Source organism: Lichenostomus cassidix, chromosome 1Aa (assembly GCF_008360975.1).
Source record: "Lichenostomus cassidix isolate B80296 chromosome 1Aa, HeHo_3.0, whole genome shotgun sequence".
NCBI classification, from domain to species: Eukaryota; Metazoa; Chordata; class Aves; order Passeriformes; family Meliphagidae; genus Lichenostomus; species Lichenostomus cassidix.
This window is the reverse complement of record NC_139480.1, coordinates 23,987,459-24,059,547: the sequence shown is the minus strand read 5'-3', so window position 1 is coordinate 24,059,547 and position 72,089 is coordinate 23,987,459. Positions and strand designations below refer to the sequence as shown.

Sequence of the window (72,089 nt, the reverse complement as noted above, 5' to 3'; positions counted from 1 at the left end):
TTACTTTTGCTTGGACATTATTTCCAAAAAACTGAAGGCCTGTATTGTTATACAGTGGTTACTGTCTTGTGTAACATTGTTAATGTGCTTATAGGTGCAAAACAGTGGGTCTTTTTCCAACAAATGCACAACTTCAGAACTCAGTGTTATTTTTTGTTAACAGAAACTATTTTAAGACATCGAATGGGAAGTTTTGAATTCATACAAGTGAGGTAATGTTCTGAGAAAATAAAGTGCATTGTGATCCTTTGAGAGCTGCAAAAATAAGACCATTGAGATACACTGTGATTTTAAACGTTGTCTAAATTGTAAACTTTACATCCATGTTCTGGAAGACTGTACAGCTTTTCTCAGGGATTCTCAGGAAGTACAAAAAAGTCTATGTATTTCAGCTTATACCAGTAGGGCTGTATCCTTGCCAGATTTGCAGATATAAACCAAGGAACACCAGAATGTCTCAGTAAGAGAAGTTTTTCCATGTAAGTGCTACTTAACCTGTAGCAGGACATGCTGTGAGAATGCTGTTTGGGGGTGGGATAAAGCCTTATTTAATGATTATCCATAAGAATGGCTTAATAGTTATTGGGTTTTATGTGTCTTGAGTACATCTGTCCTCACCCACTCACTAACATCTCTTCTAGAAGATGCAGCTGAGCTTTGTACAGAACTGTGAAAAGATCTTTTGCACCTTTCCCTGCCCTTCCCTTGCCACCCTGTGTAACATCTTTCTCATTAATGTGATTACTTGCACTGATAGCAGTCCTACATTTCACTTTAAAATCTTGTTTTGAACAGTTTTGTTTATTAAACTTTATTTTTCTGTAAGCTTCATTTAAAAGGCCAAGCAGGAGATACCTGAGGGCTTATTTATTCCATCAAGACACAATTGCTAAAGAAATTTGTGTCAAACCAAACAATTTCAATAGTCCATCAGCTTCTGGGACTCACATTTTCTGTGCCTCTTCTGAAGCATGTTGGCTTGCTGGCTTTAGCTGGCACTCTCCTTGAGTATCTTCCCTTGCCTGCTTGAATCCTTCTGGCTCTCCTCCCTGGAACCTGATGTATCTAGGTGTTTCTCCTATGGGATATCCAAAGCTTAATTTCTGTTCATGCAGTAATTGGAAAGGATCATGTCATAAGAACATCAAGTGTAACGTACCAGTGATACAGAGAGTAGACAAAGATACTGCTGTGTGTCTACACAATAGCTCAGAGATGATTAGGAGTGCTAAACTGTTCTTGTAATGAGCTAGGAAGGAATTTATGTTCCTTCAGATAAAAGCTTTTTGTGTTAGGTAAAAATATGTCAACATACTGGAGCTTGAAAACAAGCATTAAAGAGATTTCATTCTGTCACTGTCAAAATAAAAATATTGGCAGTAAAGTGTTGGGGTTTTTTCTCTTGCATTTTTTGGCTATTTTATTAGAGGTCCCTTTGGATCTATTTATCTTAATAAACTAAGAATAGAAGCTGGAAGCTTTTGCATACTTCAGTAATAAAAATATATACTTTCCAGATGAAATTTTGACCTCTCTTGAATGTGAAGTTCTTTGCTTAAAAGTAGAACTTTGTTGGTAAGAAAGTCTTATAAGCAGTCGTTTTAACAACAAAATATTTTTATTTAGAAGAGCTATCCTGTGAGTCTGTAAAGTTGAGACTGGTAAAAGCTTTGCAAAAGCTTTTAAGAACAAAGCTAAGGAAATACATCTTTGAATTAGTATATTAGTATATTAGTATACAGATAGGTATACATGGTAAGAATAATCTGTAATTTTTACTGAGATTTGGATTACATTTCAAACGTAGTATAATTATTATACATATGCTAGAAATAAAAGATACTTTAAGCAGCTTTTGTATGTATTTTTTACCTCTGGAAATCCAAAGTTTGTGTTTTAAAAGACATGCTAATGAGCTATCAACACAACTTCCCATTTGCTTGCAGAATTTTAGGTTTTGAGTTTTACAGAACACAGTTAATGGTGTCAGGACTGTGGAGTGCCCTGTTTTATCCTAGAACTGACAGGAGCCCAGTCCAACAGCTCCTCATACCTATTGGGTTCCACTGAGTGCAAATGTTATTTTCTTTATAGTTTTTGGTGTGGAACACACGGAAGGTTTGTTCACCTTTTGTATCTCTGAATGAGCAAAGCGTTTGCTTCTAGAAGTGGGAAGTCTGGATTCAAGGCTGTCCCCAAGCATTTTTGCTCTAAATTCTGCCTCGCACCTTCTGGGAGAATGCCCCAGCCATCAAGCTGTGGTGTCAACTCCAAGTAAGCACCCTTTATACCATCTGTTGTTAGTAGACCATAGCAATTAAGAATTGCCTAGTCAACCTAAACTACACATGATACAGCTAATGATTTTTAATGTTAGCTGGAATATGCCACTGAAGTTGCATTGCTGTGTCATTAGCAGTCAGCAGCAAGTAGGGTCACACACAAGTAGATTTGATGAGTTTTGTCTTGCATAGAGCTGCTTGTTAATGGTATAAAGTTGGAACCTCTCTGCACTTAGAAAGGTTGTAATTGGTCATCCATGTTCATGTGGATGGTGTAGTATTGCATCTCCTGCATTATTGCTTCAAAGTGCTGAGGCTGAAAAAGTCTATATATATATGCCAGGGCCTTCTACCTCTGCCTTTACTCAATCCTTCAGTAAATAAGCAAAATGAGTTTGTTAATTAAGCATAAGGCTGAAGAATGGTACTTAATAAAGTCAAGTGTACTGCCAAAGAGGTCCTAGAAGTGTTAAAAGGAAAACATTCAACATCTAATTATCATCAAGTACTGAAAATGACATGTTCATTTTTTCCATGTCTTTATTAACATAAAATGATGTGTAAAGGAGCTTTAGGGAACAAAAGTCCAAAACCATCTGAGCCAGGACTAGGCTCAGATTGTAGACTGCCACCCTGTGTTCACTGCCTAACTCACAAAAAATGACACAGATAGGTTTTCCCTCTGGCAAGCACCAAGGCAATACCTGTTTCACTGTGCCACCACTAGAGCAGCAGCATCTGGTTCTGTGGTTGCTAGGAGCAATCACAACAAAGTGTAACAGAGCAGTTTCCCCCTTTGCCTCTCTGCTAAACAAGTGAAAAAAGAACCAAATAAGAGGATGTTTCTGCTACAAATTAAGCCCAGCATTGTTCAGACTTGGATTCATGCCCAGCATTGTCATAGGAAACTTTTGCACCCCGTTTATGAGAAACTAGTCAAGCTTCATATGTTTGTTAACTTTTCATTTGTTAAAAAAAATAGTGTCACAGTAAAGCATCAAGAGTATTTATTGGTTGGCCTGAATGAGTTGTTTACATGAGTCAAGACTTGATTTTTATGTTGGCAGTAAGTGAATTATTGGAAGCAGCCACCTGATGTTCCTTGGCTGCCCAGCAGATGCCGTCTGTGCTGCATTCAGCGCACAGGCTGCTGCATCCACAGGGCAGGGCTCTGGGAAACAGCAGGAAAGTAAGTTTGGAACTGAAAGAGGTGTTCTGAAGGCTTTAAGAAAGAGTAAGCTGGGGACAGGGCTGTAAATCCAGGAGGCACTGCAGAACCGGAAAACAGCATGACCAGGAATTTTGATAGGAGGAAGAGGCACAGGGAAGGTATTTTAGAATGAACATGAGTAGAGTGGGAAAAGTATAAGACATGGAGCTCCTGCAGTGGGTTCAGCAGAGGACAGCAGAGCTAATTAAGGGGCTGGAGCATCTCTTTCAAGGAAAGTCTGAGGGAGCTGGGCCAGTTCAGCCTCGAGAAGAGACAACTGAGAGGGGAACTCATCAATGTCTATCAGTATCTGAAGGGAGAGTGTCAAGAGAATGGAGTCATGCTCTGCTCAGTGGTGCTGAGCAATAGGACAAAAGATAATGGGCAGAACCTGATGCACAGGAAGTGCATCTTTTATTCGCCTGAATATAAGAAATAACTTTACTGTGCAGGAGACCATGCACAAGAACAGATTTCCCAGAGAGGTTGTGGAATCTCCCCACTGGAGATATTCAAGAACCATCTGAACATAACCCTGTGCCATATGGTCCAGGACAGCCCTGTTTGAGCAGGGAAGTTGGACCAGATAACCCACTGGGGTCCTTTCTAGTCTGACCCAATCAGTGGTTCAGCAGTAATCCATGCTCCTAATGTTGCACAATTATATCTAAAAAGTTATCTGTTAAACCTGTATGGTAATTAATAGGTATGCCTCATTTAAATTAAAAAAAACAGACGTTTTTTTGTGTGCTAATAGTCTGATGTACTGTGCTGAAGTCTGCTGGCTGAGGTTACATTTATGACACTTCCTAGCAAGGAGATCTGATTCTAAGGAATTCCACTTCTGATTCTGAGGAATCAGATGAGGAGTAGCATTTGAAAGGAATTTGAAAAGGTTTGATCTTTGTGTTCTAAACAAGCAGGACAGTGATGTCTGTGTACATTTTCCAAAAGCTAAGGGTATACAGGCCACATGTCCATGCACTGGTAACAGATAATCAACATAAAAGCAAAATCAACCACCCATCTTTTAACTGTGGAATCACTGTTTGAGGTCTCATAACATCACAGAAAGATTTAAACTGGGGAGACCCCTAGGAGTTATCCAGTTCAATCCTCTGCTGAAAGCAGGTAAAATTTGTGGGTACATCAAGTTACTCAGAGCCCTGTCCAGCAAAGCCATAGTCACCAACCTGCTTATTCCAACAACAGTACTAATTCAGTTCTTTGTATCTCATGGCCTGCTCTGCTTTTCACTGTCACACATTACTGAAAAGTTACCTACCAGCTGCCATTTCTCCCTCTAGCTAAGATCATTGCTCCACATCGTCTTCCTTACTTAAGTCAAAGCATTTCCAAGTACCTGACCCAAAGCAGCTTAGCTCCCAGAGATTTTGTGATTAATTGACAATCTAATTGTATTATATTAATTTGCAGCAAGAGTTTCTCCCTCAGAGACTTCAAAGAATCTAATTGGGAAACCATACTTATAAAATTTATGACTTTTATCATCACCTACATTTACTAGGCAGCAGAGACTCTATACAGGCAAGAACTCTGAGGTTTTCTGCAGCTTAATACATAAACTCTGACTAACACATTTCCCATGGTTAGGGAATTCATTAGCTCTTATTTGCCCATGTGAAATTTCTCTTGTCTTTTAAGAGGCTGAGGCTCAGCAGAGGTTCAGCATTAACAGACAACTTGTTTTGCAAGTTTTTTGAAACTTTTAGGAACTTAATATTAGATCTCCCTCCCTCTGCCAAGTTTGGCTGAGGTTACAGGAGAAGAGGCTCCTCTGTCTCACACACAGACCGCCTACATGGAAAACACATCCACATATGACTCAGTCTGAAGAGTCTTTCCAAAAGTACCTTAACTAACACTTCAGTGTGGTCTGCACCCATTTCTGACATAGCAAGCTTCAGAACAGGCAGAAAAATCCATGTTCAGCATTTGCAGCATTTCCTACTGGTGTGTTTTGAAGGGGTGACCCTCTATTCAGCCTGTTGGCATTTTGGCTCTAACCTTTACTGCATTTCAAATTCTGGACCCAAAAATGGCACATTCTGACAGACAAGTTTTAGGGGCTGACACCTTTTAGTTAGATTGTGTACGAGTTTGACTCAATGGAAGCTATTGAGGCTTATCTTGTCTCAGTTGGACACAGATTTTCATCAAACAAAATGTGGAAAAAAGTCAACAACATAGCTTAAAATTCCAGCTGAAACAAGCTGGGAGGTATTTTTAATTAGTAAGTTTGGTGGTGTATTCAGGAGAGAAATCAAGAATAATCAGTAAGAATAAAATCAGTAAACAGTTCATCAGTTCTTAGAAAACATTTTAATGACCTTCCAGAATAGGGAGCCAGAACATTGTGGGCAGAATACAAACAGCATCTCTCTCATTCCAGGAATTCAATGCACTTTTTTTTGCTTGAAAAACTCTCAATATGATAGGCATTCAGAAGTTTTTCAGGCCACTTTTGTGGAATTGCATCTATTCCATTGCTTTTTCTCAATTTATTTTGTTTTGTTTTTTTTAATATGTTAGGGATATTAAAACTGAATATTCCACTACAAATTTCTTAATTACAGCAAACAAACGGGTTCTTAGCCCACTCTAATTTAATCATAAAGCATGGAAAGTATCAATATACACTGTTTGGGATCCCTTTTATGTAATACCATTTTCCTGTCTGAAAGCATAAGGAATCGGCATCGTTTAGAAGACTGCAGACTAAGGCTGCAAAACAGAAACATCCAACATGTAATTCCAGTCGCCAGCTGAATGCAACAGGACATTGTCTAAATTCCTTGGGCATTCTGTTCCTCAGCTCCCATCCTATGTGGGATGGCTGTAATAGCGAATTCACAGTGATATTTTGAGGCTTGGTTCACTCTAACCGGTAAAGTTTATTGAATCTGTAAACTGTATAACTGCAGTGCAGTTATACAAATGGCCTTAATAGTCTCTTCTGAAATACTTTTTTTCTTCATTTTGAAGTTCCCATACAAAACTGCCAAACAGAATCTGGGCTTTATATTTATGAAGCCTGTAATCATTCCATGAAGTTTAAGAAATCCGGCAGCGATCTGGAAAACTTAAGAGGTAATAAAAGGTTACCAGGAGGAATGCACAACTGCCTTGTATGGTAGTAGAGAGTAGAACCAGTACATATTTTGATAATACAGCACAGCTTTTGTCTTTGGGGTGGGCCTTGGTTGTATAGCTCTGCCTGCATCTGAAATGCATGGCAGTGTAAACATCACACAGAGGTTCTCTTAAACATTTGTAAATAGTTCAGCAATTTTGAGAAACAGGGTGGAGCCTGCAGATGGCTAAAGAAAGAGGCATTATTCTCATGCTTGTTGAACTCACTGTCCCAAGCCCAGTTCTGATCCTAATGTAAACCACTGCCACTTGCCTTCAGGCACAGTTGTACAGCGTGTGTCTGACCAGACTTGGAAGGCACACACTGTTCCAGAGAGGGCTGCACTGCATCCAAACCTGACCCAAATGTGATACCCTAAACTGAGGATTTCTTTCTGCTTAGCAAGAAAAGGTGCAGTATTGGGTATATTGTGGGTGGCTTGGAGGAGATGCAACTTTTTTTACTGAAAAGTAGTTCTGAAAACCAGAACTCCTGAGGTATCATCTCAAGGCTGTTTTCTTTCTCTCACTGCTAAGCACTTAGAGAAAGCCACTGCCTTTTCTAATTCTGTGGTTTCATTTTTTAAATTAAGATGGAAATACTAATGTTTCTGAGACCTTCTGAAGCCAATTAGTAATTTTAAAATAACTTGAAGATGAAAGGTGATGAACGCTTACTCTAGGTGGTGTTCTCAACACTCCAGTTTCAGTGAACTCACTACAGAGGTTTTCTTGGCCAGCAATACCTGGCTATTACATGCAGGCCTTGAGGCTCTCATTGTAGCTGCCACTCAGCTTGCCTGATTTGAATCTTGGCTCAAGGTGTGATATCTTGTATTTCAATAATACTGTGATGCTATTACTGCAGGTAACTTTTACTACTTAGTTCAGCCAATTGAACTTGCATACTGAGTTAACTGCAGCTATTTATTTACTTGCCAGAAGTCAACATTTACTTAAAGAACCAAATCTAATCAAATTTTTAAAAAACCCAACATCCTTTAAACAAAAATAATCCCAGTCTCACTATGATTGCCTAAGTGTTGTTTGCTATAGCAGCATTATTGTTACTAATCATTCAGAGAACATCTGTGGGGTGGGAGATCTCATTAGTGCAGGAAAAGGTTGTATCTGCAGATGCTTCATCTTTGAAATTGGTAAGAACAGGTCCCTACTGACAAAAGTCTGTGGAAAGGGAATAGGATGTGGAATTTTAGACTCCCATCTCAGAGGAGCCTGCCAGCATTCATCATACGTGGTGGTACACAGGTCTCAGTCCCATTAGCAGAGGTAATAGGAAGACAGAGCTCTTTGGGAGGGGCTCTCTAGGGACTCCTGTAACAGGACAGGAATTAGAAGCCTCTGAGGAATGTCAGAGTCCCACCCCGTTAGCTAACCCATATCCTTCACTTTGCATTCACAGCGATAGGGCTGACATCCACAAGTGAGGCAACAGTAGATCTGAGTCATCTAATCTAGCAAATTACTTTCACAGGATTCCCCCTGGGTCATAAAGTGGACAAGAAATGTGGAGGTGTAACTTTTGTTCAAACACAGTTCTGTTACACCAAGCCAGCGACTTTGCCTCTTCTATTGCTGATCATAAGCCCTACAAGAAACCTGTTGGAGAGAAGAAACAAAAGTGAGACGTGCCAGCTGCCTGCTTATACCAGGCTGCAGACAATTCAGCTGACTGATAAATCATAGAATGATCACAGTTGGAAAAGATCTTTAAGATTGTCCAGCCCAACCACCCACCCAGCACTACCACTGTAACCCCTAAATCATTAAACCTCATCATCCAGTGCCAGATGCAGACACCTCTTAAACATCTCTGCATATGGTGAGTCAAGCACCTCCCTGGTCAGCTTATTCCAACGCCTGACCACCCTAACAGTGATTTTTTTTTTTCCTAATATCTTTGTGTAAGAAATTGGTTCATCCTTCACAAAATTTCCTTTTTTCAGAAGCACAACTCTGGTACACTCAATGTCTGCCAACTTAATCAGATATTTCACTTCCCACCATGGATGGGAGAGTGAAGATTTAAGCCACTATCTTAGACAAGACTTTTCTCAGAATGAAGCTATTTGCAGCAGAGCCTCACAAAATTTGCAAGTCATCTTGAATGAGCAGCAATAACACCTATTGTGGCAACTAGAGTCAGAGAATAAAATGCAAAGTCCCATTTTATATTAGTTGCAAATAAGCCAGTATATAATAGTCTTCAAAATATGAAATGTTTTCTTTCCGTTGTTTTGTAAGACTAGATTTGTAAGAAGTCAATCAGTATAATAGAAATCAGAGCAGAGCTGCTAAAAGCATATCATCTCCTTGGCCTAAAACAACAGTAATGTAGGCAAGAGAAGTATTTTACTCTCAGTCATTTTGGAAACTAAACAGGGTGGCTAAATGAGTCAAAGTTTAATTTTCTGAATAATTATCACAAATTCAACGTTTGTTTTTGCCGGATGATAATGTGCTATACGCACCATGTTCAAAGTCAAGGCACAACATTGTTAAGTAGCTTCTATTTTATCTTTGTGTTATGTACACAAATAGAGTTTAGCCTCTCATATTCAAACTGCAACACAGTTTATGCAAGCCACTTATCTAGATTGCTGTGAAATAGTACTGTAAAATATGGTAAATACCGTGTGAAAAACATTTTTGTGTTGCTTGGACACAAGACTTCAGTCAAAGCAGGGTTTGCTTGCCAACTTGCAGGGGAGTTAAATGGGCTCAAAAAGGTGCTCTTTGTTCTTGCAATATCTAATTTTTCCATGTGTACTTTATACCTTGCCGGGAAACAGCCAGGCAATAATGTTGCAATTAAATAGCAAAATAGGTAACGTTGGAGGTTATGGGCAGCTAATGCTGCTGTTCCCACTGGCCCTTTGAGTGTCTCTTCCCATTGACTGTAAAGGGAATTCCTAAACTCGCATTTCCTTAATTGCACCTAAGGTAGATGCCTAAAGTAAGCATAGTATATCACTAAGTAAACATAATGATTGTGTGTTAAATCTATTCCCACTTCAGTGTCTGCGCTTTTCCCTTTTCCTGCCTTTTTAAGATAACAAAAGAAACTAACTTTCAGATGCTTAGTATAAAGCCAGATGTGAGATGTGCAAGCTCTTTTTCCTACACCTTCAGTGCCCTCTGGAAAAGGCAGATCAGACAAGTGGTAAACAAATCCTTTCAAATCTGGTCCTCACATTTTAAAGCTGTAACTGCAAACTGCAAACTAGAGCAATGATATTGATAGGAATTTCAAGTGCTAAACACCATTAGAGATACAGTTTTAATCCTGCAAACTGATGAGCACTCTTGACCTGATCCAGCAATGCACTTTAAAAGATTTATGGCTTTTTTTTAACATAAAATTGCTGTTAAATGCCTTGCTGCATTGGGTGAAAATGGATAATGGCAAGATAAGGTTCATGTCACCTAATTTTTAGCTATTTAACAGTAAAATGTCAAACTGAAGCTAATCATAAAAACTAAGGCTGTTACTTAAGAGAAGAGGAAAAAGCATCTCCAGAGGGTGATTCTATTCTAGACATTTATTTATGAATGACTGAATTTTACTCACTCAGTCCTCTCTCACTCTTTCTTGATGGTAGCCCTTTAGCTTAGACTACACACCTGACTTTCTGAGAGTCAAAGTCATTCAGTTTAATTACCTAATCATTTCTGCAGAATTTGTAGTGGTTTCACATTTAATCTCTCTATCAGCTCAAAGTATTGATATAATTTGAATGCAAAGGCCTGCATCTCTCTGTTATCACATGTAAGAAGAAAGAGAAAATAAATGCTACTGGCCTCTTTTTTTTTTTTTTTTAATATTACACAAGGGTGAAATCACTTGGCCACCAAATTGTCAGATAGAAATAATTTATTCTTTTCTTATCTACTTTTGAATCTGCAGATTGCTGTCACACCCACAGTGATAAATTTACACCTAATTCTCTGATGGAAAGAATTCAGGCAGTGAGAAATAACTGCCTGCTAGGAGTGGAGCTCTTATCTAGATGTGGAGTGTCAGCTAAAAATGAATTAATAACTTGTTGAGAAAAAAAAAAGCACAGCAGTTCAGTTCTTACATATTAAAAAGTTTTTTCAACAACTGGATCACAACTGAAGCTAAAGATTCTCAAAAGGCAGCCACAGAGCATCACAGAAATCCCTGTATTTGAGGTTTGCCAAAGACCTCCTTGTGTGGTCTTGAGATTCTCTGAATGCTGATAAAAGCCATTAAAAAACTGTGATAATATCTAATGTCTTGTTTTCTGGAAGTGCACTTAGTACTGAAAGGAAGAAATGGAAAGCTTGATCATAAAAAACTAGAATGAGTAAAATGTGGACAGAAGATGTGAACTTCTAATAGCACAGTACCTAGCTATATTTTTAATTTCCATGTAGTATCAATAAAATAAAACTTTTATCACAAGCTTGACAAAACATACTTTTTAGTGCAGTGAAGGCATTTTAATGATGTGTTCCCACAAGCTCAAGTTAACACATTTTAATTGTCTGTCAGTCAAATGGCAGTGGCTGGATGTGGATGTGGCCCCAGCCCATTGCAAACAGGCAGCTTAACCAATCTTCATGGGTGACTGCTTAGAAACTCAGTTTACTTCATGTTTGCAACAGGCCAGGAACAGGCTTGGAGCAGTCAGTCCCTGCCATATCCCTGAAAGCCAGTAATACCTCGAGATCAAGAAGGCAAATGGAGCTAGAAATGGGAGCCTGAAGAACTACGAACTCTTTCACTAGTGGACTGGGGGGAAGATGGTATGATTTTCCTGTTTACTACATTTTTTTTCTTTTTTTTATCTGATAAATAATTATGTTACAGTGTAAGTCTGAGCCACAGTTTGATTAAATGATTGTGATTTTTTCTCACAAATTTTGGCTATATTTCTACAAATAATTGAATTCACACATATTTCTTCTTAATAAATTATTACAGTAGGACTTATTTAGCTTCCAAACTATCTACGTCACCTCCAGGTCTTTCTTTTAATCACACAGAAATGTATTTTTTTAAATAAATCTATTGATGTGCCTTTGTTTTCAAGACCTGTATTTCTCACCTGATAGTTTATATATCTGATTTGAACTTACATGGATACTTCACACTTGTTCACTTAAGACCTTTGTACATTTCAATTTATTCATCTGTGCAAATTTAAACATAATTTTCTTGTTGGGAGAAGTGTTAAAATTGAAGGATACCCATCAAAAAACCTTACTGTAGTAATTCTAAAAGGTGATGTCCTGTGCTGCAGTCTGGTTAGCCTGTATGGACCCAGAGAGGTCACTGGGGTTCCTTGTCAATGCAGGAGTCAGCGTGGGATGTAAGGCTGGGGCAGAGGTATCTGTTTGCTTTACCTAGAAAATGGATTTGAAATATTCCTGGGAGGGCTTTCAGGATCTACCCAGATGAATGTGCTCCATCTTGAAGATGGATAATGCTGATAACACACAGATGTTGTTTATCTGTAGAAACCCATTTCTTAGATTTTAAAAATGTCAGGGGTATACTGAGGAAAAAATTTTCCAGTGTGGTGCAGCCTACCCTTGGTAACAAGGTGTTTGATCCTTTCCATGAGCTGTGATCCCAACAACTGACTCACAGAGAGTCTGAAGCAGCTGCAACCCTGCAGAACTGCTTTATTTGCAGGGCCAAGAGATTCTGGGAAAAGGCATCTCTAGAAACTACTTAATAGCCACAAAGCCCACATAGCTTCTAAGAAAACTTCCAATAGCTCATGGGTTAGATCTTCATCTGGTATCAGAACATGTCTCCCATAACATTATAGCCTTGGGACCATTGTAGTAGGTCACAACGAAACCCCATTTACACCAACATCCTGTCTGCAGCAGAGACCACAAGTCAGTGTCTGAGGAAGAATGTGAGAAGAAGGAAAACAGAAGATATATCACTGAAATGCATTCTTGCCCTTGAGTAATTTTCAAATAAAAGTAAACCCTAGGAACAGTATGGGTATGTTGTGGCGTTCAGATTGGTTTTGTGGGTTTTTTTGGTTTGGGTTTTTTTGGGGTTTTTTTTTTGGTACTATTTACTGATTTCTTGCCCATGGGCTTGTCCAGTTTCCTTTTGATGCTTTGGACACTTTTAGCATTCACAGTACCCTGTAGCAAGCAGTTCCCAAGCTGAACTATTTCATGAAGAACAATAATTGTGCTCTTTGTTTCTCACCCATATCCTTTAACCTAGAGACAAAAACATGGACAATTGTGGCAGTCCATTGAGATTTTTCACAGTGATGTTCATTAAGAAAGTACTAAGTTTTGCAGCTGTTTTATCACTGTTGAGCACTGCATTTTTTTATTATTATTTAATTTTTTTTTTTTACTGATGTGACTTGTGTAGCCTCCCAAGGAGTAGCTGGGGTCATTTCCCAGCTCTCCCTCAAGCTGCCTTTCTGTCCTCTTGAGCTGTGACCTTATCTGTATAACCAAGTGTTGAAAGTACTGGCAGTTTAATCCCTTAAACCTAATTTCAACATTCTTAACAATAGTTTGCTTCCCCCACCCTTTGCTTATCTTGTATAAGTACACAGAATGGTTTGCTGGAAGTGAGTCTGCTTTTTTCTTAGTATACAGAGACCCCAAATCCAGAGGAAAGACAAATAAACTTTAAGGTTGACTTTAAAACTATAATATTTAAATGAGAAAGAAAGAAAATCTTCCACCTCCTTTCTGTTCTGCATCTGCTTATGAACTTCTAAGATTTTTCTTCATATTATGCGGATTAGAATATTTTTTTTATTTAGCAATATTAGAGTTTCTCGCATGGCACAAGAAAAATGGAAGAGTAGGCTTGAAGAACACCAAAAACCTTGTAAGCCATAATCAAGTCATGAATATCACTAACTTCAATCACTGTATCTTTACACAAAGACTGTGTATTATTTTTACAGCTTTATTTTTGACAATTGCTGGTCTCAGGAGTATTATGCTTCTGAGGAAAAGAAACTAGAAGAACAAAGTACATTTGTTTGCCTACTGGTAATTTTCTCCTTGGTCTAGTTGTATTCATGATCATTTTACTGCAAGAGATTATTTCATAGCTCTGTGAAATTGAAGAACATTTATTTTGGGAGTATTTCGGGTGAAGCCACACTAAAGTTGTGGTCACATTGATGAGTCAAGGTATTATCAGGGTCAGAGTAAAGAATCTTGGAATATGCCAAAAGTACATTCTTCAAGATAAGCACTTCTTTATGCCTTCTCTTAAGTCAATAACACTATAGCTTTGAGAATGAATTGAGGTTTATTCAGAGATTCACTGACTTCCAACAGAAATGGAATCAATCTTCTTTCATGTCAAATTATCCATCTCTGAATTCAGACCAATAAACATTGTTTCCATAATTTTATCTTTCCCTTAACAGTTATAAAAACAGAGTGGTGAAGGATCTCTCAAGATATCATTGACTCACTTTCCACTGAAACCATTCCCCACAGGTAATTGTTTATCCTGTCTTTGCAGATCCCAGTGAGGAAGAGCCTGCAGTATCCCTTGGTCCTCTGATGTCACTCATTGACTATACACTGCTAAGCAAAACATACAGTTTGCTGAAAAGCACTCTCAGTTTGGCAATTTGGTGAGATCAGCTGATTAAGGAAGAAGACCTTTCTTAATAAAGAAATTGTTCATGGGAGCTCTTATTGTAATGCCTCCATCCTGCTAAACCGATTGGGCAGTCACGCCTTATTTATAGCTAAGACAGACTTTATCCCATCTCAAGCTTGAAGACTTTTAATATACTAGAAAGTGATGATTTATAAGAAGTGTGGATTACTTTGCAATGTACCTTTTCAAGTATGTAATCTGAGGAACTAGAGTTTTTTTAACTTTTCTTCATAACATACCCTTACTTAGCCAAGGCTCTTAATAAATCAGCACGTTAGTAATGTTCAGAGTGTGGCAGAAATGCAGTGAGAACAAGAAGCCTTCTCACCATGGGTGCAATGTTCAGAGCCTCACCAACACCAGGGAGGTCAATGACCCCTGCATGGTAAGGGCACACCACGCACTGCCAGCCCACCCTGCAGAGCCCCTCTGCAGCTTCCCTCAGCACCGAGCTTTTTCAAGGCATGAGAAACCTGCTGGCGAAATGCAGAAGGGAAAAACGTTTAGAAATAACCACCTTAGAAAACTATGTAACAAATGCAGCTGTAGTGAGGAATAATGTTTGTTGGCATTCCCTGTACATATTGCAGATCATTTACAGGTCTCAGCAAAATTCCTACAGAGCGCCAGGCCCAGGGAGTGAATTAGGGTGTTTCACACTGGTGAAGCCATTTTCTTTAAACAAAATGCAAAGTTTAGGAACTGCATGAACTTTCCAAGCGGCATTTTCTCCTAATTTGGACAAGGAGCAGTAACCAATTAATAATTTCTGCTTAGTTGCTCTTAGCTTTTTCTAATTTCTTTTAGCTCCAATGTCATTGAGCAATTTCTAAATGTATTTTAGGTCTGTCACCCAAATTGCAGTCCTTGAGTTGCTTACCACAGTCCCTGACTGCCATCTGATTTTTTTTCTTGTAATTTGCATGAGATATGTCTGTAATCTGGCAGGATGTACTCTATCCAATAGCCAGGCATTTTACAAAAGCCTCTTGTTATTTTTATCCAGCGTAGCAAAGTCATTCAAGGAACTTTCAGTGCCTTAATGTTAATAGTTATCTAGGTATCTGTTAAAAGGGAACAATGTTTCCTGACTGATTCTAAAGTGTATGGATTCTACTTTATTTGTCATAAATAGCTTATTTCTGCTCCTGTAAAAAAGTTTCTCAGACCAACTGGAATAATAATGTGGCATGCAGCTACAGTCCAAGCAGCCAGCCAACCAGAGCATGATTCTTTATCATAGTTTTGCATTGTTCTGCTAACTGCATGATGCCAAAAAAAAATAATAATAAAGAGAAATCCTTTGTTCCCTTTCACTAACCTAGAAGGTCACAAAACAGACAGTTCCTTCTTGATTACACTAAATAAATAAAAGTCTGATTCATAGAAGGGAAACAATCATCTGCCAACTGCCAAACCCTATAAAGGGTAAATCTGTTTTTACTTTGTGAGCCAGATTGATGAGTCACCGAGGCTATGACTAATACCAGCAAGAATTAAAATGTACCCAAAAATATAACCTCCCTTTGTACTACACAAGGGTACCTCAACAGCAGACTGTGTCCCAAAAAGTTTTGGTGGGGAGCAGCATTTGCTCTCCAGAACCAGGGGCCTTCCCTATCACAGCTACCGGCATTATTTGCTTTATTCACAGGCACAAACTCAGCAAGGGGGATGAATAATTTGGTTCTTAATTTGGGAAATTAGCCACTATGGAAACAAACACCCACCTCTCCTCCCTCCTCCCTGCCCTGGGCAAGCTGCCTTCAGAGCATGCCATAAGCAGAGGCTCCTCCCGGAGCCCAGTGACACACACTTGGATGCAGACAGGAGGGTTCTCAATAGGAAAACCCAAGCAGGCTGGGCCAGGGAAAGAGGGATAAAGAGCAGGGGTTTTATTTGGGTCATCTTGGGAAGTGTACACTCCAAGAGGCTCCAGAAAACAGAAGAAAATGATCACTTCGTATTTTGAAAATCATGTAAGAAAAATGTTTCAACAATAACAGTAAGAATAAAAAGGGTTTGTTCATTAATTTAATTTCTCTAAATGGGTGAATTTGCAAGTCCATTGCAGTCACTGGCAAAATTCCTGTTGATTTTAACTGTGCCAGAATTTTGCCAACCACACTTAAATATTTTAATAACTCATCAAAACTATCTAATGCTGTAAGACTTTTGTTTTTAAGTACAGCTCTTCCCACTGAGACACAGCACAACCCAACAGAAACTGTCTTCAAAGAGATGAGGAAAATCTTTGTCATTCCTTAATTCAGCTATGTTTTATTCCAAGAAGTAACTCCAGCATCCTCAGTCATGCATGCTTCAGGGTCCATGGATAATCCCTAGAAATAAAACAAGAGAAGAGTCACCTGAAGTGAACTAAAATGAAATAAGGAAAAAATAACTGTTGCCCGTGGGTGAAAGTAATTGTCAATTCTCAGGTAAACATCTATATTGTCAGCCTGGCATTTGGGACCCTTTGCAAGACCAAGCATGGATCTGAGCACTGAAATTTGGGTGCCGTTTATTAAAAATAAAAACTAGAATATCTCCATATATTAACTCTCCAGTCATCGGATTAGCAATCATTTTGGTGAGGATATCTTGATGAGAAAAAGAGAAAGAATGACACTGTACTCAAACACTAACAGGGAAGAATGCAAACACCTGCACATTTTTTTTAGGCCTCACATGAATCTAAACAGCAGAATAGCTTCAAGCTTTTCCAGACAGGAGCATATTTGGCCTATGCAGTCACAAAAAGGTAGGGTAGGCTCAAATACCAAACCCACCTGTCTCCCCAGCATTAGTATAGACATAAATACCTACTATTTTTTTCCTGGTGGTTCCATCAGAACAAATTAGCATATATCCCTTGGGAGAATAGGGTTATAAACTGCAGTCATATTCCTATCTATGAAACCTCTGAATAATACATGTAATTTGTGACTCATATGCCAAGAATCCCAATTCAATGTACCTATCAGCAGTACTAAGTGTTCTAATTTTTTTTTAAATAAATGAACAAAATGTTAATAATCAGTCATTTAACAGTTATAAAATTCTCAAAAGCACAAAAGATTGTATGTATAAATATATATATATATATATATATATATATATATATATAAACCTGTACAAATGAAGGAGGGAAGCCAGTGAACTGGGGCAGAGTCTGTTTGAAAATGTTTCCCTAACCTTGTGCAAGTGGGTAATTTTACTGCAGCTCAGTTTTCCAGTTACAATAAGCTCATAATAATTCTCTGCCTTGGAGAAGTGTTGTGATGACAAACTATAATTATTTGAGAGGTTTACATATACAATGATGAAGGCAGCCATAAAAATAATTAGGCAGATGAAAGTGATTCACTGGCTGAAATAAAATGATGCTTGTTAAATTAAATTCAAATTTCATCTTCTTGGCTGCATATAGAGACCTATGGCACGAGAAATAAACCATAGCTTTACTGCTGAGGAGTTGACCTGAAGAGAAATTGTTGAAATCTTTTTCTGGTTTCCATTATTTTGTTCGTCTTTCTTTCTTGATCTCAATTGCTTGACTTAATTTTTCCACAGCTCTTTGGAAATTTCAAAATTGTTTCCACCCCATCCCCTCCTCCCAAACTACATATCTGGACAGATGTGTGGGTACAGGCTGCTCAGAGAGCTGGGTGACAGAGCAGGATGGAGCATGACAAGGCTGTGAGTCTTTAAAGGAGCTGGGTTGTGCCCCAAACTCAGTGTGTTTGCACAGGCAAGATGACAGATGCAGAGAGGAATCTGGCTTGAACTTAAAAAAGACCTGGGAGTGTGGAGAGATACAGCCCCAAACGCCAGTAACAGAGCAGGTTGTGTCCAGTCTTACAGCTCTGTGTGAATGGTGACATTGTGTGAAAGCTGTTATCTACAGTGAGGAATGAAGTATAGGGTTTCAAAGTTTTTTGGCTACTATTTGTTTCAGCTGTCAGAATCCTCTAAAGAGCTGCACTGTAAATCCAGATAATGCACGGGGCTGGAGGGCTTCAAGCTCGATGCTGAACTTGGAATAACACTGAGTTTCTGCAGCTGAGAAACTCTTCCAAGAAGAGTCAAACAGAAAGCAGTGCATACAATCAATGTGTGAATGAGAAGAGCAGGAGAGCACTGTGAATCAGGGGAAGCTGAGGAGTGATCTCTCTATACAAGGATCAAAGATAAGCAGCCTAAAGGTTAGTGCAAGCAGCTTAATCGTTTCTTTCCAGCAAGCTTAAGAAGGTTACAGCAACAGATATAAAGGAAAGAGAAAAAACAAACAAATGGGTACACACACAAACAAAAACCAATGCAAATAAAACATCAAAAACCCCAAACAAAAACTCCCACACTGCAATTGTGCCAAACAAAAATGTAGCTAGAATAATCTTCTGTCTGCAGAGATGTAAATTGCACCTCTGTGTGTGTGACACAGCAAAGCCTCAGAAACCTTTATAATACTCAATAATCAGCGTGGAGAGCTTGGAGTAACATCCACTAGTGGTAACAGTATAAAATGTACAGCTAGCACTGAACTGATTGACTGATTGTTTGATGGCACGTGGTTTTGTCCAAGCCAAGAGAGGTTGTAAAGGTGACAAGGTTGTATGTTCTTCAAGCTGTATGCAGGGGTGGCTTAGAGACTTTGAGAACTGCCTCCAAGATAGAGAGAGGGCAAGGTGCAGGGAGGCAGCAACAGTACTGCTATTGTGTGTATAACAGCTAAAGCTGATGAGAACAGTGCCGTTTTAACATTCTGTGAATATCTCCCACAATGTTACCAGCTCTCCCTACAGTCTGGTCTCACTTAGGAAAGGGACAAAGCCAGCATAAAGCCTTGAAGTCTCTTTCTCTTGGTGCTTTTGTTTCTCCCTTGCCTTTGAACAGTATGTTGAGACAAGATGATTCTTTTGGGATGCTTAGCAAATGAAATAGGGACAGAAAGGGAAAAATACAGTGTGGCATATCATATTCCTGTCTTAAGCAAATAAAATGGAAACAGGGATATTAGCTTTCTGAATTGCTCTATATCATGAAGTTGCAAAATTGCAATTCAGAAATGAAAAGAAAGGTAACAACACGAAGAGCTGTCACACCTTAGCTAGAGGCTCTGTCAGGAGAGAAAAGCCAGATGTCCTTATGGGTTCATAAAGACATGAAATGCAAAGAGTGTTTTATGACAAAAGCAGGCTCCTACAAATGTAGTGAAGAACACAGAGATCAGCATGATCCCAAACTGAATCAAGCTACTTCTATAAGCAACCACTATATGTGATTCATTTTTTTTGTACCATAACAGTAGTGGGATGAAAGTTAAAGAACATTTAGTGTAAGAATAGGGCTGTAGCTGTAGGTGAAGAGAGTGGAAAATAATATGGAGTATTCAAAGTACAGTCTACATGTGAGAAAACATGAAAACTGGAAACACATTGCAAGGGCTTGTTTGAATGGACACTACCAGCATATAACGCTGAAAGCTCAAAAGAGAAAACTGACCACACCAAAGGAAAAAAAAAAAAAGCAGAGATATCTGAGTTGAAATTACAGTGTCCAATAATGTTTTATTGTATGGCAGGAAAAAAGACTGATTAATAAGGTTCAGATTAGAGCCTGGCACAAGGAGAGGGCAGTGGCAAGGAAAGAAGAAGGACACCATAAAGCAAACAGGAGTAGCAACAGCAGATATGAAGTACTAACATTTTGCCTTGAGCAATACTCAAGAGAAGAAAAGAAAGTGCAATTAATTAAAGCCAACTTTGAATAATATGATGACAAGGCCAATTACTAATAGAATAAAATAAGTTTACCTATTGCTGGTTTTATTGCTATTTTTAATTGGCCTGATTCCTACCAAGTATATTTTTCTACTTGATATTGCGTTTTTGCAGATTTGATTCCTAATACAGTTTTCAGGTCCAGATTATAGTGGCAGAGGAAGAAGAGCAGAAAGAAGATCAGATTCTGAGCATATTTCTGCTTTTCACTCTGAGAAGCACTTTTAAGAATGAAAACAGGCTCTCAACAAGGGCAAACCACTGCTGGGGGAAGAAGCTTGGTTACAGGCTTTGCAGGGGAGGCACTGGCATTGATTACTGGAGTCATGTGTGTTCAAAAACCATGTCTGTACAGCAGAAATAGCCAGGATGAGAGAGGTGAGTAAGTGATTAGAGTGTGACACAAGGGAAAAGGCCAGAAGAGGCTGCTTTTAGAGCAGCTACACACTTTAAAGAGAGAAAACTGGCCCCTCTTGTTCCTTACTGACTTCAGGATAACAGGATTTTTCATGAACTCTTTGCAACCAAACCAGACTTCCATAAGGAGGTACCTGACTTTCCAAAGGCAATAACCTACAGTGATCATTAAATACATAAAATTTGGAGCAATATCATTTATTGGCCCAAATGCTGCATGGAATGCTGCAAAACATTGTAAAAACACATAAGACCATCTACATGGAATTTATACTCTGCAAGGAACATGTGTGCTGAGTTTTAACAGTATCAAGCCAGTTTTGAAGACTAATGTACAGTTCATAAAGTCAGTTATGAGTGCTCAGCCTCTGCCCACTATAAACCATGGGCCTATACCAAAATCAGGGACATAATCTGGAGTTCCTGATTAATGGGAATCATGTTTCAATACTTTTCATTTGTGTCAACCACTGGTATATATGTGTGTAACTGCTCCCAAATAAGACAGTATGTAAGCCTGGAAAAATCATTAATTTACCAGCTCTTCAGTGTAAGGAATAAAGACTTCTGTCTTTAGTTGAAAAGACATGGGCTTGTTTGCTGATGCTAGCCAAGATAACATTCATACAGCCCTGTCTGAAATCTAGTGTTCTTTTTGCAGAGGAGAATGACAAATTACTGGAGATGGATTACAAGTAAAAAGCCAGAGCCTTCACCCTATTAAGAAGAGTATTCTGAAGAACGAGCTTGTCACAAGCACTTCACAGAAATCTCACCCAGCTGAAAAATGACACTGACAGCCTTTTACCACTCTTTGAAAAACTTTGTTCTTTATGTGCTTTACTTCAGTAACCTCTAAATGTGAATAAAGTCGTAGACAGGCAGTCTGAGGCATACAATCACCCACACATTGTGTAGAGAAGAGCAAAGTTAGGTGCTGATCAAAAAAAGACAACATGGAGAGTGGAAGTAAATATTCTTCAAAGGAAGGACACTGCAGTGTGGGAATCCCAGCAACAGTTTTTATTCTTTGCCTTCACCTTCAAGTCATTACTTGATTTTTTTGGTGGAGGAAATCTTTCCCCACAGTCTCACCATGTGCTTTCTGTTCTGTTTCAGAGCAAGAGAGATTCAAACCTTGGCGAAGAAGCACAAGAAAGGAAAGTGCAAGAGCTAAGGCAACAATGAAAACTTTTATTCGAGGACAAGAAATGAAACAGGCTCAGCTGCTCTGGTATTTATTGTAAAACTCTGGCCTAAGTATTTTTCCTATTAGTCCATCTGGCAGCCTTCAGTAACTGTTCCTACACCTTGACTCAGCCAGCAAGGGTGAGTCAGAAACCCACAGAGCAGGAACACGAGCGAGGAGCTGAGCGCATACCGAGTGCACTTGTAGCCAGAACTGAACTGAAACCAGGCAGAAAAGAAAAGCTGTTCACCTAACATGGTCTTCTCATTTCAGCTAATTTAAACATCCCTGTGGGAAAAGCTCTACCCGTGAGTCAGCAGAATGCCTTAAGCACAGTTCACCAGAGAAGCCGTTTCTATGTAACAACTGAAAAATACACACAGGTATTAAAAATAATATATGTAAGAGTGATGGTGGAAATTCTGTGGTTGGGGACCACCAGAAGAACTGGAGAAGGAAGAATGGTTTTGTTCTCCTAACTAATGTAGGGGTTATAAGCCAGCAGCCAGCAGAGCCAGCCTTAGGATCAGTGAGGGCCCAAGCTGCTGTGGTGGGACTAAATCCCAAGCTGTCTCCTCTGGTCTCTGGCCAGTGGTGGGACAGCCATAAAGAAAACTTTCAGCTTTACCTCAGTAGCCAGTAAGTGAGCTCAGCTGATGACCTGCATTCCCTGCACTCATCTCTGACCATGGTTGTTTGGTAAATTGTGTATTAGTCAGAGCACGTACTCCATGAGAACCAGTTGTAGCTTCATTGCTGCCACTTGCACCAGCTTGGGATATAGCACTCATTTACAAAGTACTACTACATCCAGAATTTTTCATAATCACCCCAGAAAGAGTTTCAATAGAGTTATAAACATTCCAAGAGATGATGAAAATTAATCTCAAGAGGCAGGTGTTGATATACATTTCTTATGGAGAGATGCATTGTTTCTTTCCAGGTGCCATAGTATAGAATGTCCTCTACTAGATTGTCCTCTAGATTGCAACGTATGTATTCAAATAATAGTAATTCATGGCAGCTGAATTAATAATGCCCTAATTACAGGTATCACAGAAATCAAAACTTTTAAGGGAAGAAGCATCCTAGCAGTTAGTGATAGACGATTTATGTAATTTGGAAACTATACAATTTGATTTATATGTATTTTAGCTTTCTCCCCCAGTCTCCCTCTCCCTGATTAATTCATTTTCTTGCTCCCAACCTTTCTCAGGCCTACACAGCAAACCATTCTGTCAGCACAAGTGTATGTTGTTAAATGCACATAATGCTGTATCTCTTCTATGAAAATGATCAAAAGGAGAGATTATCACAGTACTTTTCAATCTTTTTGAGGTGCATTCATTTGGCAGAAAAAAACCAGAATTACTTTTTCATATCATCTCCTTGCATTCTTAAAATACATGAAATTGCTGGTGTTGATTTTCCCTGTGTCTCTATCCTCATTTTCTGTTCCACCAACCCTCCTCATCACATGAGAACAGAGGATTTTGGGGTGTCATTTTTGCATTCAACACATCCTTAGTTCCTTCACTTATCCCAATGATTTTACATTTGCACAGCAAGCCCTGCATCAGTTTCCCAGATAGGTTTCCCTGGAGCTCATACACAGCAGAGTATTGACAAGCAGCCTTCCTCCCTACATGGGCCATGAACATCTTTCGTTTTCTGATGCTTCTGTCCTTAGCAGTCTTGACTCCCAGCACTTTCTAAGCAGGATACCTCTGGCCTGTTGGAATGAGATCTCACACATCTCCTTTTGTGCCTCAGTGCCATCACCACCTTCCCCATCCACCCTGGATAGTGTAGATGGCCCTTCTGCCTGAGATGTGGTTTAAATAGAAAGAAGCTTCTCTAGTCCTCCCACACACAGATTCTTCCCATAGTAAGTCACAGGCATCTACACAAAGTCTTTCCAATTCCTGGGCCCACAGTCCCTGAGGCCCCTTTCCTCCTCAGGATATGGCTTACAGAGCTCTGGGCAGCCTCAGGTTTCCATCAGCCCCTCCAACTCACCATGATGAGGACGAAGGACCTAAACCCCTCCTGGCTGAACCTTCCCTGAACACAGGGCAGTGCCTCCCTAGCTGGGTGCTGCCAATGCCTGAGCAAAGAGCTTGTGTTCTGCTCCCCAAGGATGGTGCCAGGGCAGCTGCCACCCCAGCCACACCTCAAGGGCACTGCATGGACATGAAGAGGACAAAGGGACAGTCTCTGCCTTAAGCAGATGTGTAACTCCTGGTCACACCAGAGGAGAGATAATGTTTCTACTTTATCACCAAAGGGAGTTGGTTTTTTGAGAGATAAGTACCTTTTAAAGCTGTGAAAGGGCAAACCCTGCGATATTTTAATTTTCCTATTTTTCATTAAATCTCCTCCACTTTCTGATCATATTCCAAATGAACAGAAATGAACAAGAAGACATTAGTAAGCAATATTTTTGACCAAAATGCAATTTCCTCTCATGTCAAAATGAAAGATAATCTGTGTAACTTCAGGGGTTTGGATGCCTTTCTATCAGAAAACGTCTTTTCCTGGCATTAGCTAACTCAAGAGAACCTTCTAAATAGTCCTCCAGAGACACAGTTCCCTTTTATTAGCATTCATCTGTCTTTTATGGCTTTGCTCTCATGAAAGATTAATAGCTGCAAAGGTCAAGGGCCATTGCGAACATTTAGTCTGACCTGTGTAGCATAGGCTATCAAATTTTACCCAGTAATTCTTGCATAGAATCCCATTAATTGGAGATAAAGCATCATATATCTTTTAGTAAGAAATATTTTCTTGATTTAAAGGCAGCAAATTATGACAAGCGTGATCCAGAAATTTGTTCCATGGTTTATTTACCCTGATCTGCAAATTTTCACTTGAGCTGATTAGGATTTTTTCAATGAAATATTTCACACTGGATAAATGTGGGTATTATCAAAGGAGTGTAATCATTCAGCTTTATCTCACCATTTTAATTCCACAAAAGAAAAAAAAAAAGAAAGAACCAGAAAGTATCATATTCCTCAACCCACTAGACTCCTTGTTCTGATTTGGTTTCTGGATGTTTCTCTTTCCTCAATATCAGGACAACTGGGGAACCAGGCTACTCATGTTACCTGTGCTAGGTAGTGCTAGGCAGTGGCAATGCCTCTTGTGATGTCTCAGCCAGAGCAGATGTTCTCAGAACTCTGAGCTGGGAACCCCATCCTCATCAGGTGAATGTTCCCAAATACAAGCAAAACCCTCTGATTTCTATCAGGCCTGTGGTCCTAATTAAAAGTGCTATAAATCCTATTTGTGCCTCCTGTGTTTGGAATATGGCTTTGGCCTCAGGAAACTCATCCATTGCTTTCAAACAAACCACACAAAATGAATGAATCTGGCAGAGGGTTACAGGCTCGTGGGGCAATCCGTTAACTTTCTGGAGAAGGGTTTGGTGTCAGCCTGTCGACAGATGGATGGCAAGCCAGAGAGCCTCTGGTAATGTACAGCCTGAGCTACACAGATTAGCTTGACCTGCAAAGCAGGGAAACATACAGACACTGAAGTGATGATAGTACAGTCATGAGTTTGGATTTCTTCACATCCTTTCCCAACAGATTCCCTTTCCCACAGACTGAAATTCAGTAACAGGAATTTATCAGTGGCTCTTACATGGTTTTCTAAATAATTTCTTCCATGTCTGCAGTATAAACCTAGTCTTCTAATTATAAGAAGTTGAAAGATTTAAAAGAAACATTTTTCCAACAAATACTTTAGTTTCTATGAGCTTTCAAACAAAAGATGTTTTTTACATCAAATAATTTTTTAAAAAATCAGCATAATTTCCTCTTTCAAAATAGTGTATTTTGTTTGCATATTTTTAAGACTTTTAATTTTGTAAATTAATTTTTATACATAGTTAATAATACAAAATAATTTTTCAAAGCAATATACCAAGCAGCTTTGCACTAAAACATTCTTTTTATTGAAAATTTTAAAAACTTTTAGTTTGTGCAGTATTGTCAAAGTTCCAAATATTACAATCACAATTTCAGACCTCTTTATGCCTATATTGATGAATTGGTATCAGAAATTTGGACAACATAAATCTCACAAAGTATATCACTATGGTAAAGGATAATAGAATCCACTTCCTCAGACTCTTGCTCAGAGATTTTTGGACAGGCATGAGGACTCAAGCACACTCTTCAACTCTCCCCATTGTACAAGGATCTCATGGAAAATGTTCTCCAAATCTTGTCACCTCTGCTCACCAGCTAGAGGAGGGAGAATGAGTCCAGTCCCATGATAACATGTGCCCATGATAACACAGGATGCAACAGCAGAATGAGACAGAGAACCTGTGGGTTGAGGAACACAGGCGCAAAATTAGAAAATTCACATTTAAAAGTACCAACTCATATCAATTTTAAGCAATGCTTCATTTTGGGACTTTATGAAATATTTCTTTTTCTTCTTTCCCTGGTAATAAAACATTAAGAAACCAAAGATTTTGTGAAGTGCTGTGAAAACATGATAAATTAAAGTATCATGCTAAAAGCATTCACAGCTCAATCACACAGAGCACAAGCAGATTACAAATGATGACAGCAAGACCACAAGAGTGAGATCTGGTGAGCCAGTAAACACATTTAGGTTACAGCCATGAACATACCAGACTTGTTTAGCCTTTCAGTTACACTGGCTCCTCAAATGACTTTGACTTTGTCAGTAACAAGAAAACTATGTTCACTCTTTTTCAGACTGGAAGATAGGAGGTAATCCTTGCAGATGTCAAGCAATGGTGGCCAAGTGGCGAGCAAAACTGAACACTGAAATTAATTCTCTGACATGTGGAACATGGCTAGGATAGACCTCCCATTCAGCAGCAGATTTTCCTTTCTGTATCTGATACTCCTAATAGCTATTATACTGGGCACATTCTCACAGTCTATTGTTAAATTTGAATAGTAGTTACAAATACAAGCATTTTCAAGAACTTCCTGTTTTTTGGCAGTTCAGTTTTTTTTCCTTTTGTAAAATGAGTTCTGTGATTATTGTTACGGTGCTTATTGTCTTGACTTTTTAGCATCCTATTTGAAAACAGTAAATGGTTGGACTTCATGCCCCATTCTAAAAGCTTGCCATTCATGTATGTGTGCTGTGGGGTCTGAAATCTGTAATATTCTGCTGGAAGAGCAAAAGCCTATGTAGCTGTGATTAATTTATTGAGAAGGCACTGGCTGAAATAGAGAATTATGCCTTCTGATTCTCAAAGCACCAGCTGGAACGCTGTTTCACCCAGAAAAAAAATTTTGAATTACAGTGCCTTGGCACAGGTCTTGGAGCTGGTTTGGTGAAAAGGCCTCACATGGCAATAAGAATCCAGAACCTTCTCTGAATAGTTCACCTTACTGACACATGATGTTTTGCACAAAGAATGCCAGGGTAGCCCTGCCACAGACCTGCTGGGCACTGCTAGAACAGGGATCTTGCAGCAAAGCCCATCACTGCCACCACTCTCATTCATTCATTAAGTTTGACTTTGGGAACTTTTTACATCATTTCCTACAACTCTGGCTTTCTGACCTAATCCAAGAACTTGAAGATGGGAGGTGAGGGTGCCATTGAAATATATGGTTTATCCATGGAAGTCACTGCTCTAGTCGAAAAGATGACAATCACAAATCAAAACTAACCATTTGACTTACATATCTTACCAGATTATCACAATTATTAGCAGAAACTTGTTCCTTGTTGTGTTGCTAATGTCCAGGTCAGTATTGCACTTGTCTTGAGTCGGATACCATTTTTGTAAGTGCAAAGGCAACAGGCTATAATCAAAACACCATTTGCTCAGCCTTTCTTCTATGATACTTAGACTTAAGCCATCTGTAAGATTTTTACTTCTACTGCTGCAACTTATGGCACTAAACGGCAGATCTGGCTCAAAGCTTGATGATCCTTCTCAGTGCTGTGCCATGGAGTGTTTCTATTTGAGGTTACATGACATCCTCATTGCAATTGCTCATACAAAGAGATAGTATTCAAAAATTGTTTCACTCATTTTAGTTTACTTTTTTACTTTAGTTTACTTTTAACATAGTTTTAAGCATTTTTTTATGCAGGGGTACTTGACATTGGATTGTTAAACACATACATAAAAAATAACAAGAGTCCATGCAACCTTTGATTTGAGAACCTTGGTTGAGTATCAGAAATAGAATAAAAACCCTGTCTATTTAAATACAACAAAAGTTTTTATTATTTGTTCAGCCTAGAGAAGAGGAGACTGAGAGAAGGCCTCATTACAGTCTTCAACATCTTCACAAGGGGAAGTGGACAAGCAGGTACAGATCTCTTCACTCTTGTGACCAGTGACAGGACCCAAGGAAAAGGCATGAAGCTGAGTCAGGGGAGGTTTAAGTTTGGTATCAGGAAAAGGTTTGCACCCAGAGAGAGGGTTGCTGGGCACTGGACGAGGCTCCCCAGCGAAACGGTCACAGCACCAAGCATGACAGAGTTCAAGAAGTGTTTGGACAATTCTCTCAGGCACGTGGTGTAATTCTTGGGGTGTCCTGTGCAGGGCCAGGAATTGGATTCAATGATCCTTGTGGGTCCATTCCAACTCAGCATATTCTGTGATTCTATGATATCTGACAACCAGGCAGTTTGGTCAACTGATCTCTGTATCTTGCAGAAGGCACATAATCTATTTTCAATCCATGATGACACAGGTTCTGAATGATACAACCACTGACAAATAGTACCCATATACATCTTCTGTGATTTACTGGTTTAGGGCTTAGATTTTCTAGAGCTGAAAGGGGCAGGAAGATGATTTTTTCATACACATGACACAGAAGGCTCTTCATAACAGGTTAGTTCAACCCAATAAAAAATTAGTTATTTTCTATTTTTTTCCTGAGAAAAACACTACCCTTGAAAAAACAGCATGTTTTTGCCACACATGGGTATAAACATCTTACTGAAAGACATTCCTGGTACTAAGAGGCCAAACACAACAAGACCCAACAGAAGAAGGTCAGACAAGTCAAAAGAAAAATGTAGCTTTAAAAAAAAATATTTTAAAATCAGGACACATAATTATTTAAAGAAATCATCACAACAAGTGATGGATTATTTGTCTGTTCACATCTGTAATCAAGATTGCATGCCTTTAGGTATTTGCTTTGACCAAAAACAAGCTGTTGGATGAGTTGCAAAATAATGAGACAAAACATTTAAGCCTGTGTAAAAGAGGACAGGCAGCTAAGCTGAGGCTTTCTTCTGTCCCTAAATACGCATGATTCCTTAAAAATCTGCTCAATCTTTCATTTTCATATTTTGTAATTTTAAACAGTAAGATGCTTATTCAAAACCTTGGGTACCAGCCATCGCTCATAAACAATATTGAGCAAGAAATAAATAAAATGCCCAACTTAAACACAACCAAGTAAAACTATAAACTAATGTCTCATCCTTTTTTGACTTTATGAATACAGTTGTTTATTTGCTTCGTACTCACGTCTCTTGGATTGGTAATATGGCACTGTTTAACACCTTGTCCATGTCATAGACAGTGGGATTGAGTGCGTGTTCAGTAAATTTGTTGATGACACCAAGCTGTGTGGGGCCAACAACATGCTGGAGGAAAGGGATGCCGTGCAGACAGATCTGGATAAGCTTGAGAGGTGGTCCCAGGTGAAGCTCATGAAGATCAACAAGGCCAAGGGTAAGGTGCTGCACCTGAGTCAGTGCAATCCCAAGGACAGGCTAAGCAGAGAAGGAACTGAGAGCAGCCCTGAGTACAAAGACTTTGGGATGTTGGTGGACAAGAACCTCAACATGACCCAGCAATGGGCAGCAGTTCAGAAAGCAAATTGCATCCTGGGTTGCATCAAAAGCAACGTGGCCAGCAGGTTGAGGGAAGAGATTCTGCCCCACTACTCCACTCCAGTGAGATCCCACCTGGGGTGCTGCATTGAGCTCTGGGGCTCTCAAAATCGATGTGTACCTGTCAGAGAGAGTCCAAAAGAGACCACAAAGATGATCAGAGGGCTGGAACACCCCTCCTATGAAAACAGGGCAAGAGAGTTGGGGCTGTTCAGCCTGGGGAAGAGAAAGCTCCAGAGAGACCTTAGAGCAATTTCCAGTTCTTAAAGAGGGCCTTCAGGAGAGCAGGAGCAGGATTTTTTACAAGGGCATGTAGTGATTGGACAGGGCAAATGACTTAAAACTGAAAAAGTGAAGGTTTAGATTCCATATTAGGAAGAAATTCTTTACTGTGAGGAGGGTGCTGAGGCACTGGAACAGGTTTCCGAGAGAAGCTGTGGATACCCCATCCCTGGAAGTGCTCAAGGCCAGGCTAGACGGGACTTTGAGCAACCTCGCCTATAGGTAGCATCCCTGCCCATGGCAGGCAGGCTGGAATTTGATGATGCTTAAGGTGCCTCCCAACTCAAACCATTCCATGATTCTATGATAAATATGTTTTTCTAATCTCCTAACTTGCATAGGGTTTCTTCTTTACTGGCTGATTTTTGCTTGTTGTAGCAAGTGGGAATTATCTCTTCCCACCGATTTCCATACATGGCAACTTCATATAGCAGGGATCCTCTTCCCTTGCTGCAGGACTGGCAGTATGCAAGCAGTATTTGTTCTCCATCATAGCTTGCCACTGGGAAAGTCAATCAAAACTGACTCCTGATAAACTGAAAATGGCTGACTGCTCCTGACATCAGTATTTCAATGATGGCTTTATTTTTACTTTTTTTTTTTTTTTAATATCTGGGGAGTCCTAGCTTCCAGAACTACACAGTTTGTCCATAAGACACTGGATTCAAAGAGAGTTCCCAGTCACCAGAGAGGTCTGACAACTTGACCTAAAGCCTGAAAATGCCAGACATAAAAAAACCCCAGCACTGCTTCAGGTTTAAGCCAGTCTGATGCTTTTTGCTGCATCATTCACATTTTTCTAACTCCAAGGGTGGACAATACCTTACATTGAGCTTTCTCATGGGATCCTGGTTAAGAACAATGTCCGGTTTTGCACTGGGCTCTTCTCAGAGTCATTTTGACTGCAGACCACACAAGTGCTCTTTGAGTGTGAAAAAAGTAACAGTCCTACTCTTTGTGGGCAGAAGGTAGATTGAAGCGCTGATGAGCAAAGGGTAAATTCTTGCCCTTATATATCCAGGCCATTTATGGAGAAGCAAATAGAAAAGCTGAGGCTTATGGCAGGAACCAAGCCCATCCTGGCTGGGAGGAGTGCTGCAAAGAGCACAGTGTACATTGCTCCCTCTGTGGAGGTGGCTGCATCGTGGCAGCTGGAACAGCCCATGTCACCCTTGCAGGACAAATCCTCCAGAGGCAGGCAGCTGTAGGCATGACGTGCTCCTGTTGTGCAGCTCCCCACAGGACACTAGCACAGCAGGGCAGCCTCTGAATCCTGCTTCCTAAGCGGTGATCTCTGGGCAGAGGCAGGAGCACGTTTGCCCAACTGATTATTGTCTTTGCAGACACAATGTGATTTTATAAACAAGGTGCATATCTGTTAGACTGTTCACAGCAGTGAGACATTTCCTATTCCTTTTCTATTTGCTTGACTGAGTAGAGGTTTTTTAAATCTGTTACCAATTGGATAGCAATACAGTAAATAAATATGAGCTTGTGACTCAAGCTCTGCTAGCCCTCCACAACAGGAAATAGGAACTCGGAGCATTGAAGTGTCTATCACTCCTCCAGCCGTCAGGCAGCCGCTTAGTCATAGTAACTAATGGTATTTTTGACCATAGCACTGTTTTTTATAAATGCATCTGGGCTGTTAATCCCAGGCTAAACACACCCTGGATCCGATGAGTGCTACAGTCCAGCTACATGCTGCTAATTCCCCAGGGGAATGTGTCCCTACAAGTGTTTAAGATGACTCCTCTCACTAGATACTGACACCAGTGACTGAGGCAGTTTCAGGGAACTTTACAATGCTGTATCCCCCCGGGATATAGCAGGGACAGCCTGTGCAGGATGAATCAATGCCATACGTCAAGTACTGTTTGTATATGTTTCAGAGTAACCAGGCAAAGTCTTTTAACTTTCCATCCTAGAGCCCGAGCAGTACTTTCCTGAATGTCAGCCAGGAAAATTTTGTAGATTTGGCAGTAGGACTGTGGGAAGCCTGGTTGAAGACCAGCCCAGAGTGCTGCAGCAGAGGCTTTATGTAAAGAGAGAGAATCCAAACACCTTCCTTTGTTTCATGCTACAAACGAATACAAATGGAGCCCTGAGATTGCAATCAGGCTCCATTGTATAAGCACAGGCCTTTCCATTACTCCATTACATCTTTTTGGCATGTAGAGCTTCATTATTTTTCAGCTGGAAAACTAATTAAAATGAATTCTTTTTTATTTATCAGAGTGTTAATGCTTCAGTTCTCCAGTCTCCACTGGCTTCCAGCCATTTAATTTTGGTCCCTAGGGCAAAGCCTGACAAATTAAGATAAAGCCATTACTTAATGTTCCCCTCCTGAGAGAAAACAAGAAGTATTTCCTGTTCTTATTAATTGCACAAAGTCAATTTCCACGGTAAAATTTCAGCATGACCAGAGCCTTTGCACCCAACATCTCTCTCCTCCCGTGCTCCCCACTCAGCTGCAGCAGCCGAGGCAGGGAGTGGTGCCGGGTTTCAGCTGGGCTTTCCTCAACACCCTGAAAATCACAGGGCAAACAGAGGCTTTGCTCAGGTGCTTGCCCTTTGCCATTTGGAATCACCCTCTCCTCTACCTCTAAGGTACTTTTGCTTCCCGAGTGCTGTGCTTTACCTCCGAGGAGCAGCCAGCCCTGGGGATCCCGGCCGTGCCAAATGGGTTACTCAGAGCTGTGGTATGGGCACTGCCCAGTTCAAGTGCATTCAAAGCAGCCAAAATCCACCTTCTTTTTTTTGTCCCCGGTGTGTATATCACAAAAGTTCACGCACTTTTGAAGCTGTGTGTTGACTTAACCGGGAGCTGTCCTCCCCAGCCTCGGAGCCTGGTGCACCAGGTAACAAACAGCCCTCCCATGGCAACACGGGTTAATGCCTGAGCACAGGGCAGTGGGAGGGCTCCAGCGAGCAAACCAGCCCTGAGCCTCGGCTCGGGAAAGCGGCCAGGGTGATGCAAAAAGTTTAGAGGGAAAGCAGAAGAACAAACAGCAAGGAAACAAGGCAAAGCATCGGCAGTTGTGAGGGGGCAGAGAGAGAGCAGCACCAAGGCGTTTCCCTCCCCGTCAGTGTCTCTGGTGCAAACCTCACACCCCCTAGCCACCAGCATTGGTTTGCTCTTCAATGCTCTCTTTATAACATTCTTACATTTAAACAAAGCTGACACCATTGGAGCCCAATTCCATAGCAGAAGTTCGCCCAAATATTTTCATAAAGCCAGCTTGTTTAGGGAAAGGCTTGGCCAGACAAGGAGACAGCTTGCTGAGTGCTTTTGGATTGCATTATCTAAGATGTGTTGCCCTGTTTGGGACTGAAAGCAGATATTGCAAAATGTCTATTGACTCCCTGGCAGCAGCACAGGGTTGGCACACTGGGCCGGCTGTTCCAGGGCCCCGGAGGGATGAATTTGCTCTGTGACCTCCCTGCAGGCTTGGGACACCTTCTTTCACAGGCGATGCTGGAGCAAGCCCTTGCAAGGAGCCAGGAGCAGCTCACACAAGTACCAGCACAGCTCTGCTGTGCTGACATGTGCCAGGGCCAGCACCTTGATCCCATGCAGGGACAGACATGCCATACAGACTTCTCCTGGCTGGGTCAAAGCGAGCTCGTGCTGCCTGGCCGGGGCTGCCCGGAGGGAGCAGGAAAACACAGCCCCGAGATGCTCCCAGCCGGGGCCACCACTGAGGCTATCAGGTGCCCTGAGGCTGATGGCAGGAGGGGAAGGCAGGGAGGAGATGGCAGCTCCACAACAGCTTGGATTCGGGAGGGCAGAGCGCTGCAAGCCCCGTGCCCCTGCGTTTCTGGGGCAGGCACAAACAAAACCATCCTCGAGGGCAGATGTTTGGAAAGGAAGCAAAGCACGCAGCTTCACTTCTGCTGACTTACGCCAGACAAGGAAAGCAGCTGAGTGAGGCATGCAAAGAACAAAACCTATTCACCAAAGACCTTCACACTGCCCGAGTGAACGGCAATACACTCCCTGTTTACCTTACCCTCCCTCAAAATCAGCTATTCTTTGCTGATTTTTTTTAAGTGTTACTAATTAAAAAATACACATAGGATTTGAAGATGTCCTTTTAACTACCCTTTGAAAACCTCAGCATTTTAGGGTGATCATCAAACTGTGTATTTACAGTTTTGTACAGAAATTCTTTGCACATTCTCAGTTTTTCTAGTATCAGCACAAATCTCTGATGGGTCATCTTGTCCTACCTATCCCTAAACTCCATACAGCTGAACTGTTCTGGGGCACATATGCTGTTAAAGCAGCAGGCAAAGATTGCAAAAATGAAGACTGCAAAAATGCATCCTGATACCATGTGAAATGATTCAGTGGATTGAAACTCAGAAGTGAGCAACAGGGAGAGTCTGAAACACACTTTGTGCTAAAGTTCTTCAGATAGGTTGCTACATATAGTTACAGAAAAAAATCATAACAGCCAGTGCTATGTGATAAACACTACTTAAATCAACATGATTCAAATAGTCATTTTCTCTACCCATCCTGAGAATTATATTAAAAAGTGTTATCTTTTTGAAATGTTTTTGAGGAAGATATGAATGACCAGTTTTACAAATAGCTTAAGCAGATGCAGTTTCTCTGCACTTTTAAGTCAATGGGGAATTTGATCCCTTTTTAAGTTTCCACATGCGGGCTTTAAAATCCCAGCTGCGGCTGTTGTCCAAGATTAGGTCAAGGGAAAATACATGCTCTCTCTATGTTAAAGAATTTTTAAGGCATTTGTGTTGGGAAATTCTTCTACTTGCTTAGTAAGAAAGAGGGGTTTGAATCTAGTAGAAAGGTAAGAGGTAGGATGTATTTTTTGAAGTCTTTAAGAAAACCACTAATACACTGTGTTACAAACCCCTAACAATCCCATTGTCCATGGACAATAGAGTTTTATTAGAACATAGTCTGTATTTTTTCCATGGACTCTTCACACTCTCCAGGTGCTCTATGCAACTGTAGCAAAAAGGAACGACTCTCATAGGTCTGGATGTGAAAGCTGTGTGCATGCTAAGATCCCACTGCTCAAATTCTTGGGATCTGAAGGCAGGGTAGAACCAGTGACCTGATGATGGAGAGCTGGTCATGAAAAAGCACTAATAAAGAATTATGTGAGAAATAATAATATGTGAGCTGTAGTGCAGCAGGCAGTAGCAGGGATGGGCATGGGAAAAGAAAAGAGGAAAGAGGAAAATGAGCTGTCAGCAAGATGACTCATCTAGAGTGCAGGAAATAGGGAAAACCTCATTTCTGGTCCTTATGGCTTCTCGCACACTGTGTTGTACAGACTCTTAGTTCTCCCTCACCCCCACCCCTCCGTGCAGTGACACAGTTTAAAGCAGGAAGGTAAAATGCACTCCTGCCTTCTCCCATCTCACATAACACATGGATTGGCAGTAAGGATGCCCTCCTGGGAGTTCTCAGCAGAGATATACCATCAGGTATTTCTCTACACATAATTACTAATTACTCAGTCCTGAGACATCCTGTCAAGATGTTTTGCATTTGCACAGAAAGCTCCTGGAGAACTTTGAAGTGAAAAAAATCAGCATTCAGTGGAGTTTGGGCATCCAAAGTTTAGGCAGAGTTTAGGTAGCTGAACAGGAGAATTCAAAATCTGCTTTTCAGCTTCCACATCCAGGGTCCATGTTAGAACTTCCCTGAAACCTCTCCAAACTTCCAAGTGCTTCACTTTGCACTGCTAACTGGTATTTCATTAACTTAGGTGTCTACATAACATTAATAGGAAACCATGTCATTTTAAGCTGGGTTTAATAAAGATATGTATTACTAACATTGACATATTTTCCTTCTATTGACAGTTTTGATAAGAGAAGAGGCAAGCCCTGTTGGACTGCTAAAAAGGCAAAAGCTTTTCTACCATCAAAATGCCAGCTATAGCCACTGTTAAATATATCATCCTTGGTTTTTGCTCTGTCAGAAAATGAGCAAAAAGGGTTGGGAATTTTCATGAGAACATCCAAAGTCACAAGGAAACTGGAGAAGAGATAACACCTCTTTTTTGCAGTCTTGGGAAACCTTATAGCCTTGAGGGCTACAATCTTCAATAGGTCCTACATTATATCGTAGGATCGGATGTTTAAATGAATCATTTTGTCTGAATTGCTGCTAGCCATAACAGTGGAGACAATAAAACATATAATAAATACATCTGCATTGCAGGAATGATGGTAACACATGTAAGCTGGGCCCAGTTTTCATGGGCAAAGACAGCAGGAAAAATATAGTAGCCTTGGATGATGGAAAGGTGTTTAAGCACATTAACATCTACACAGCCTTGGATTCTCTGCTGTGGTTACCTGCTTTTGATTTTTGTATGGAAGCACAGCTAAAAGCTTTCACCACAGGCCTTGATTTCCTCCCTTTGGGGAAAGGTAAACTCCTAACATTGACAGACGTGATGTTAAAAGTGTACAACCACACTGTAAATTGCACTACAGATTAAAAAAACCTGAAAAACAACAATGAACAGAAAACAACAACAACAACAAAATAAAACAAATAGGCAGGCCCAAAGTGCAGTATTTCTTGAAACAGGTTAACTTACAGGAAAAGCTATCCAAGGTCAAGCTGTATGATTTATTGCTGAATAGTTTGTGGTCAACAGAAAAATGCACAGATGAAAACATAAAGACATAAAATATGACACTGTCAAGCTCACTTTCTCAATTCACTTTTTTCTATTACTTATTCCCTACAGGGAATTTAGAAGTGAGTGGTTTTGTGGGTGGTTCAGAAATTTTTGGAAATTATCTGAACACACAAATTCAGGTTTCAAATAAATTTCTCAAAGACACAGTGTTTTCCCTCGTGATGCTTTTTTCTTTACACAAGGGCTGCCTCTTTTTTTTAGATTGTTGTGTGGAGCTTAGCATGGAGCAGGATCTGCAGCAGTGAGCCTGATGTATGATGGTGAGAAGAAGGTGGGTTAAACACCTCTCTGGGCCTGCCAGACTGCTCCATGAGTGGCACAGGGTGTTCCCCCTGCACAGAGCACAGCTACTGAAGGGATTGTAATGCTCTGTGTGTCCCTGGTATAAAACCATGCAGTGCCCACTTCTTGAATGGTGTGCACAGTTCTGATCTCCCAGTCTTAAAAAGGTATAGGAGATCTGGAAAACAAGCAAAGAAATGCTACCTATATGATCCTGGCCATAGGGAATATCTCCTGTAATAGGAAAAAAGAAAGTTAGAAAAGCACAATTCAGCTTGAGAACAGAGAATATTGGTGGATGTTTGATAACAGTCCCTACAGTCACCAGTGATGGAGAGGATGAACAGGGAAATGCCTTCCTTAGCTATGAAAATGCTACTGCAGCTACAAGTTTACACGGGTTTAGAGGGAAACTAGACAGATCACTGAAAGAAAAGACCTCCAGAAGAAAAGGCCACACATTTCAGAGTCCAGTCTGTCCCCACCGTTATTTCGTGCATTTCAAGCACTCCAGAAAGTCCTTTTTCTATATAAGGTCATAAAAAGCCTTATAGGCCATATTATTTCAACATGCAAGGCAGAATTTTTCCTACTCTTTGTATCTTCCAAAGCAAGCCCAGCAGAAGAGCTTGTCCTTTTCCTTCGCTAAACTGAAAAAAAAGCAATGTGTTGACTGTAGGAGCTGGAGCAGGCGTCCAAAGCAATTCAGAGAGCAGGAATTGACAAAAGCTGGAAGCATCTGGACTCTCTCCAGCTTCTAAGTCCAAAGCTGTACCTGCAGCTGCAGGATCCAAATACTTCAGTGGTGAATACCTCCTCCTGGAAAATCCCCAGTACATAAATGGAAAGTCGTGCGTAGGCACACACAGAGGTGCATACCAGCAGAGGAATGATGAGTACTTAGAAATGTATTTGGAAAAATTTCTCCTCACATTTTTTCTGGATACACAGAGCAATCATTTCCCTGAGAATAAACCATTTGACAGATTCTACTGTACATTGCAGTGGTGTGCACACAGCTGTTATCTTTGAACACTGAGTTTTTCCTCAAGAGTGATTATTTCTGTCTTTTTCTTAGCAAGTATCTCTGCTTATAAAGAATCCTGGAAAAAATTATATGAGAAAGGGAGTAGGTTTTTTTCTGTGCATGGTCTACAACACATTTTCATGCATTTAAGCTAAATGAGACCACTTGATAAAATCACAGAGTGCTGATGAGAAGAAAAAGAGGATATTACTTGAATATTATGAATAAAATTAATGACTGTAGAAAATGAAGGCATTTACAAGTGGTCTTATACCTTAACTGAAATCCCAGGAAATAGCAGAGAACAGCTGCTGTAACTATTCCTCCAGTCCTGGTGCTGTTTTCTGAATGGTTGATTTTGATAGCCACATAGGCAAATGGGGCTGTAGGATCATTGAATTAAGAATAAGAACACCCAGCAGGAGTTTATCACCTCAAAAATGACAAACTGGAGTGCCTTTTTTAAAAACACATAATAATGGATCCTCTGTTAAGCTTTTAATTAATGAGCTGTGTTCATGCATCACCTGGGTGCTATAAAATTGCTCAAAGCTGGTCTCTGTTTGTCAAGTGTAAACCCATGATGTGGTGGCACAAACCATTTTCTCTCCAAACCAGCCCAATATTTGCTTGAAAATCTCCACCAGTGAAAACCTCCTCTCCCTCGGGGCTCCCTGAACAGCTCTGTGCAGGCACAGGACACTGATTTTCTAGGGAAAGCTCCAGCTGCATGCTTTCTGCAAAACTAAAGCAGCTTTAAAAGGAAACTGGGATGTCCCTGGAAGGGTGATTCCCACCTGCAGCTCCTCTGAACACACAAACACAACTTTAACAAAATTTGGTCACTGCTCTCACCCCTCCAGCAGCGATGGGAGTCCTGACACCACCCCCATCACCCTGTAGCAGAAACCCAAACAGCAAGATATAACTACAAATAATTTCATGCACTTTAAGGGGAGCAAAAATATGAAACATCAGAAAAAGCACCTTGAAGATGAATGTTTCGTAGTGATGGGGAAAATTATTGTAATGTACAAAGCCCATGAATCATTTTGAGATCTTCAGTCAGATAGATAAAATATTATTATTGTTATTATTATTTCATGTAAGTAATGATTACATTGCATTTGAAATGGCTTTGTAATTTCCTGTCTAATGCTACCCTTAGGTCTCTTCTATATTACTGCTTTTCAATTACCTTTTATTTTTCTTCTTGAATATATATGTTTTGAATTAGTTTTTCATCTGATGTATCAGCCTACTATTCTTCAGATTGAATCTTATTTTCATATTTCCTGCCCACATTTCTACAGTTAGGAGTTTTTGCTTTGTAAAGCTGAAAAAGGAAAGGAAATAAATAGTAAAAATAAAATAATGTTTACATCATGTGTTTGTATTTATATCTGAAAACACATAGTCTTTGCTACATGCACTTTTTAAAACATCTTAGGAACATGCCCCAATTCCACTATCATGCACATAGCCTTGAGATTGGAAAAAACCAAAAAAAAATCATACCCAGACTTAATAATCATATATAGCTTTCTAAAATGCTTTGAATTGCAAGGCATATTCATGCCAAAATCCAGCTCTGCCAGGTTAAGAGATGGAGAATTTCAAGGCCAGTGGTGCTCCAGGAAATTTCTCCAGTATTGCTGTTTACTCATTGCAAAATAAATCATAATCACAGAGCACAACCATAAAGCTGTAGAGGGATGAATCCCTCCAAAAACCAGCAGGCAGGGGCAAGAAACCCCTCAAGAGAAAGGTCAGACCTCAGCCCAGAATCCAGGCATGGAACAGACAAGCATCCCAGGCAGCACCAGCAATGGGACCAAGGGAGCTCCTGGGCCACCACCTCTCACCATCACCTCTCACCTCTCATCAAGCAAAACCAACCCTGAGTGACCACAGAGCTTGACCTATTCTAAATCTGATGATTCAGCACACTGGAGATTTCACTTACTGAACTTCCCTTAGCTGCAGGACACACGACAATTATTGCATGGAAAAACCAGGAACTTCCTTCCTTCTACATGCAGCACCTTCATTTAGATTTCAGTGAAGCTGGACACAAGCAAACCTGGTAACAAGTCTTACGGGGACTTCTCCAATGATTGACATATTTGGCATTATCATGATATTATCATCAGGCAGACACATTTGGCATTATCATCATATTCTCATCGGGCATGTGGTGTGACTCTTGGGGCTGTCCTGTGCAAGGACAAGAGTGGAATCGATGATCCTTGTGGGTCTCTCCCATTCTGTGATTCTGTGATCCCATGGTCCATCCCTTTGGTCACTTTGCAGTCTGAGTTACACTGCTCATCTCAGCAAAAATACAAATTAATTTTTTGAAAAATCTTTTCCATTTAAGTGGCAGTGACTGAGGGTACAGTTGTAACTTGAATTGTTTTAATATTTCTAGTAGAGAAAAAGATAGACAAACAAACAAAATACTAAAATCCTTAGGAATAGGAATTTTTCTATTTTCTCTTCAGGGTTTATTATCATCTGGTTGTTTCTTAAAAATTAAAAGTAAAACAAAATATGTATTATAATATTTATAGGGCTTTAAAATCTATAATTAAGTTTTCTAAAACTGATGCCATTGCAAGCAAATGATAAATAGAATTTAAAAGCAGAAATTTTATAAAAACGTTTTAGGGGCTATTAAACTGACTGTAACACTCTCCTGTCTGTGCAAGGATGACAAGAGCTATATAATGAATTGCCTTCATGTCTGTTTCTCAGTCATTTTAAGTGAACTGAAGCTGGGATGGACTGTTTGCCTTTCTCAGGTTTATTTTTGCTTTTTTTTCATCAATCCAATATCTCCTGTGTATTCTTTCATTTTCAAGGCTACTGGTTCCCCAATGAAGTGTACTAATTTAGTAGCACCAGAAAGAAGAAGTTCTAAAATATCCAACTGGCTGTCCTGGGAATCACTGCAGCAGTTTAATAAGCCTCCGTTTTCTCTTACTAATCTAAAATAAGACTTGGCACATGATATTTGCCAGCTGTTGTACATTTACTGCCTTAAATACATTTTTTATTGTCAATGAAGCTCTATGAAGAACCCACTCATAGCCTTATTTGGATTAAACTTTATACCACGCCATATCAGATCTCTTTTTTATTTGCATGTCTATTTGCTTTGTTCATTTATTTTTATTGGGTCCATATATGAGCAGTGTCCTTTAATTAGTACAAGTCATTATATGCCTGGAAAAATCAGATTTAGTTGTTCTGTGGTGGGAGATATTTTAGAATATTTGCAAGTGAAAATGTTGGTGTGAGACTGTCTCTCTACCCCAAAAGAACTGCAAATCCTGTTTGCAATTAATTGCTGTATCTCACAGGCTATAAAGCCTGCCACAGACTGCAGCTCCAGGATTTCTAAGGTGAACTTTATTTGGCTTTGCATGGTAAACTGGTCCCTGATGATATTCATTTACAATGAAAGATCTGTAAGAACACTCTGCCTTCTTCAGAAAGGCTGCATCAGTCAGGGTAAGTGTAACACCTTGTTAGTGAGAGTCAGACAAGTCTTTTTGTCCTGTGGTCATTGCAGAAACTGGACTATGTCCACATTTATTCCACACAGTTACTGTTGCTCTGAGAGCACAGCAGGAAGAATATCTGTGAGCCGCCCTAGCAGTGTGGCCTGAAGATAAAGCCAAGATGACCTGGTCAAAGACAGGGTCCTCTTCATTCCCTTGAACAAAATCCTAATGTGGTTTGCCATTGGCCTTGTGGTGAGAGTCACAGGGGAAATTCCCAGTCGCTGGCCATCTGAGGGCATCATAATATAAAAATAAGACTTTTCACAAGAGATCACTTCTGGTCCTCTTTTCCAGATCTTCCCAAGTTATAAATGATACCTCTTGAGAATGAGGAATCATAAACTCTCATCTTCTCTGCCACCAAGCAGAGAATTGTTAGCAGATCTGCTTAGCCCCACAGTGGTTGTTTTAATGATCCCCTTGCCACCAAGTCCCATGACATCTGAGAAGACCATGAGCAAGTGGGTGGGAAGTCCCTATGGCAGCCCACCAGTCCATCATTACTATTAGTGACAAATCTGATCTCCTTGAAGTTTCCTTTAGAAAGTTCAAATGGGAGGCTACAGAATCTGAAAAATTTCTAAATTACAATTTTTGGAATCAAGGCCTGGAAAAGCACTGACCTTTAGCATTGCTTGTTCTTGGATGCTCCTTCCTCTTCCCATTGCGAGTGATCTATTTGGGTATGTGAGAGACCCATGGGAGATACAGAGCCTTTAGAAGGCAAGCTGTGAGAGCAAGAGATATGACTGATGAAGTATCATGTGTGAAAATCAAGTGGTTCTTTAAAATTGGCTCTTTCTAACACGAGCTATGTTCTAAATGTGAAAAATGTAGAACAGAATCTTTTTCTTGTTGTTGAAGGCTGTCTGAAAGCTGGGATTTTAAAAGTCCACCATTATCTTCTCAAAATGTTCCAGACTGGGATCCAAGCCTAATGGCTCAATCTGATCCAGTTTGGTGACCTGCACTGTGTAAACACTTCAAACTGACTGAAACTGAGGAACAGTAATCTCAGACAGTTCAGGCAGCCTAAAAACCACTTGTCAGAAAACTCATCCTTCATAAGCTGGTAAAAGACATAGTCTGGCTTTATCCTCTTTCCTCTCCTCTTAAGTAGCAGTGACAGAATTTCAACACCAACTCATGGTCACAGAATCAAAGAACTATTTGGGCTGGAAAAGAGCTTTAAGACCTGTAAAGAGGATTGTGAAAACTGGTGCTGAACAGTGGCTGAGTAACGGAGGGATGCCATGTGTCTGACTGTGTCACCTGTGCATGGTAGCACAGCCACATCAGTGCCTCTAGCTCAGGTGGAACTGCACAGTCACCAGGGAACGCTGAAAATACCATGGTGTAGCCCACTTGAGTGGGAAACAGGAGTTTTCCATTTAAGAAGAAAGAAGTATTGAAGTAAAGGGAGGATAAACCAGCAAATTATAGATTATATTTGCCAGATTGGAAGAATTTTCTTAAATTACTACACATATTTCGTTATAATCCACAATTTGGGTAACTTGATGAAAAATATAATACAACATTCAAGAGCACCTGCTGTTCTGCCTCCCTTTGTGGTATAGTTTTTCAGAAAAGCAGATTTAAAGATGGACATTTTAAGATATATAATAGCATTCCTTTGGCTTCTCAGTTGTGCTTGACACATGCAGTGTGCTACATGTAAACATGCCCGAAACCAACATATAAGGCTCTCCACCGTCTGAAGTCTGGCTCTAATTTTTTCATGCTTCCTCAGTACTGAGAAGGAAACTGGAAAATCTTTGAACTGCTCCATCTTTTTACTCCACATGGTGACACATGCCACTCCCTGTAAAGTATATCAGTAGAACTGGCTCAAATGATTGAGTGATCTTTGTTATAAAAACTAACATAATGCCTTTTAATTTTTCTTTTATCTTCCATTTCATTAATAAAACTGGATAGGCCTCTTGTGGTTTTGGCAAGAATATGAAGCACAATGAAACCTTCCATTCACTTGCAATTCATTTTGCCAACTAACAGTCTTGAAGCCCCAGACTGACATGAAGACAGGCTGAGAGGGTTAGAGTTGCTCATCCTTGGGCAGAAAAGGCTTCAGTGAGACCTTAGAGCAGTCTGTCAGCCCCTAAAGAGGTCCTGCAAGAGAGCTGGAGAACTTTCTGCAAGGGTATATAGGCATAGGACAGGAGGTAATGGCTTAAATCTGAAAGAAGGGAGGTTTAGATTAGATATTGAGAATAAATTGTTTTCTCAGAGGGTGGTGAGGCACTGGAACAGTGTGCCCAGAGAAGTTGTGGATGACCCATCCCTGGAATGTTCAAGGCCAGATTGGATGGGGCATTGAGCAACCTGGTCTAGTGGAAGGTGTCGCTGCCCACAGCAGAGGGGCTGGAACTAGATGATCTGGTACTTTTCAATGCAAGCCATTCTATGATTCCATGATTCCATGGTTCTATGATTCTATGAGAAAGACATGTAGCCCTCTGTGCTTTGAGACAGACAGATATTTCTGTTTCTGATAAAACTGCTTGGAGTCTTCAACAACTCTATTGTTTTATATAGCTAAAACAGAATGAGAAACTAGTAATTCCGAGTTCTTTAAGGGAAAAGAAATCATCAAATCCCTGTCTGCTGCCATTGGAGTGTTTACAAGCATGTGGTTAAAGTGCAGAGTGGTGCCCAGGCACACAGCTCCTACTGGAGCCTCCAGCCACTACTAATTGCAGGGATCGTGTTGCAAGCAAGTGCATGCACATTTAGCAAAAGCAAAACATTACCCTTGAGTAACACTGCAGTTTGAAAAGAAGTGTGTCACAAACATCACCAATTTTAAAGCAGGAAGGAATTCCATGTGTTTCTCAAAATTGCAACAGAGGATCTGTGTTCATGGATACACAGAGACACAGGTACACATGCAAGTTATGAAATGCAGTTAATTCTGACCTTACTCATTACTGGACTAAATAACACTGATATATTTGATCCACATTCAGAAAATTCTCATCCATTATCTTAACTTTTTAAAATTCATTTACTCAACTTAAAATGAAATGCAACATTTTTTCCTCCTCATTTGGCAGACACTTTGGAAGAGCTGGCAGAGAGCAAACAGCCATATAAAAGAGGGTTTTTAATTTTCTTTTGAGAGAAAATTGTAGTTTTAAAGCAATCAATGCTAAAAATGGCAATAAGTCAAAATATTAAGATGTAATGTGTGACTAGCACTCAGTACATTAAGGTTCTCCGTAGAGTTTATATTTTTCACTTTGGTGTGCTTCACAGTAATGCTAATCAGAGTGTTATTGAATCTGGGACACTGTCTCCACAAGAAGAACTTCTAATTAACACTGCTTTATAATGAAATCATATTATCTATTTTTCAGCACTTAGTATAAATTATTATATACCACTTTCTGATAAAGGCTTACTCCTTCTGCAAGCTTGTTGTGAAATCTGGCAGCTAACAGCCATCCTTCAGCTGAGAAATATCTCCCTTCTCTGCTCCAAAAAAAATTCTGGTACTATTTCTGCTGATACCTTTGAGATTAATGTTCATTGATGGCAAAAATACCTGAAAGGAATGTCCCAAGAAGTTGATCAAGAGAAAACCCAAAAATCTGCTGTGCTACTCAGAGGGCAGAAGCTGGAGACGTGCAGCAGCTGTGTGTTCTGCATGGGCTCTGCAGGGGCACTGGAAGAGTGAGCTTCTATTGCCATTTTTGCTGTGGAATTTTCTGAAGTCTCCTTTTCAAATAGTTTTGCTAGTCACTGGTGCTAAGGGAAGAAAGCTAAAAGCCAGGCCTTACACATAGCATCTCTCTACCAGAAGAGAGATTTTAAAGTTATGGACTAAATAGAGAGCCTCCCATCTGGAAAGTAAAATCTTACTGAAACAAACAGTTGAAACAGCTTATTTATTCTACTTTATTAAGCCAAAATATCCCATTAATTAAAATCATAAAGGGTTTAGGGAATATTTTACCATTACATTTTACTGTGAAGTAGGAAGGAAGTAAATTCAGCAGCAGAGTCTGTGGGCAATGCTCTCAAACAAGTACTTTGAAGCAAAAATCATATGACTCACCTCCTGCTGAAAAACTTGTCCTTCCCTCCTGGGACACCACCACTGATGTTGTTACAGCTGCTTCCGTCTGGCATTTTCTGGACTGTTGCTTTACTCCTATTAGAATAGCTCTGCTGCATTTGTGGTCAGGATGAAGTGCATGCAATTTAAAATGCAAGAGCAACAGAGAGGAGCCATTGCAAACTGTCACCCAGCCTGGGGCATGAGGAGGAATCCAGCCAGAGAACTTGGAAAGGCCTCATTCATGTGTCTGGGCTGGCAGTGCAAGTGCAGGAAGACTTCTCTCCAGGAGGAGGCTCCTAGCTCCTTTTAGCCCAGCACAGATTTTACCTACACACTAATTTTGTACCAATCTCAGCAGGCTCAACAGAGTTTTTATCAGCATCTCATGAAGAGGTGCTTGTACTACCACATTTACTCCAGATAGAGAGGGAAAAGCAGAAGATTTTGGGGCTGGGTTGGAAGGCTATGGCTTGGGAATCAGCAAACTCTCTTGACTTAAACAATAGAAGGGAAGAAAGAAATTCACCATTATAAGACTTGAAATGTTAGTGGAAACTGAAAATTGGTGGAAATATTGACAACTTTAGCAACAATATAAATCAATTTTTTAGATCCCTTTTCACTTTTTTTCTTGGGAACACTAGCTGAAAGATTGATTTCCTGAAATGCAAAGGGAATTAGCAGAAGGAAGAATCATGGAACCATAGAATGTTTTGGGTTAGGAAGGACATTAAAGATAATTGAGTTGCAGACCACTTGCCATGGTCAGGGACGCCATTTACTAGATCAGATTGCTCAGGGTCCCATCCAAACTGGCCTTGAACACTTCCAGGGGTGGAGCATCCACACCTTCTCCAGTCAACCTGCTCCTGTCTCACAACCTTCCAAGTAAACAATTTCTTCCTTACATCTAACCTAAGCTGCCCTTTTTCAGTTTAAAAACCACTGTCTCTTGTCCTGTCACCATCTGCCGATATAAAGAGTCTCTTTCCCTCCTTTTTATAAGCCCCCTTCAGGTACTGGAGGGCCACATGAGGACTGCCTGAAGCCTTCTCTTTTCCAGGCTGAACAACCCTGGCTCTTTCAGCCTATCTTCATAGGGGAGGAGCTCCAGCCTTCAGATAACCTTTGTGTCCCTCCTCTGTTTTGTAAAGTAATTAGTGCATATTGCCTTTCTGCTACTAAAGTCACAGGCTTTCAAGTAGGACAATCAATCAGCCATTCAGTTGGATTTGGATCCAGATAGCCTACCATAGAGCATGAGAAAAAGCTGCGTTTAGTAGATATCCTGCCTTATACATGACTGCATTGATTTGATCTATTCTACAAGACAGTAGATCTAATTAAAATTTCTGTCCCATGAGAACAATTGCCACTGCAGGAAAACAGATAGGACAATCTGAAGAGAGGCAAGGTTTCTTCATTCTCACACACCATTTCTGCCCAGGTAATCTGGCCTATGACACTGAGTGCTCACTCTGCAAATCTGGAGTACAAGATCTACAAGTGACCAGCTACATCTTCCTTATGAATGGGCCAGAGCTACTGCTCAGCCACAGAATGAGTGACAAAGTTTCATTTCAGATCACTTACTGAGAGTACCAAACCAAAGCAGAAATAATGACCGAGTAAAGGATTTAAGAACAGTCTGAGCATAGTCCAAATATCCAGGTCAGAACATTCAACAAACAGAACATCTAGCAAACTGTTGTTACTGGGGACCCTAAAATAAACTTTAATTTCAGAGAAAAAACCACTAAGAAGAAAAAATATTTCAATTATTAGTAGGCATGAGCGGCATACAAACGAGGAAGTCAGTGTTAGATCAAAATTGTCAAATGCCACAAAGATTTGGTTCCTGAAGCAACACTATTGACTTCACACCAAGCCAACATACCCCAAGAACCTCTTCTTCATTCCGTGGTTTCTCTGAACCATTGAAAGTAGTAGAAGTCACAAATATTTTAGGTTGCTTCTAAACTGGACTTCTGAAAAATAAACAGAGATCAGACTAACAGTACTGCTGTTCAAGAAGGAGGAGTGCAATGGGGAAGGTTTCCAACAAGGGCACAAAACTTTCCAGCCACACCTCTGGGTTTTGCAAGGACATGTAAATTGTCACCATGAAGCTGGATTCCTCACCTTCAGGGTTTGCTTGCTGGCCACTTCAGATTAAAGTACATTTTGGCAAAAGTCCTGAGTTTGCCTCCTCTTACAGCTGTGAATTCAGATAGAAAGTAGATAAAAACTGCTAGATTTATTTAGTCTTGCTAAGTAAGATACTGGGCAACAGTTACTAATGTTTTTGAAGATATGCCTTCTGTGAAATATTGCCAAAACAAATGTATACAGCACACAAAGTCAAGTAAATAACTCCACATTTTATCTTGCTGATAATCAAATTAGGAAGGATGTTTAAACAGTAGGTGTACCTAGATCAATTTAAAATGACAGTGGCAATAACACATAGGAAACTTAGGTTAGATTTACAATATTTTATTTGGCCCCTTATTTTCCTCAGCCAGAGTGATACTGCTCCAGGTTATCTGTTGGTTAAGAGATTATAAAAAGAGATTATAAAAGAGATCTATAATTAAACTGGTGGGGGGAAAAAAGGTTATATATTTTTAAATTTTGTTCATTTTTGATAGTGCTTCCAAGTGATGATTACTAATTTATGGAACTTGAGTGGCATTGACTGAATGACTGGAAAGGTTTTACACTCCTCTGGCATAACATGCAAAGTCACCTGCAGAGAACTGGAAAACTGCAATTTACACATTTATACATTTATAGGAGCCACTTCTTAGTCATTATTAAGATGATAAGATTTTTTCTGGTTACATAAACAAAAGCTGACAATTTTATATAATGTCCAAGTTGAAGAATAAGAAGCAACTATACAAAAAAGATGGCAGAAGGAAATTATTACAAATTTAAGAAGCAGGTACATAATATCTACAAGTCACTAAAATCCCAGGAAGAGGTTTGGTGGCTTTACTTCAAGTTCTGTTGTGTGGGGAAGGAGTTGCTGCTGGTGCAGATTGCCACCACGAGCCACACACTTCATGGAGCCTGCTGCTTGCTTCTTTGTGGATGAGAACTCCCCTGCTGTTTTTCAATTTTGGTTTTAAGCTGAATTTCCAGTCTTCTCTGCACTCTGTGCTTTGCTCAAGGTCAGGCCACACTCTGCTAAAATAAGGAAAAATGTGTAATGACTATGATTTGCTACAGATTAATTGCTGTCCCCTAACCCCTTGTGCATAAAAAAAGCTTCCAGGCCACAGAGACAAACAAACAAACAAACAGAAACTCAAGTAAAATAAACCCAGTAAACAGAAACCTGTGGGAGGAGACATATGGGACATTCAGCTACAAAACAGAGGGAAGTAGAATGGTAAAACCACAATTGCTGCTGTCCTTGCAAGGGAGCACCACAATGGCCAGGTCCTCTCAGTAGCTACATCAAAAAGTAGGAAAAAAAAAATATATATAATTATAAAAAGGGGTGAGAAACTGAGGAACTCAAGAGGAGAAGAGTAGCTTGAGACTAAATAGAATTACCTGTGGGGAGAGAGCTCAGAAATGTAAATAGTTAAAAGGCACTGAGAATTGCAGTTGGGCTTTTTTTTGTGTAAGAGTTGGCATCTTAATAAAACCATAAACTTCACAGTAGCTCTGCAATGCTCATGTTCTGCTTATCACTTTCACTCTGCAGAGTTTGCTCATGTCAGTGCTCCTCTGAGTGTGCAGCACATGAAAGCTTCACTCATCTCTGCTCTGCCATTAAACTTCAAAGATCTGGCTCTGGGTACAATTTAAAATAATTTTCTGTAGTAAAGTAAAATTCCCTCAAGCAAAGGGAATGAACATCCAGGAAAAAAAACAGAAAGAAGAAAAAAAAAAAAAACACCTCCCTAATGTGGGCTTAGAATCAGCAGGTTCATTTTCTTTTGCATGGATTTTTTTTCCCAAAAAATATTTTAGGGATGTTGATGTTTTTACTAAGCTTTTCATTTAGAATGACTCATAGCTGTGGCTTCCTATAACAGAAGGGATTCCTATTTGGACTGCCTACAAGCCACCTCCTTTTTATTTACATATAAATCAGATGCAGGAAGAGATTAGCAGCTTCATTCCCGTAAGTGGGAGCAATCCAGGTCCTCTGACATTCCCATTTAGCAGGTTTGTAAAGAACTGTGATCTGTATAAAAGACTTGGGGAGGGGAAAAGCAGTTTGTTTACCCTTTCCAGAAAAAAAAAAAAAAAAATAGAACTGTTACTTAAACCAGGGATTATGACAGAAGAACCAAGTGGAAATCCCAGAAATGAAAGCAACCTGTATTGACTTGAAATGCAACTGTGCTAGAGGTAATGGGTGTTTCTGATTTTTCTTCTCTGGATATAAAGGAAAAAATGAAGTCAATCTGCCAGGATTTAATAGCAAGGAGCAGCCCTATTAAAGGACCGATTTAAACCTAATAAAAGCCACTGAACTCCATGGACCAGGGTCATGATGTTAACAATCTGGACTAGAAGGTAAACAGAACATTAATTCACCATGGAGTGCTGTGAGGATGGGAAAATAACCTACAGGGACCAAGAGAGGAAAAGGAATGGGAAATAAGATCGATTTTGGAGTAACATGAACTATTATGCACAGATTAAAATATTAGAGATGTTTGAAAAGCAGCCGTGGTGAGCTCCCTCAGCCTGGCTGGAATGGATTTGGCTCAAGGGCAGAAAAATTGCTTAAAGCCTTACAAGTCCAGGCCTGGCAGGGGCAGCTGCCCCCGAAAGGGACAACCAGGAGTCAGTGGGAGCTCTGGGTGTGCAAATCATGGGGATTAATGGGATCCTGCCGAGAGCAGAGGGGGCCGTGTGGCTGCACAGCAGGACCCTGCCCTGGGGCTGCCACACAGCCGGGAGAAGGGAAAAAATCCTCCGTAGCCCACTGCTTCTCTCTCCTGGTAATCTTAGCCTGGAGCCAAGCTGACAGGAGTGAGCTTCCATGCAGGATAAACGCACAGTGCTTCAACTGTGTGGATGTATGATCTTTCTCCACAGAAATCATATATACTGCATACACACACACATAGGATTATACAAATACCTTATTAAATATATACACTATTATATACACCTTGATCACTCTTTTCTCCCTGTTTCAACTCCCCAGGGACTAATTGTGTGTTCACTTCCATTGTTGTGCTCATCTGGATCTAGGAGTTATACCAGTGCAAAGCTGGTATAAATCTGCATTAGAACAAAGCTACCATGAGCTGTTCCCTCTGAAATATGCATTTATATCTGACTGCACAGTTTTGCTGCAAATTTTGCTCAGAAAACTGGGGAAGTAAAAAGTTCTGCCAAAACAATTTCATTTGAATATCCTCCAAGTTATACATTCCAGCACTATAAACAAGGTTCTCTTATGAAAGTGGATTTAAGTGTCTTTCCATGAGGTCAACATTTAATACAGGTGAATTTGCAATTCAAACTTTACTTTACAGATTTTTGTCAGTATAAACATTTACTAGGCAGATATTAAGATAATTTGATCCGTTTAGGAGTTGAACCTGAAGGAATGTTATTTTTAATCTGCAAACTTTCTTACAGGCTCTTAGCCACAAAGACATTTGCCAAAGAGTTTTCCAAACACCCTGGTGTAAGCAGGGACTTTGCCTATATAATGGCTGCTTTCTCTTAGATCATTTTCTTAGAAGGTGGGAAGAGAGATGAAGGGACACAATGAACAATAACAGAAAAAAACCCACATTTTTTATATAAACCATGCACAGCCAGTCTGCATAGTTTTTGCTTTTATAATATGAAAAGGAAATGGAAACAAATATCAAAGCTAATACCTTTCCTGTAGAGAAACTATGCCTCTTTAGGAACTATGTAATAGGATGCAATATAATATCATACATCATCTTAGGCATTCAATACCCCTTCACCCTTATCACAAGGTCATTTCTTCCAAAGGTCATTTAGAAAACATAACTTTGTATTTAAAAAAAAAAACTACGCTGGCTTCAGCAAAAAAGAGTCTTACTGAAAGAGTCCTGATGTTGTGGTATCTTGAGGATGCTCAGATTCCTGCATTTCTCACTGCTGTACCACACAAATGGAAGGACTTAACAGAGAATCTTCAGACACTTATATTTACAACTTCTTCTTCCTCCTCATCAAGGTCAAAGAGATTTAAAGGTGCTCAGGAACTCACAAAAGCAGGATCCTTATTTATAATCTTCTCAGTGCCAGAGCAAGTGTCAGCCTGTGTTTGATCCTGTAAACAGAAAGATCTCCCCATGCACTCATTAATAAGGACTGGGAACTACCATTTCTCCTGGCCCTGTGCCTTTCTGACTCAGGAAGAGCCCCAGGCTCAGCACCTACCACTGTGGTCCCTGGAGACATAAGCTCAAAAGATAACAGATAGTACAGACTGACATTACAAAACAACACCAAATTTAAGAGTTCATTCTTTATTAATTATTATGCATAATTTAAAGTTAGACTTTTTCAACACATCTTGAGGTTCCATCCAGGTTTTAAGAGATACCCTGGCTTTTCAAGATAAGCAGTTGACTGTTGGTGATGCACAGGATATATGCAATGGATGCAGGACCAGATGGTCTGCTCTCTTTGCCTGCGTGGGGGCACAGGGAAGCAAAGGCTGTACTTGTAGAGACAAGCCCTAAAAGTTAAAGCTCTCAGTCCCCAGAGGAGAAAAGTAGGATGCAATTCTCATTTGGGTGGGACAGCACATTTTGAGTGATTGCATCAGGAACAGGAGAGCATTTGTGTGCAGAAAAAAATGTCTTACCCTCCTCAAGAACAAAAGGAGGAAATACCATCACTCCTTCCTTTGGAGGTATTTTGCCAGCATCACATGGAATATTGTACAAGTGCATGAATATACTCACAGGCACACATGCATATACACACACAGGCCTTTAAGACTGAAGTTGCTCCACAGTCTGGACTAATCACAGTATCACTCCACCTCCTGCTCCACTCCAGTGAGGAAGATGGAACAGGAGGGAAAAATGACAGGGATGAAGAAAATAATAGGGATTCCAACAAATAAATTGTCTCCAAAAATGACATCCTTTTGATACTTTATTTCCCTCTTCTTCAGCATGAGTTTCCCTTGTCTCACAAACTTAAGAGAAGCATGAACCTTTCAGCACCCTCTGTTTTGGAATAAGCATACAAATGTTTTTTTTTCACTTGCCTTTGCACTGCCCTTTAATGGCAGTCCAGAGGCTTATTACATTTCTTATATCTGAAAAATGTTTAATGCCTTTTGACATTCTTGCAAATAAAAAAATCTCAACTGATTAGTCATCTCATGTTTTTGTATCATGGCCATTATTCATAGCTTTTGCTAATTTGCTAAATGGGCCAAAATGGACAAACATATTCATCCCACTGATAGCAATGATGTATTCAGAAGAGTGCACACTGCAGATGCCACACTGAGTCATCCATATCAATCCGAAACACAGGTGGTGGCATTGCCCAGAAAACACATTACTTATTTAGAGGTAACTTAGACTCTGATGCCCACTTCCCAAGCTGTTAAAATATTCACACCTAATCAGAGGTTTCCCAAGCTGTTTACATGTTCACTCCTAATGAGGGACAGAAGCCAAGTTTCCCTACAGCTCACACATTACAAGTCATGTGGGAGCCCTCTTGCCTGCCTTTTCCTTGGTTTCATGCTTGCTTCAGCTAGACTATCTGTAGTCTTTCTGCAATAGGAAGGATGGAGTGTGACCCCATACCAGTCTAGGGAAAAGATTGGGAAATGGGAGGGGGCTGGCACTTCCTCAGGATGTGGAGGAAACTGAATCAGATCTTCCACTTCCCAGGCAAGTGCTTTCCCCCAGGTCTTCAGAACAACATGGCCCCTGCCTTTCCCTCTTCCCTTGCAGAACTGGGAGTGCTGAAACCACTTTTAGCAAATCAAGCCCTTACAGATAAAAGCCCTGAACTGATTCATTTAACCACAAACTGAGGCCCCATCATCCCCATCATCTGTGGCATTGCCACTAAAGGTACCCAAATAACTTGCAGGCCTAATTGTTGGAGCACCTATACCGCCCAGTCAGGCTTTACATTAATGGTCTAGGGAAGACTAGTTTCCCTAAACTGGTCTTGTTCCTAACTGGTCTATTATAAAGAAACACTGGTGTCTGAATAGTGAGTCTGCCATTAATTTCTCTGACTACATCCATGGGCTGTGCAAAAGCATGAGCCTGAGCATATACTGAAATCCAGACCTAGAAATGGTTTTGAGGCAACACTAGAGAATGCTAGAAGAAAAGGTGGAAACCATGAGCAAAATGCATCTGCAGTATGAATCTTAACATATGGCCTTTTCCTTTCATGGATCACAGCTAGGGTGAGAGCCTCGGCATGCTGTGGGGGTCAGTGAAGAGGCAGTGCCTCCATCATTAGTGCTAATAGCTGGTTCACCTTTCATAGAAAGCTAAAAGTAGCCACAAAGTCAACTAACTTCTGATAATTTTCTAGAATTTCTGTAATTCAGCATTTGCCTTGCAGTAAATGCTAATACAGCTGTCTGTGCTTGTATCCGTTCCTAATTTCTAATGGCACATTATAATAGTTTATCTAACAAAACATTTGTATCAAGAAGTCACACAGTTACACCAGTTTCCAGATAGGATAATGTTATTGCACTGATGCCAAATCTGAAGTAAAGAAGACTAAGGAGCCTTAGTTATTGACACTAACATTCCTTTCTTACCTCCTTGCAAGTTTTAACCTGAGATTAAAAGCCAAGATTGGATGGAGGTTCAGAATGTTCTGGCTCTTCTGAATCTGTGTCTCCTTAAAATTTTGGATTAGCAAATATTTTTGTGTGGGATCTTCACTTTCCTTTCTGTAAAACAAAAATTAGCTCCCTAAAACTAAATATAGAATATCCCCTTTTTCTTATCTTTATTATTTAAAATTATTGAAGACAAAATTTTTCCTGATGGCAAAGTTGTTGGTTTTGTTTGGGTTTGGGTTTTTGGTTTTGTTTTTTTTTTGTTAATTGCAGCTCAATAGAGCTGCTGAAGAAGCAGTGCTTAGGATAAAGTGAATGGGACAGCAAGAAGGACAAAAATCTGGAAACCAGCCTGACTTCCATTAGCAGTTTCAACTGAAAAACATCTTCTCAGATATTTTTCAATTTCATTATATCATATTTTATCTTGGAAATTATTCTTCAGACCATTTCAATCCATTCCTAATCAGAACAAAATAGTTAATGAGTAATTTTTCAATTGTCCTCTAAAAAGATTTGGAAATCTACCAGACAAAAAAAAATGAATCCATTAAAAATTAAATGCTTTCTTTTTTGACTGCTTGACAAATACTGTACAAGGGATCTTTCTCATTTTTTAATGATTCAGTACTTGCAGAACGTTGTATTTCATAAGAAGAAAATTCAATGTAGAGAAGACTGACTCATGGTGTTTTATCTTCTTCTACATGGTAATAAAGCATGCCTTTACATCTTAAGCATGGAGACTTTTCCAAGACAATGTGCTAAAAGCAAAGGGTTTTGCCTGCATATCCCTGAAGTCACAAGTTTTTCAATTCACTCAAAGAAGGACTGGAAACAGAATAAGAACATTCAAATGGTCTGTGAAGACCATATTTAGAGGTCATTTAATTTCTATCAAGTCTTTTCTTTCTTATATCCTTGCCATGTACAGTTCTGTTTAGGCCAACCACCACTAGATATCTAGTTAAGAGGAGTTAACTATATACTTTATGTTGAATTTTTAATGTCTAAACTAGAATGCACTGTTCCCAAACAGCAATAAAAATGTCTACATCCTAAGGGCATTTTAATATTTGCATCTGGAAAATATTCCTCTCTTCACAGCTGTTACCCAGCCAAAATAACAATGCATGAGCACAGCCAGCAACTTGGAGTGGAAAGGAGCTATTTATTTCTTTGCTACAGTCCAAGGTGTTTTCAGGATTGCGGAGTACAGTTTCCTGTTTTTCAGATTGTTCTTTAAAGTGGACCACTGGGGAAGCAGCTTATTCCAAAAGTTGCACTAACTTCAGATTGATCTTGTTGATTTCCCTAAATTAGGCCTGGTTTACGTCCCCATGGCCCAGTTTCTTTTGTATTTTAAACAACACAAAGTAAGTCGGTGCATGCTGAGGTATGAGTGCAGGCATACTGCTGATATCCAATACTTGGGATCAGCTTCAGGTTTTTGAAGCCTTTGGAGTGATCAGTGCCACTGCAGGTGGCATTTGAGATAGAAGTGGGTGTCCAAACGTCTCTTCGTCTTTTGCATTGCTCAATGCCATGCCAAGAAAGCAGCATTTCTTGAGAGGTTCCTTCCTGCAGCACAACTTTCAGTAGACTATTGGCAAGCTCTTGGAAGCCAATCAATATATGATAAACTCTTCATCGATAGCCATTTATTTATTGGTAGTCTTTCAGGTGCTCATGTGAAGCAGCTTTCCCAAAATATATCTCAGTAAATTTAAGGATTTCTGAAAACTTACAATGCACAGGTCCCTTTATCATTAAATGAAACTCGAGACAAATTTGAATGTGTTGCCTTATTGCCGTGTTCTAAGAAAATCTTTTTCTGCAGGCAAGTACACAGCTCGAAAGCATTCTAAGTTTTTAAGTGATATTTTTCATCATAGTCAACATTCTGCTCTCTTAAAATGTAACACAGAGTTATTACATCCCTTTCCACATTGTTTACATGAGCATTTTGTTACTCTATACTACAGAACTGCCCTAGGCTAAGGTTTCTGCTGGTGGAGAAAAATAAAAATTGGTTTCTGTACTAAAACAGCCCACACATTTACAGGAGTACAAACAGACTTCAGATTTTTTTCAGGTACTATGCAATTCAGGGCTGAGTATAGCTCCAGATGGGAGCTGGTAAACCTCTTCTTGATGTTTTTCCACTGAGTTGCTTTATTTGTGGTATCACATAGCTGCTGTCAGGCTTGGTTGGTTATAAAGGCAGGATGACATTCTTGCAGGCTCAGCACTACAGCTGGACTATAGCCCATCTTTCTTTGTATAGCTTGTACCTGAATTAGATTTTGAATTCTTATAACAGTACTGCCCAAAATTCACATTACTTGAATTGCAGAACGTCTAACAATTAATAATGACAGTTACAATAAACAAAATTTAGTTATTGTTCAGTAGATTAAACAAATTATTTTGAATAATTATCAGGTTTAAATCAGACTAGACCCAGGGGAATCTCTGCTCTGGAAGGTTAACTGGTGGCTTAGTTTGATTCCTGTGTTTGAGACACTCCCTCATGTCTTTATCTAAAAAACCATTTACAGACATGTGTTTCTTCACTAGGTCAACATTTATTTTGAATGTAAGTACTTTAAGACCAAACAGGGACTGCTAATAGGATTTAATATTTTTAAGAATAAAATTCAATGAAAGTTTTTCTTGAACAATCTAAGCTTGCTTCTTCTGCTCTTCAGGAGATGTGAATCCATGTGTAATTCAAGTTTTACCTCTCCTGAAGGATTTTTTAGCATTTAAAGATTTAGTAAAATTACCAGATTGGAAAAAACTACAGAGCAAAAACTCCCGAAATGACAGTGTTTTCAACTATTTTTCATACTGTGTTGCTTCATTCTGTTACTACTCAGTATCCCATGGACATCTGAAGGCAGTGCTATCTCTGCAGAGATTTTCTTGTCTTTCTGCAGAGATTTCTCTGCCAGCTTGTGCAAGCTGAGCATCCACAACCCTGAGGAACAAAGACTTTCTTTCTACTGACACACCCAGAATCAGAGTGCAGAATGGGGCTTTAAACAGGGTGACCAAAACATGATGTTCAGAATTTCTCATGTTAACAACTTTTCTTAAGAAAAATACGTAAAGTTTACATGCATAAACATAGAAATATATAGTAGTAGGAAAATAATTTACTGTGGCAATTTTTGTATTTAAGAAAAGTGCACCGGTCTGAAGAGTTCAGTGTATTGAACAAGAAAAACTTGACAAATTCACCATTAAAATGAATTAATGAGGAAATTACTGATTGAACAGCTGCTCTGCTTTAGCTGCTATCAGACTGGAAACAATTCTAGTTATCTGTATAAACTTGAATGATATTCTCTTCTGCTTTCAAGCATGGATTTTCGAATCACACGAACTAATGAAGAAATCTGTCTAATCAGTGGTGCCACACAAGATTTTACAGTAACTATTGTGGAAAATACATTTCCATATATGTACTAACAATCATCATTAATACCCCACACAGATGCAATTTTTTTAGTAATACTGTTTTATTATTATTATTACTATTATTATTATCAGCATAATTATGTTCTGAAAATACCATCCTAATGGTTTCTCATCCCACCTGCAGTAAAAATGGGTCTCTACTCCTGGACTGGTTCTTAAAATGAGAAAACAATTATGTTACTAAGGAAAAAGTAAAAAATAAAAAAAAAAAAGACTAATACTAAAACACTAATATCATAACGCTTTTTTATGAGAATGACTCTTTTATTTTTCTTCTTATTTTATTAATCTGTAGTTTTATAATAATAGTCTACACATCACATATTCTGAGGAAATGATAGAACTTCCTGTTCTCTCACATCTGGAACATTAGTAAGCTCAACCTCCAAAAAAATAGAAGCTAAATAATTTACCACGCTGTTTATTTCAAAGACCTCCTTCCAGAATTAAAGGAAATCTATTTGCATGTTTCTAAAGGCATTGTTCCTTCAGTCTGTGATGTTCATCAGTCAGTTTTGCTGCTTTTGTTTTTGTAATCTAAATAAATATAGTTCAATGGTTTGGAACTCCATGGTTATCCCAGTGGATTCCTCTATATCTATTGTGTAAGGCAAAACTAGGGGAAGCAAACGATGACTAATTTTATGAACACAAGGTGATAGAAGCAAGTGGAAACCTCTACATTCTGCTACAATCTGCCACTTTTTAAGACTTGTAACGCCTAATGATCCAATAGCTTCCAAATCTCTCACAGATAAGTTTGCATTTTCCATTTTTACTAATTATTTCTACAATTTTCTTTAACGCATTAATTTATTAGGTATTGCGAGAAATTTGATAAAACACCTCTCATTCTCTTGTGGTTGGTATTTGCACACAGGCATCTACCGAAAAATAACTCCTGGGTGTAAATCAACACCTAGCTTGTAATAATATGTTCACAAAATCATGGCCTAAATAAGAAACAAGTGTTGAGGTAAGGGAGAAACAGCCACTGAGAAACACTAGTTGAGAAGTGAAAGCAAATGGAAATGCAACACAGTGTGCTGACAGAAAGTGTTCTAATTCAAATGGATTACATTTTTTTCTGATATGCTCTAAGTTTTAAAAATATTTGTAAGATTGGAAGAGTTCTGCAGAGCAACTACAGCTTAACTAAAGTAAGCTGCACCAATTTCTGTCTAGTCTTTCCTTGTTAAAGGTTTTCACAGTAAAGCAAACATTTAAGGCTTGTACCTTGAGCAGTGCTTTACAGGAACGAGATTTACCATTTGGTGGAAAATCATACAAAATGTGTTTAAAAGTACAAACACAGAATTTTAAAATTTAGTGTTATTTCCCATGAATCAGCATGTTCCTGCATGTCCTAATAAAATAGTATTAAAATTCCTTTATACTTGCTGTAAGCAAAATATTCCTATACAAAAAGATAATTTGGTTGATGCAACCTGGATTGTGACCCAATCCCCCACCTGTTCTTCCACTGAAATCAAGGTGTCTCTGGGCAGGATCACACAGTGTGCATTGCAGGACTGAGCCCAAGGCTATGCAGACTAAGCCAGGAGAGACAACACATAAGTGGAAACAGCTGGGTTTTATTCTGAATCTGTCCCTTACACTGTCTACAGTAAGGAAGGACAAATTGGCTCCTAATGGTATTACAGCCTAACTGTGAAACACACATCTACAATAACTAGCCAAATCACCTTCTGAAGAGCTTCTCTTTCTGCTAACTGTACAAGCACTAGCGTAGGCTAAATGTCTAAATTATAGTATTTCCACTTTTACAATAGGCAAATTTGGAAGAGATAAATATTTAATTATTATGTTTTATTATTGACTTGGAGATGGACACCATTATACCCAATCTTTTTGTTTGCAGTGGCTGTGTATATTTAAATATGTAGCTGCTGCCACCAAGAGAATCTGAGTTTTGCAAGACCACTGAAAATTAAATTCTTTAGGGATTTCCAGATGATATCTGGAGTTCATTGCCATCCTGAAAACCATGTTTGGAAGACAATATTCACAGACCCCTTAGGAACTCCTTCTCACAGTGCTGCCACATGCAATATTCGTAGTTCAAGGAACTTTTTATTAAAAATTACCATATGAAATGGGGTAGCATTGAGCCCCTTTGACCATCATGGATTAACAGTCACCATCAGAGTAGACATTGTGTTTCAACTTATAGAGGAAAGGTTTGGAAGACAAAGGGCAAAGTTTGATTTGTCCTTTAAGTTGTGTAGAGGGCCAGTGCACAGTGAATGAGAAGGGTGGAACCATTTCCTTGAGTAAGTTCATGATTTAGCTACTGAACTTTGGACACTGAGAAGCTTTGATACTTAAGAGCACAGAAGTGGCAGCAGAAATAGTTAAGATGGGAAGTGATTAAGTCATGAACAATGAGAGGTTGGAAAGTACTGCAACAGGCCATTGGGAAATAATGATTACAGTGTCAACACTGAACTGCCAAATGTGTTTTCAACTGACTGAAGGGGGACCCAAGATTTCTTCATTGCAATGAAAGGCATTGATAAAAATGCTGTATTTGTCTCAATCATGGAATAAAATCTAAATAAAGTGGTGTTCCCACCCACCTTCTTGGAGGAAACATTTGTGCTATGGGTGGTCAAGGAAAGCAGCTCATCAGTGCTGGATCAATCCCCAGCCCATGTTTCTCAAAGTAATTTTCCTTGTGCATAGTGAAGTGTTGTCCAAATGGTGAACACAAAACAGGATAGTGTGCCCTGGCAACATGTTTAAAGAAGAAGAAACATACTGAAAGTCCACTGTTAAATCAACACAATATTTTTAGAAAAGAGGGAATCACTCAAGGGAACCTTTCTCAAGACTGAAGCTTGTGCAATCTAAAACTTGGAACAAGGTTGTGACTGAGCAATCTGCTGACCTTTCTGAGACATCCTCTTGGTAAATTCTTGTGTACCAAAGGTACTGGAGCTGATTTACTATGAAGCAAGGCAATGACTGCTCAAGAGAGGCCCAAATTTCATGAAGAATGTGAATTTGCTATTTTTACAGAACCTCAGAAAGTTACACAGGCATCTTATATTGTACAATTCTAAGCCTCTTTCCTATCAAATTATTAAAAACATTCCATAGATACAAATTAGCATTACAGATGCTATAATATTACCAGTGTTCAATTAGTGAACATCTTCTAGGCAAAATGTTAAATTAAACATGTGTTTATAGGGAATGTTGGGTCTGGAGGGGTATCCATGTCAGAGTTCTCCAGCTGCTCCAAAAGTCATTTCATGGAGACAGACACACACTCTACAATAAAGGCATTGGATAAAGTTTTCTCTTTTCTCCCGTAAATGGAATTTATCTTTCATTTTCTCACTAGAAGACAATTTTTAAGCTACAGTTCACACTTTAGGATTCACCAGTTCAGTATTTTATTTTAATGTTGTCATCTCAATAAAAATATCCTCAGATGTGACCACATGCATTCTTAGAGATTATCATATATACTGCCACTTGAAAATGCTTTCCCATTATTCAGGTGTCTCTAAATAAAAACTGTGCCTGGTACAAGCAAGTTCTTTAGAACAGATAGCACCACTTAAGCACAGCCATGGTTCTTATGGTAAATCCAGATAGCTCCATCACAGGACATTTCATGAAGCCATGCACCTTTTCTTCTGAATTTTATCAGGAGTAGACTACATCAAATTAACAAGTAATAGTCCCTGGCTTCACCTCAGTGCAAGAACTGTAATTCAAACCGTCCTTCTTGCTGCCTTCTATATGGGATGGAATGACCTTCACTGTTTGCACCAGCACTGATTCCCACATAGAGTCCTGTTGAGCTCAGCTCAGGAAGGTTACGTCTCATCCATAGGAGCAGGAAAGGCTTCTAAGCTGCAGGACCCACACAGCCAGTCCCCACTCAGGAGGATGCTGCGGCTGCCCTGTCCCTCCCATCACAATGCTGCTCCCACGGGAAGGCAGCCTGCCTAAGCTGGCTAGATGGGGGTTGCAGCACATTCCTGAGAGATCCAAGATATAAAACACATAAACAGGCAGTATAGTCCTCATTCTATTTTCAGTTACCCAGACATTAAACAACACCTGGACTTCTATTGTGTAGGGATTGTATCTTGATGGGTAGAAGAACAAAGAAATGTGTCAAAACATACAGGAATACTTCTCCTGACATATTCACATTTTTCAGAGTGTTATTAGATAAGCTCAGGTGGCTTCACTGATTGTTTACCTCTGAGGCTTTCACTGGCTTAATATTCCATAAACCCAACTACACAAGTTATTCATTCACAGATTTTTAAAAATGGGTGCGCTTTGTTTCAAGGTACAGATGTTAGTATAATAAAATACTAACAGATCTCTCAGTATGAATAAACAGGAATAAGTGTTTATTCATGATACAGAGGATTGTGTAGGGAGTTCTCCTCATTAAAATGGTAAACTAAACCAAGTTTAATTACAGCTTGAAAGCCAAAGGGAAGTATGTTACTATCTTATCTTGCAGGACACAAGGTAACTTAAAAAAACAGTGGCATGCCAGTGATAATGTAAATAGAAATACAAAATCGGACTGGGTACTAGTATTTGGCATGCTTCATACCTATAGAAATCCATTTCCAGTCATGATTTGCTGGCTTGGCTACTTCAGGAAAAAAAAAGATAGGTCACTTTTTAAAAGCTGTCCTAAAGCACACTTCATGTATCTCCAAAGTATAATACTGGAAAACAACATGAAACACATACAATATACTTTTTTACTATAAGAAAACTTTTTTGGGTTCTAGATTGATGTCCTGCAATGAAACAGAGGAAAAGCCCTTGTAAAGACAATTACATTTTCTTCCTTCTAACAAGGATTTGGGAACAATAAGCTTTCTCTGTTTCCTTGCATGGTGACAAAAGGCTGTAAAACAAGATGCTAAGAAACTGGCCAAGAGGAAATATTGGCACTGGATGTAAAAGTCAGAGTACTGACAACTGCTGATACTGTGAAAGGCAGCATTTTAAACACATGCTTAGTTTGGTTCACTTTTTTAATCATTATTTTTTCTGATTATGTTTCAAATAGGAGCTAAGCATAGTTTCTCTCCCTTGTTTTTAGCAGGAAAACAAATTCCCAGTCTAAGCAAATCCTCCTGCTACATTTTTAAACAAAAAGTACAGTAAGCTGCCCCTGTAAGTGAAAATAATGCACTATATTATTAGAATACTTTTGTCACTAGCTTCTTCTATTCATTTATTCTCACCTAATAATATTATTATCTGGTTTAGCTGAGCTGGTATATATCCAGCTAAAATATCCACAATTTGGAAAGTAGATATCCTTCTATATATTAATAGCTCTGAGACTAGAACAGCCTGTGGTGCTGCCTACCTTTGCACAATGCCATTGTGGTTAGCAAAACCACTCTATAAATAAGTTGTGGGTTCTGTGTTCTCAGCTTTTTCAGCCTCAGGAGGCTGGAAATTAAAGCCTGAAAATCACAGGGAAGTACACTAACTAGCCAACACAGGGAAAGAAGCAGGATATTGTGGTTTTTACTGGAACACAAGACAAATAATCTCGCTGTTACCACCTCACTGAAAATTTTTAAAAGACCTAGTTTTATCAAAAGGATATAAGATGATGATTTTTCACCCAAAATGGCTCAGTCAAATAAAAGTAACTGGAGTTAACAAGAAACAAATACCCAAGAAGCCTATGAATACAGCAATCTATCAAACCCCACTGAAACCAGCTTTAGGTGTGAATGGTGTCACACAACCACATGAAAAAATTACAAACATTTTTACATTCCACAAGATGACACTTTAACCCCACCACTAAAAATAAGGACTCCCTTAAAAAAATGCAGAGGAACCAGAAACAAAACAGCCACCCCTGAGTCTGCCACTCTGTTCTCCTGGCAGTGGCTGAACCTTTCTGTTTAGTCCCTAGAGTTAACCCTAATTAATTACCGTGCTGCACATCAGCACTTTGCCAGCTCCCATCAAACAATAGTTCCATCTCTCTTATCTGGTCATAAATTATTAAATCTGTTGGCATACCCAAAACAATTACCTGCCTGTCACAAAAGTGTGTGGTGCATTGCTGGAGTCATAAAAGGGCTTCTATTATGATTGCAAAGTTTAGCTGGTAGATGGAGTCAGTAGACAGAGAGACTGCCTTTCCTGAATGAATGGACTGAGTTCCCAATCTTGAAATCTGATCTGTGAATGGAATTGAATGTTTAACCAACCACCCAGACAGATGTTAGCACAGTTGTTACCTAACCTGAGCTCTATTTCCAGAGCTCCTTAAAAACCACCAGTATCCCTTAGCAGTGAGAATGGTTAGTAGAAAGGGAACTGGACTTTGGTAGATCACTAATTCCAAAGTCCATCTACTAGACTATTAACCTAGGTGGGCTCACTTAAGCACATTTTGATACAAAAGATGCTTAATGCTTTTTTCCTTTCTCCTACTGTCCAAAACCAGAATTCAGAGACAGATGTTTCTCTTGTAATGCTGGATTTCACTCCTGCCCTGTGCCCAGCAACCATCTGGGCTCGAGTTTCTGCTTTAGTTACCACACGTCTCCCTGGTTCTTCTCCATTCAGATTGTAGAAAGGTGCTGTGCAGAAACAGGTATTCAATGACTGTAGCTGATGTGCTGACAGAATTGACACCCTGCTTTGAAAGTCAGTGTGAATATAAGGAACTGCAAACAATGATTTAGCAGCTTATTTTCCACTACCAAACTCTTTGACCATTAACAGAGGAACAAATATGGTTTCAATAGTTAACCTCAATTACTGCATTATGCAACTAATAAACCACAAACAACTTCTTGCACAAGAAGCCTTTACCATATGGATCTCTACTTCAGTATCTTTGAAATCGTCCTCGCAGAGATAGCAGACCAAATAAGTCTGTCTCACATAGCAAAGAATAGGGATAGATGCTCTCAGCCTTTCAACCTCTCCATTCCTCAGGTTTTCAAAAGATTGAGCCACTCTGATTTCCACCTGCAAAAGGGAAGTCCCAGAATGTAAACAATTTCTTTGTGCTGAATCTCTCTCTTTTCTTTCCCTGAACTTGAGTTGACATGAAGTATTTGGCTTAGCTATGTGCAGACTCCAAAGGCCAAGCCCCCTTCTCTCTGCCAAGCATGCTGAGATAAAAACACAGATAAGATTCATAGTTCCTGTAACTTCTGTACCTGGGAAACATTAAACTTGGGCAGCACTCAACTTCTTTTGGACATTGTGTGTAAAAGCCACTAGAGACTGAGTACACAAGTGGCAAAACTCTTCTCCATCAAGATTGTGTTCTATAAATTCCTGCTGTATTTATTATATTATTAATGGAGATTTGTATAATATTCAAAAGGGGAGAAAAATGCTGCTTTGATATGAGGCTTTTTGCCTTCCCTGTATTTCATTCTTACCCATTCTCTACCACAGCAGCTAGATTTGTGCTGTTTACTTTCTTTTGCTACACTGTCTGCTTTCTTGCAGCCATCACGACTTGGATGCCCAGAGCACACAGGCTGCCAGGGCTGATAAGAGAGAGTGAGTTTATTGGTGGGAAGAATGGCATAGCCAGCACTGTACTCTTTTGATTCTTTATTAGTTAGTCATAGTTTGCAGATGTTACAGGGACAATAACTTTGCAACATCTTCAAACATTGCACACAGAGAAGGCATGTGGCACTTCTCTGCAAACTAGGAATGCTTGGGCACTGTTACTCACTGCCCAGCTGGCTCATACGGAGCACTTAGTAAGCTGCAAATTATTTTGGCTATTAAGGGCATACTTATTACAAAAACATGCTTTTGTTAATCATGTCAGGCTTCAGCTTTGTTCCTGAATTTTCTTTCGTTTTTTGCCCACCGCCCACTCCTTGGTGAGCTCTGGGTAAATGCTCTCATTGTCTATTGTTAATCATTCTTGACTACATGATGATAGCTAGTTTTTGATCAGTGTCTGAACAAAACCACCTTTGCTGGATGGGTCATGAAATAGGGTGGAATTTATGAGGCATCTTTCTCCAGATTATATTGCCCTCAGCGATGTTCTGTCTGAGACACTCTGTAGTACTGTGTAAACACATTCTCTTTCATGTCACAGTGATCTGGAAATAATGTCTCTGAATGGAACAAAACAGAAAAAAAAAGACATTTTATCACAGGCCTGGCTCAAAATGGTATTTTTAAAAATATCAGAATAATCCTTCGTACAACAGGCAAAGGTGAACTTTTTTTCCTTCTGACACCTATTAGGGAGACAGTTAGACTGCACAGCCCTTGTTCTGCCACTGCATTCTTATTTACTTTTTAAAGATCCCTCCTTTTCAGCCTCTCACAAGAGGTCTTTCGAGACAGACTGAACATTTTCAATAAAATACATCCCAGTCAGTCTGCAGAATTCCTGGCCCTAAGGGTTGCACTGCTATTTCTACTCATAACAGTTGTGGGCAGGTTTGTGCTTTATCTTGTGCACATATGGTGGGTAGCAATGGACTCCTCCATGTCCCTTTACACATCAGTTTTCATTCCAGCATTAACTATGATCATCATAGGCAACAACTCAGCACTGAAACCAGTCATCTGCTTTCTATCAACTGGATGGGCAGGCAGCAAGCTAGGAAAAGAGTGATGGCTTTTTTGACCCTACCCATGCCACTGACCTAATCAACTGCAAATCAAGGACTGGGCGAAATATAGCTCTACTAGAGCAAGAGAAGAACCAGTAAATATCCTGGTACGCTGCTTTTACATAAGACTTTGTGGTCATCCTGAAGCTGACTCTGTACTGTATTTTCAAACACTGTGAAAAGGCAGGTTGCATCCATTTCATCACATGCAACAGGCACAGTCTATTTAAAACAGCTTTCACACTTCTCATAGCTTTTCCTACCAAACATGCTGAACAGTGCTTTTCCTTATTACACATCAGTTCAAGCAGCAAAGGGTATATCAGGGAAGGAAACTAAGAGACTAGAAAGATTTATTATATTGTTCCTGAGAATTTGGGTACTCATACTATGTCACCAGGATGTGGACTACAAAATTAATTTGAGAAAAAAGGCGAGTCAGAAAGTTTTGAATTTTCATGATACAGCTGGAAGTGATGTATACAATATTGTGCAGCACATGCTAGCCAGATTTTTGATGGTACACTGGGCACTTATAAAGGCAAATGAGTTCCCTGATATGCTTCACAGGATGAATAAATATGAGCTTCACAAAGATGGAGTGTATTTCATTCCCACACAAAAAAATTGGTATGGAGTTACAGAGATAAAGACAATATAGCACAAAAAGCCCAGTTGTCTTTTCAGAAGTTATACATAGAGGAAAAACAACCCTGGTCTACCAGCTCTCAGTGCTCAGACAACCATAGTGATACTTCTGTATTTATGTCAGAAGGTCCTCAAGAGATGTGTTCTCTAGTCTTTTACTTCCTTTTTACTAAAACATTTGAAGTAAACTAGAAAGCTTACAATTAAAAGAGTTAAACAGATCTAAAACATTTGGTTAAGGCACCAAAATAAACCTGGAGCTGCTGAAATGGAAAACAGAATGAGTCATAATCCAAGAAATGCCTCAGGCTTGCCGTTCTCTCAGTTTATGCCAATATTCTCTAACAAACCTGATATTCAGAGGTTCAGAGTGCCCAGCATAAGTTTTAGACAGTTACCAACACGAAAACAAAGTGTGGATATATATGGACCTTTGTTGTCCTTGGGCTTTGGAGGAGACGTGTCCTGGGTGCTCCCTTAGAAGGGCCCCAGGAACATTCGCTGAGCATTTCTTGGCCCAGTATGAGCAAAATTTTCAAGGAACCAGAGCTCAGGTCGAGGGAACACTACCTCAAAGGGCAAGAGCAGCCTAAGTCTCAGGAGTGGCCTAGAATTCAGAGTACTGCTTGGGTTGTTTTACCATATATAGCCAGGATACAGTCTTTAAATACTTTGACATTCAAGTCTCTGATTTTGCCTTTATTCCCAAAGGTTCAGATGGAAAAGCTGGAGCTCTGACTTATTTCAGCTGCATTATCTTCAGGTTTCTAACTGAAGGACAGAGGTATTTGCATGGAATTCTTTCTCAAAGGGAAAAATAACAGAGTAATAGAAAAAGTCATAGAAAAATTATAAATAACATCAATGAAGGAACATGAACACACACACACACACACACAAAATAACAAAAACAGCTATAAATTGAAGCAGACTTCAGAAAATAAAAGGGGCAGACCTTCAGCTGGTATAAACAGAAGCACTGATTAATATTAAAGCTATAATGAATGAGAGAGTACACACTAATAAAATAAATGCATTGCTTGCACTACAAATAAAACAGTTTTGAGCTGTTTCACAAACGCAACAAGACAAAAAAATGGGAGGTGAAAATCTATCTGTAGATTACTTTATTCCCTCTTGGCCTGCCAAGAATTTTACATGCAGTTATAGCTGTCTATCAAAAAGACCAAGTGAGAAAATGGAAGGAGTCCAGAGAGTCCAGAAAATAGCAAAAATGATCAGAGAGCTGAAGAGACTGATACGTCATGAGTGACTAAAATAGAACTGAATTTTTAAGACATTGGCTGTATGACAATTAAAGAGATACAGCAACTTACGGTCTGAAAGGCCTGAATACAAAAAGAGAGGGACTTTTATGGGAAAAGGGAAAGGGAAACTAAAGAAGAAAAAAATGCTTGCTGCATTTCAAAGTAGACTGAACTAGTCTCCCAAGCATGGAATGTTTAAAAGATCTGCTAGTCTAGGACTAGCAATGTTCTTTTTTCACAGACCTGTCTACAGTAGGTCTCTTAACATTTTCTTATTCCTTTGCTCATTAATTCATCTGCATAATGCATCTGCATAATACTAAGACAGAGTAGTAACTAGCATTTTATTCAAGGATCATCTAGCTCTGGTCGAAAGGTTTTGAGAACAAGCCAATACTTACCATAGTCTGTGTTCTCTGCTATGTCTCCTACCACTGTTGCCACAAGGACAAACACTGAAGGAAATTTTAAGCTGCAAGCATCACATATATATACTTTTTTTCAGCACATGTCAAACTCACTGGCTGCTGCTGACTCTTTAGACAAGACTTTCCCTGTCCCCCCTGGATTTAATAGAAAGACAAACAGAAAGAAGAAGAGCATGTAGCCTTGGGATGGAATGGCCTGGAGGGAAAAACCCCAGAAGTAGCCAATTGAAGGTTAATCACAATTTTCTAGACTTTGACTGTTGATAATGTACCTCATGTCTAGCAAGTAACTTTGCAATTTGCCCCATCTCCTTTCTTTGGATAACCTGGACGGAGCAAACACTCTAACAGATATAAATTCATACATATTATGTGTACATATATTGTATATAGGTGTGTTGTAATACATGGACCACTTGCACTGACACCACAGGGGCAGGCCAAGTCATACTAGAGAAGTCTTACAGAAAGATGGAATGTAATCCAAATGCACCTTCAAGAATGGTACATTCTTCAACTACACTTCTTTGACTCAAAATTATTAGAAAAAATACCAGTTGCTCACATGGGCATTTGTCTTCCTTTGTCATCTTTTCTCAGTGGAGTTTTAAAAGTAGGAATTTTTAAATTGTATGCCCTTTGAAAAAGTATTCTGCAAATTCTACTTTTCTCAAAGGAGCATCCTTTTTCATAAAAGAAGGGTTTTACCTCAAAATTACTTTATTTATCTAAAGAAGTCAAGCTATCAGACTATAAAAAGATAATAAAGTACACTTTAAGGGAAAAAAAACCAAACAATAGTGTTTGTGAAGCACCCCTTGGGCAAGTAAAAGTCAGACCCTTATAAGCCCTAAGTGTAAGAATGGCTGATTTCTTGGGAAAAAAAACCCTCATCATTTTGTATGCAGCTGACATACATATTTCTGGCTTTACAATAAGCCATTTGAAAACTATATAATGAATAAGAATGGAAAATATTTTTTCTTTATTTTATAATGAAGAAATAAAAAAAATGTTGTCTAAGGTTGGATTACTTCATGGATGAGAATGTCCTAAATACCTCAGAGATTTTTACATGAACATACCGCAAACAGACCAAAAATGCATTCTTAGTCAAAGCACTTTATCAGATCCTAAGTATTTTTGTAAAGGACCCACACAAAAGAATAACCTAATTCAAGCATAACATGCTTAGTATTCCTCTTCCATACACAAAACATGAAAACAGCAGAAACTGGTGAAAAGATCAAAGAGATTTTAACACAGCGTTGTTAAACAGCAAGTTGTGGAAAACACCTGGAAAACTTAGTGGCAGCAAACCCCTGATGTGTGGTTCAGAAATGCAAACTAAACAATTCTTGTACAAATCAAATGATTTTCACATTTTTCTAGATGAATGTCTTTTATAAACAGACCTGAGAAGTGTTTGATCCAGCTAATGAATAGATAGAAATCTGCATCTTCAGAAAAAAAAAATAAAATCATGTTTTGGGTTGTTTTTAATATCCAAAGCACCTAAGCTGGTGGTAACAATTGAAGAGTTGAAGAGTTTGAATTTTATCTTTTTAGAAGTCATCAATCAATGACAGCACACTGCTTCACACCCCTGGTCATCAGCTGCTTCCCATCAGACATAGCTTCCTGCAAAGCAACACTTCATCAATAGAAGAAAGAATAAAACAACCATTAGCAGAGTCCCAATTAAAGTGGCATATTCAGCAATCTCCAGAAAACATGGTGTGATCCAAGGTAAAGGATCCTCCATCACTGATAACTAATGACAGAATATTTGCAACAAAAACCACCCAAGAGTTACTGCTTTTATAATGATTTTTCATCAGAATCTGGTTTAACTTGGATGCTCATAGAGAAATCACTATCACAGATCCCACTAGCACCCCAGCAGTTTCCATATTTCCTCCACAATATTCCCTTTTCCTCTTTCATTTCAGTGGGCAAAGAGCCCAAGCGCTGAAGTTCTGATGAACTTTCAGGTTCTGATTTCATGCTACACTTAAGTTTAATGCCTTTCTTTCCTGTGCTTATCCAAGTAAACAACCATAAACACCAGGGTTACACATTTTAACAAGCTACCACCAGTCAGCTGAACAGTAGCAGCTGTTGGAGCACTGTGCTGCAAGGCTAAAGCAGATGGTTCTCCTCCCCAGCTCTGGCAGGGCTGGGGCATGAACAGGCTCAGGTGTTGCCATCCAGCACTAAGTAGCTCTGCATACCCTGCATCCCTTTCTCAACCTTTTACAATGTGCAGCTGGCCCACTTAGCAGGAACTCCATTAGGGTGTCTTATAATCTTTAACATGCTTAAACACACAGCAAACATTGATAATATCAGTCCCTGTAGTGCTGTAAACATTGAAGTCCAGCAGCACTAGGGCAGTGATTGTCCTCCTGTACTTGGCACTGGTGAGGCCACACCTTGAATGCTGTGTCCAGTTGTGGGGCACTCACTCCCAGAAGGACATTGAGGTGCTGGAGGATGCCCAAAGAAGGACAAAAAAGCTGGTGAGGGGTCTTAAGAATAAGTCCTATGAGGAGCAGCTGAGGGATTTTGGATTGTTTAGCCTGGAGAAAAAAAGGCTCAGGGGGGACCTGATCACTCTCTGCAACCACCTGAAAGGAGGCTGTGGCTAGGTGGGGGTTGGCCTCTTCTCCCAGGCAGCTAGCAACAGGACAAGAGAAAATGGTCTCAAGCTGCACCAAAGGAGGTTCACACTGGACATCAGGAAGAATTTCTTCCCTGAAAGGATGGCCCAGCATTGGGACAGGCTGCCCAGGGAGGTGGTAGAATTACCACCCCTTCAAGTGTTCAAGAAATGACTGGATGTGGCACTTAGTGCTATAGTGTAGTTTACGTGGTGGTGTTTGGTCAAAGGCTGGACTCGATCTTGGAGGTCTTTTCCAACCTTAATGATTCTGTGATTCTATGATTTAATATATATCATGAATAAAGTCAACCTCCAAATGCCACTGGGATCTTTTCATTAGATCACCACTCATTTCACCATTCAAATGCAAGTCTCAGTGAATCATTGTGAGCTTTACCCTGTAATATATGCTGACATATTAATAACAGCTCTGATGATACATCCTATAAACTGCTGGTAGAAGCAAAACTTTAAAAAAATTTAAAGCATGCAAGAATGAATTATGAAAACACACTAAAAACATTTCAAAACTTCTATTGATGGGAGAAAAGTAAAGAAGTATCTAAAAATGTCAGCCCAGCCCTGTTGTTCTTCCCCATGCTCTACATCTGCTCACG

General features: G+C 39.6%; 1 long non-coding RNA gene across 1 annotated transcript; it reads right to left on the bottom strand.

Annotated features, from left to right (window-relative positions):
- Nucleotides 1–25,641: 25,641 nt before the first annotated feature.
- Nucleotides 25,642–45,752, bottom strand: LOC146443328 (uncharacterized). Its single transcript, XR_014846858.1, has 2 exons — nt 45,518–45,752; nt 25,642–26,040 (listed from the first exon to the last, which is right to left on the bottom strand). It is a non-coding gene; the product is annotated as an uncharacterized LOC146443328 (long non-coding RNA).
- Between the last annotated feature and the right edge of the window lie 26,337 nt (nt 45,753–72,089).